Source organism: Raphanus sativus, chromosome 9 (assembly GCF_000801105.2).
Source record: "Raphanus sativus cultivar WK10039 chromosome 9, ASM80110v3, whole genome shotgun sequence".
Classification (NCBI taxonomy): domain Eukaryota; kingdom Viridiplantae; phylum Streptophyta; class Magnoliopsida; order Brassicales; family Brassicaceae; genus Raphanus; species Raphanus sativus.
In genome coordinates, this window is record NC_079519.1 from 34,030,988 (window position 1) to 34,095,557 (window position 64,570).

General features: G+C 31.2%; 7 protein-coding genes and 2 pseudogenes across 10 annotated transcripts; 3 read left to right on the forward strand and 6 right to left on the reverse strand.

Annotated features, from left to right (window-relative positions):
- Positions 1 to 2,229: 2,229 nt before the first annotated feature.
- On the reverse strand, positions 2,230 to 3,925 carry LOC108826885 (probable aspartyl protease At4g16563). Its single transcript, XM_018600229.2, has one exon. The coding sequence runs from the start codon at positions 3,890 to 3,892 to the stop codon at positions 2,405 to 2,407; it is 1,488 nt and encodes a 495-aa protein (XP_018455731.1). The 5' UTR covers positions 3,893 to 3,925; the 3' UTR covers positions 2,230 to 2,404.
- An 8,274-nt stretch (positions 3,926 to 12,199) lies between these two features.
- Positions 12,200 to 13,622, forward strand: LOC108825344 (fe(2+) transport protein 1-like; annotated as a pseudogene).
- Positions 13,623 to 16,106: 2,484 nt separating this feature from the next.
- On the forward strand, positions 16,107 to 17,009 carry LOC130500243 (uncharacterized). Its single transcript, XM_056995012.1, has one exon. The coding sequence runs from the start codon at positions 16,107 to 16,109 to the stop codon at positions 17,007 to 17,009; it is 903 nt and encodes a 300-aa protein (XP_056850992.1).
- Positions 17,010 to 19,049: 2,040 nt separating this feature from the next.
- LOC108838711 (BOI-related E3 ubiquitin-protein ligase 1) lies at positions 19,050 to 20,195 on the reverse strand. Its single transcript, XM_018611592.2, has one exon. It carries the CDS (start codon positions 20,136 to 20,138, stop codon positions 19,296 to 19,298), a length of 843 nt encoding a protein of 280 aa, XP_018467094.2. The 5' UTR covers positions 20,139 to 20,195; the 3' UTR covers positions 19,050 to 19,295.
- A 19,380-nt stretch (positions 20,196 to 39,575) lies between these two features.
- Positions 39,576 to 42,098, reverse strand: LOC108823358 (putative disease resistance protein At4g11170; annotated as a pseudogene).
- A 1,008-nt stretch (positions 42,099 to 43,106) lies between these two features.
- On the reverse strand, positions 43,107 to 45,734 carry LOC108825357 (putative F-box/FBD/LRR-repeat protein At5g44950). Its single transcript, XM_056993699.1, has 4 exons — positions 44,902 to 45,734; positions 43,831 to 44,742; positions 43,612 to 43,752; positions 43,107 to 43,532 (listed from the first exon to the last, which is right to left on the reverse strand). The coding sequence occupies exons 2-4, from the start codon at positions 44,725 to 44,727 to the stop codon at positions 43,230 to 43,232; spliced, it is 1,341 nt and encodes a 446-aa protein (XP_056849679.1). The 5' UTR covers positions 44,728 to 44,742; positions 44,902 to 45,734; the 3' UTR covers positions 43,107 to 43,229.
- A 3,395-nt stretch (positions 45,735 to 49,129) lies between these two features.
- LOC108827996 (uncharacterized) lies at positions 49,130 to 53,177 on the forward strand. 3 transcript variants are annotated; one of them, XM_018601527.2, is made up of 8 exons: positions 49,130 to 49,283; positions 49,461 to 51,256; positions 51,335 to 51,667; positions 51,743 to 51,989; positions 52,061 to 52,189; positions 52,263 to 52,478; positions 52,565 to 52,688; positions 52,765 to 53,177. In XM_018601527.2, exons 2-8 carry the CDS (start codon positions 49,491 to 49,493, stop codon positions 52,992 to 52,994), a joined length of 3,045 nt encoding a protein of 1,014 aa, XP_018457029.1. In that variant the 5' UTR covers positions 49,130 to 49,283; positions 49,461 to 49,490; the 3' UTR covers positions 52,995 to 53,177. The 3 variants fall into 3 exon arrangements, with proteins under 3 accessions (XP_018457029.1, XP_018457030.1, XP_018457031.1); XM_018601528.2 differs by having other exon boundaries at positions 49,241 to 49,382; XM_018601529.2 differs by having other exon boundaries at positions 49,249 to 49,377.
- Positions 53,178 to 53,554: 377 nt separating this feature from the next.
- On the reverse strand, positions 53,555 to 54,971 carry LOC108826294 (putative F-box/FBD/LRR-repeat protein At5g44950). 2 transcript variants are annotated; one of them, XM_018599679.2, is made up of 3 exons: positions 54,841 to 54,971; positions 54,105 to 54,755; positions 53,555 to 54,028 (listed from the first exon to the last, which is right to left on the reverse strand). In XM_018599679.2, exons 2-3 carry the CDS (start codon positions 54,744 to 54,746, stop codon positions 53,753 to 53,755), a joined length of 918 nt encoding a protein of 305 aa, XP_018455181.1. In that variant the 5' UTR covers positions 54,747 to 54,755; positions 54,841 to 54,971; the 3' UTR covers positions 53,555 to 53,752. The 2 variants fall into 2 exon arrangements, with proteins under 2 accessions (XP_018455181.1, XP_018455180.1); XM_018599678.2 differs by lacking the exon at positions 54,841 to 54,971 and having other exon boundaries at positions 54,105 to 54,834.
- A 2,060-nt stretch (positions 54,972 to 57,031) lies between these two features.
- On the reverse strand, positions 57,032 to 60,112 carry LOC108826293 (cysteine-rich receptor-like protein kinase 41). The gene is made up of 7 exons (XM_018599677.2): positions 59,215 to 60,112; positions 58,757 to 58,903; positions 58,503 to 58,636; positions 58,203 to 58,413; positions 57,882 to 58,125; positions 57,650 to 57,800; positions 57,032 to 57,560 (listed from the first exon to the last, which is right to left on the reverse strand). Exons 1-7 carry the CDS (start codon positions 60,020 to 60,022, stop codon positions 57,261 to 57,263), a joined length of 1,995 nt encoding a protein of 664 aa, XP_018455179.1. The 5' UTR covers positions 60,023 to 60,112; the 3' UTR covers positions 57,032 to 57,260.
- Between the last annotated feature and the right edge of the window lie 4,458 nt (positions 60,113 to 64,570).

Genomic DNA, 64,570 nt, shown 5'->3' on the forward strand with positions numbered 1-64,570 from the left:
CGCAAGCCTTAAAAGACAAGCGTTGGAGACTTTCCATGAGCGATGAATACAACGCCATGATCAGGAACAGAACATTTGATCTAGTTCCCCGCTCGTTTGCTACCAACATTGTTGGTTGTCGCTGGATCTACAGGATCAAATATAATCCAGATGGGACTGTGAAGAGTTTCAAGTCGCGCCTGGTGGCTAAAGGGTTTCACCAAAGACCAGGGATTGACTATCATGATACGTTTAGTCCAGTGATAAAGCATGCATCAATTCGGTTGGTACTTGGCTTGGCAGTTGCACAAGATTGGCCTCTCAAACAGCTAGATGTCAATAATGCCTTCCTTCAAGGGGATCTCCATGAAGAAGTGTACATGACTCAACCACCTGGGTTCATAGATAAAGACAAGCCTGATCATGTTTGCAGACTACGGAAGGCTATATATGGCCTCAAACAAGCCCCTAGGGCATGGTATAATGCACTTCGAGAAGCTCTTTTGGCTGTGGGCTTCGTCAACTCTTTGGGAGATGCCTCTCTGTTTGTCTTCAGCTCTGGTTGCCTTCTGATCTACATCTTAATTTATGTCGATGACATTGTTGTCACAGGGAACAGCCTAAAGGATATCATCAGCTTCATCAAATATCTCTCCTCTCGGTTCTCTCTAAAGGATTTAGGAAATCTGTCATACTTCCTTGGCATGGAAGCACAGAGGACCAGTTCGGGTCTTCACCTGACACAAACCAAGTACATCACAGATATTCTAGCAAAGACAAAGATGTCAAATGCGAAACCAGTTGCAACTCCTATGTGCTCGACACAGCGACTCACTCAAGCAGGGGGTGTCACTCTCGATGATCCTCTCACCTTTAGAGCTATTGTTGGAAGTCTTCAATACCTTTGTCTCACTCGACCGGATATCGCATTCGCGGTTAACAGACTTTCCCAGTTTATGCATTGTCCATCTACACATCATCTTGAAGCTGCAAAACGAGTGCTTCGCTACCTTGCAGGAACAGCAACTAAAGGACTCTTCTTCTCGCGGAACACACCTTTAACTCTTCATGCTTATTCCGATGCAGACTGGGCAGGAGATCAAGATGACTACACCTCTACAGGAGCCTACATTGTATATCTTGGCAAACAACCCATTTCTTGGAGCTCACGGAAGATGCAGGGTGTTGCTCGTTCCAGCACAGAGGCTGAATATCGCAGCTTGACAGCCGCAGCAGCAGAGGTCTTATGGCTCGCGCATCTGCTCAAAGAACTTCGCGTTCCAATCACGGTCACTCCAACTCTTTACTGTGATAACATTGGTGCCACTTACTTAGCGGCTAACCCTGTGTTTCACTCAAGGATGAAGCATCTTGCCTTAGACTATCATTTTGTTCGAGAACTGGTCCAACGGAAGTTCCTCCGGGTGTCTCATGTCAGCTCTGCTGATCAACTTGCTGATGCCTTAACGAAGCCTCTCCCGCGTGCAAGGTTTCATGATCTCTTTGTCAAGATTGGTCTGTCTCCGACAAGTCCATCTTGAGGGGGCGTGTTAGTGTATATTCTCTAGTCAGATAAACACGGTAGATAATTATCTACAGCTGTTGTGCTTATCTTAGATTTGTACTTATCAATATCTTGTATGAACTCTGTATATAAGCACAGACGATATCAATGAAACAATACACTTTGAAACCTATCTTACAAACTCATGCATGATGGTGTATTCTATTAAATATTTTTACATATAAGTAAAGACCAAACTACTTTTAATGAAAAAAATGTCTATAAATAGTTAAAGTTTGGGTAACATAAATCGTAAATGTGATGCTATTTTCATATGATGTTTCTATTTTGATACGATAGATTAAGATCTTACCATTTTATTTTTATTTTATTTTATATTGACACAATTCATAGTGGAATAAACAAAAGGTGATGTAAGTACAAAATTTTAAATTGGTGTAATTGAAAACGCTAAAATAAAAAGGATTTTTCTGCCAAATATTAATTTATATGTTCGACACATAATATGTACGTATACTCATTATTTTTATATGCATATATATTTAGACACACACTTATGCGTTAACAGATCATGTAGCTTTGTCCTCTTATATATTTCGATGTATAATACACGTCGTATTCCACGACGACAAGTTCCAACTCATTCCACACAAAAAAGGTTGCAACTCATTCAATTACCAAAACAAGAAAAAGTCTCAACTCATTCTCTATATTTGGTCAAGGTCTCCAGCTCAAAAAATCATAATCATTAATCCCAAAAAGGGCTCTTAATTATAAAATCACAAACATAACTTAATCAAAAGAAAATAACCCAACAAATACAAACATACATAAACATAACAAACAAAGAGAGAAGAAAACTCGAAAAACAACTCATCAAGATTGATGATTTTTTTTTGTTCACGAACCTTGGTAAAGTCCATGTGAAACAGCTTCTATGACACAATCCATTGCTTGAAAACCTATTCTTTCTTTCTCTAAATCATAAACAACCTTCAAATTCTGCTGCTGAAAGCTCCCAAAAACCCCGGCCGGACCGTAGTCTCCATCTTCCATGTTACGAAACAAAAAGCATTTCACAACCGAACCCTCGCTTGGTGCGCTCATTGCGTAAAACGAGTTGCCTTGCGGAAGAATTAAGGCTGCATTGTTCAAGAAATGGAACGTGATCGAAGGAAACATCACCATTGCGTCATTTTCGAGACTAGTGAGATTGTTATTAGGACATGGGACTTTGTAGCATAGATCAAAGCCTGTTCTTGATTCTGTTTCCGTTGCTCTAGGATATGTGATCGTTGACTGGAGACTTGTGAGAATTTGTGAGTACAAGGGATCGGGTAAATGTGTGTAAGTCGTACCCGAGTCGATCAACATTCCTCCATTTCCTTGTGAATCAAACTGTTTCAACGTTAAGGGAACTTGTGTAGCGGTGACATTTGTACCTATTGTAATGGATTCTAAGCCAATGTAGTAGCTGTTAGGGTACATTGGAGTATTCAACATGGGGGTAAACTGCAAAGAGTTTGTGAGATTGCCGGATAAAAGAGAGTCTCCTAAGATCAAAGGGCTTGAGATATTAGGGTTGTTGACAAACTTGAAAGGCAAAAAACAATGAGAAAATCCCTTTTGAACAAACCCTAACTGCGATGGGAGAGAAAGCAAACCTCTTCCAAATCCGGCAATGCCTATAGGTTCGTGGTAAGTGGATGCAACGCACCCAAAGGAAAATCTTGGGACGTCCCTGGTTTGAGCCTTCAATATATCTCTGGTTAGTATCCCAGAGACAAGACCACCTTCACCATACGTATACGCAAAGGTGGGACAAGGCCTTAAGCAAGTGGACTTGAGAAGCATACCCACAGAGCAGCCAGCTATTGCACAAGGGTCAAAAGCATTGTCTGAACTATGAATCTCAACGCAATAAGAACTAGCACAAGAGGCTCGAAAAGAAGAGGATGAGTGAAGAGGAGAAAAGGTTGAGGATGCTTTTATATTGTTGTTCTTGAAATCGTAACAATCTATGCAGTCAAAACTTAGATTCCCACATGGGACCCAAGTGAGATCACTTCCTGTGTCCATGTACACTTGGACTGCTTGTGGAGGTGTTCCTATGTTTAAGGTTATCAAATAACCATCTCTCACTTCTCTCAACGGCTCCATTACAGCACCTATTGATGATTCTAAAGTCTTCTTGATCCTTTCTTGGGTTTGAGACTTTGGTGTAGGAAGAGAAATACTTGATTTGGTCAAGGCAAGAACAAGAAAGGAAGATGATGATGAAGAAGAAGAACTAGGGTTTTTATGTTGTCTTGCTTGGTTTGTGTTGAAAATATTGAGAAATATTGTTATAAATAGGAAGATAAACAAGACACTGATTCTGGTTGCCATCACTTATAGCTTACAAGATGATGGTGAGGAAGAAAGAAATGTAAATGAAAGGTTTCTATGTGATTCTGTGGAGTTGGTTTTGGTATTTATAGAGACGAATTAGGGTTTTAAAGCCTTTCTTAAAATTATTTTCGTGTACTTCGTATGAAAGAGTTAGTATATACAAATAATTTATTTGACAAACTAAGATTTATATGTACTGACTCTTCCATGTTATATTCTAGATACGTCATTTTACATTAGATATCATAAGCTTCTAATGGACCGCACTTTCGTCTCACGTGTAATGATCGTGAACCTAAGTATTGAGAACCTACTTTTTTTATTGTTCTCGGATCTCAAGTGAAGCGTCTCTTCATATTTTTTTCACTCCTTGGTCTATCTTTAATTTTATTGTAGTTACTTTTTGCATTCAGCTTGCGAAGTAGCTTCGGTTGTATACTTTCAATTCTTTTGAAAATTTTGATTAATATAATTGTTTCCATGACAAGAAAAAAGGCTGTAGAAACCTTCATCATGATAATTAATTAATATATTCTTTTTTGAAAGGTTTTCCCTTCATTAATACTAAGAAAATATGTTAACATATCACAATAAACTATATTCAACTAGACATTTGAGTTGATTTATATTAATATGACAAATTCACTGTTATTCAAATATCGATTTTAAAAAACACTTTAAAATTTAGTGTTGTTAAACTTGTTATTTCATAAAATACTCTAAAATTTATTGTTATTGCACAAAAGTTAAGTTGAAGATTTTATACTGCTTTAATTGTTTTAGAATGTTCGAGAGAGGTTTCTTAGTTATAAAAATTAACATCCAAATCTTAAAGTTTTAAATGAGATTCTAGAATAGTTTAACAAAAATTACACCAAATTCTCAGATTTTTCTGTGATCATCTATAAACTCTTTAAAAATAAAATCATCTAAAATTTCAGATTCAGTACAAGCCCCTAAGAGTTATCTCCGAGAAACAAATCAAGTTATTGATCTTTGATGCATTTGTGATCGTAAGGCCGGTTCATCACATATGATGTATATATATTGGGTGATTTTGGTTATAGGATACACCTAACGGACAATAAAGTTATCATTTTTCTTAGGTAATTAGGTTTCTAAAGGTTGAAAGTTTAAAAAGTATCGTCTTTGTTATAAACTATAAGAGTTCTAAAAATTATTATATTCTCAGAAAGTTAAAAAAGAAAAGAAAAAGATAGTGCCAATATATAGAAATGTTAGAATTTTTTTTAACACATTTCTTCTACTTTCTTGTAACATTGTTCATCAAAATCATATATGATCTTAAGTAACCAATATTCTTTCTACGAATATGATAGTGTCATAGTCAACCATTAATTTTTGTGATCATAAAATGTTTTAAACTATGAACTTCTCAAGAAAATAGTCTAAACATATTTACTTAAATAAATACATAACCCTAACTTCGAGAATAATTTTTGATGCGGTAAAATTAGAAAAAAAAGCTACAAAATGTTTTTATAAATAGAACAACAGGTAACACTGAAGTAAATATTTTAAAATATTTTAATTGTATTTATACTAGATATATTTATAATATTAATAGGAAATTTAATTTATATGAATTTTAAAATTCTCATTACTTTAATATATTATTAATTTGTTCTATCTTGAAATATTCTAACTTAATATAATAATAAAAGTATTAATTTACTGTACAATAGATCTGTCAGATATTAATTTATAAATGTTACTATATTAGCTTTTATTTTATGTAGGTTAGAAAACAATAATTTTGTTTTGATATGGAGCCGATTATTAAAAAACAAGGACGCCTAATATAAACATAACCATGTTTAAACTCATAATTAATTAACAATATATTTCTAACCAGTTGATCTATTAATTACTTGTGGACTGAAAAGTTAATTATAGTTTTTATTAATTTATGTTGAGTAAAAACTGAATTTTAATTTTATTTCTTACAAAATGTTCATTGAGAATATCCAGAAATTACGGAAGAGACAAAGATGAGGACTCACCTGCTGAGGTGTACATGACTCATCCACCTAACTGTCAAACCGTTAGTATCCGGCTAATTGTGTTTTTATGTTTAGTTATCTAGTTATATTTTATAAGCAATTATATAAATGATGCATCAAGCTTTTTTCCATGTGAATTAAAATATAGTCAAACAAAATGATAGACAATAATATACAGAAAGGTTCAAAAGGACAATAATATACAGATAATATATTTGTTGAGTGCACCATCAAATCATAAAATGTATTTTGTTTTGCATGTTGTCCAATCAAAATATATTCTTATGGAGCTTCACACGTAAGCCCCACCATATGTTGTCTTCTTTGCCAAACTAAAGTACATTCACAAAATACAAAACCAAAGACATTATATTCGTACTTTTATTGTCTTTCTCGTTAATTGTCATAGCAAATGTTTTTTTCGAGAATGAAATTTTTTTTTGCAAATGTCATAGAAAATGTTATATACATGAGCCTATATTGTCGTCTACGACATCAGTTCAGGAATTTTCTGCTCTCGGTTGAATATTTACTGTGAACAGATATACTATTTCAGTTGCAATTGATCACTGATTTCTAGGATATGCGATGGACTTGATTGGGTTTGAGAATTCTCATTAGTTTGCAAACAATATGTCGGTATTTAGACTCGCTTAAACTTTTTTGTGTGCAAAGTGCAAACATATTTAGCGGTAAATTCATGACCACTTTAACGTGAAACTGCAAAATGTGGAAATCAATAACTTTTTTCTAGTGAGAGTTATTGTGATCAGTATCCGTTTTTAGCTTCAGTAAAAAGAAAATACTTGGCTTTTTGTTGCTTATTGTACCACAAAACCAGAAAACACCAAAAAAAAATATTTCTTCCACATAGATAAAATTATGTTACTTAATTTTACACCCAAAACTATCAATAACACCTAATATAACGACGTGTAATCATGCTTTTGTACAATCTGCCTCAACCCTTGTCAAAACTATCAATGGCGTGTCCATTTCGGGATGAACGTTCCATCATATATATACCGTTCCAAATTTCTTGCCCTAAATCGATTTATTTTCAAATAATTTTCTGTTTAGAAGTGTTTGAGTTTCATATAGATAATTTTCTAATACTTTAGCTACGTCCCAAAAAAAATAAAATAGATGGGCTAACTTGAGCCTGAGCCCTGAGGCCATTTTCAATTTAATGAAATCTGTGTTACAAAAAAAAGACGCATCTAATAAGAAACATCTACTACGTTTTAGAAATATAAATAATAAAATTAAACATGACATAGTTAATTGAAAAAGTAGTAAAAATATAAGAAAAAATAAATGTTAAGCTTATTTATCCTAGTTAGTTTGCAATATTGTTTTTATTTTTATTTTATTTATATGCATGACGTTATTTTCTATTTTTCGTTATTGATTTATTTTTATTAGTTATAATATATATTATATATAATAACCAATAAAAGACCTGTGAATATATATACTCACAGATCTTAAAAAAAGCTCGCATAGACATGGATCTTAATTTAATATGTATTGAAATAAGTATGCATAATGGAATAGTGCAGTGATAATGTAAAATAAAATTGGGGAAAACTTAAAATCAATTAAGATAGTAAATATTACATTATTATAACTTTAAAACCAATAGAATAATACATTAACGAAATTGGAATTTCTTTATATTTGTATGATTGGTAAAAGTGTATGGATTATTAATGTTAAGTTTTTTTTTTGCCAAAAAATTATTAATGTTAAGTTGAAGTCAAGTAGGACTCAGTTTCGGATTTTGCTAAATTTTTATGGAAATCTCTTAAGTTGGACCGTGATACAAACTTCGATGTAGTTCAAATGCTGGCTTCGTCCCTCTATCTATCACAACAGCACTCGTCCATGAAAATGTTCGTTGGAATAAACATAAATTTGGACACATACTCCGTTGCTTTAGGGCAACCACAACGGTGTTTCCCGTAAAAATCCTTAAAAAAAAAGTGTTTTCTATTTTTTTAATTATTTTTTTTCGGACTAAAAAAAAAAATTAACCAATTGCGGGCCGCTATATATCAATGGGCCCCGCGAATAGTTAACAACTTCACCAGATAGAATCCTTACCGAAGGAACTTAACGACTCAAACCTGCGCAAAATCCTAAAAAACATAGATCCCATATGTTTTTATAATAATTTATTTTTTATAGATCCCACTATGTTACCACCGTTGCACCTGTTCTTAGCATGTTGGTTTCCATACACATTCCATAATTCAAATTACAGCCCTCAAAGACCATCTGGAAACCCGGAGTTAAAAGTTGATTTGGCGGAAAAAATGATTTCGTATTTTTATTGGAAAAAATGATTTTATGGTTTTGCCAAAAAACTAGATTTTACAGTTTTTACCGGAAAAACATAGTTTTGTAATTTTGGTGGAGAAAATAAGACTTTGCGGTTTTTACAGAAAAATCAAGTTTACAATTTTTGTAGAAAAAAGTGATTTATTATTTAGTAGAAAACTAAATTTTGAAATTTTGACAAAAACATAATTAAATTTGGTTTATTAAAACAACCAAAATATAATGTCTATATATATGAGAAATTTGGAATATATTTTGTTATTGAAAATTATTAAGGTATCCGATAAATTAATAAAATTCGGTTTAGTAGTACTAGTTTAGAAATTTGGTTTAGTTACTTTATTTATATAGTTGAAATTTATGTTGGTTTTATTTTTTATTGGTTTGGCTATGGATAACTCCTTGTTCATTCTAAATCAAACTCGTTTAACCAAATTCACTGAATTCATTTACCCACTAATCCATTTACATTCATTTTTCTATCTTTTAAAAACTATGATTTGGATTGAATTGGATTAATCCAATAATTTTATCCATTTTGACGGGAAAAATTTTGATTGGAAAGTTTGAAGGACTTTTAACAATTTTTATTTTTTTTGGCATTCTGTGGTAAACCATCAAAAAAATGATGGAAAATATATCGGTCGAAAAAATTGTAAGAAAACCTCTTATTTCTTGTAGTGTTTGCTATTGGTTCTGGTTTATTATACATTAAATTTATATTTAAAATTAGCTTATCTTTAAAATATATGATACTCCATACGTTTAAATAAGTATATTTAAAAATGTCGCTATTACAATTCTAGATAAAATTTAATATAGTTTAACATTTAATCAGTTACGTAATACTGTATTTTCATTGATTGACTTGATTTTATTTTATAACTAGATTAAGACCCGCCCTAAAAGGCGGAACATGATTTGTAATATTTTAGTTATAGTATATGTTATATATAATATCTGTATATAATATTAGAAATATTTTTGTGCAATATTTATATATATTTGACATATACATAATATTTTATTAAATATATATAATCGGATGGTGTTAAAATTTGTTTTGTACATGTTGTTAGTTTGTATTTAATCTTGTTTCATTTTTAGTATAATAGTTTGCTTTACAATACTTTTTAACTTATATTTTCAAAAATTAAAATATTTGATTTTGCTTTCTATACACAGTTTTTTAGAATGAAATATTTTCATCGTAAAAAACGTATTTAAGCATATGTTGTTCACATTTTGTTTTATGCCAATATTATGTTATTTTGGAAGATCAATTCTTGTTCTTAACAAAATGTGTACGATGTGATATGATGCAGGTGAAGATCAATATTAGATGAACGTATGTGATAAAAGTTTTTTGGAAGATAAATTCTTGTGTTTGAGCCAATTTGTATGATATTATATGATATATGTGAAGATCAGTTTAGATCAGTTTATCATACGTATGTGATAAGCTTCAATTGATTTAAGATTGGTTCAGTTATGTATGATCTAATTATATTAAGAAATAACTAAACATATTAAAGCCGGTATTAGTTAAGGTCAATTGGATCTGCGCATGTATAGTTTAATTTAAGTTGGTATGTTGCATTAGAAAAAAAGCGTGATATCCTAGTAACAATAATGAAAGAGGCCAAAATTTAAAGGGAAAATTGCTAATAGAGAACAAAAAAATAAGGGTCTTGTCCCTTTGGTATAAATCATTTTTTGTCCAATTTTTCTCCTTTTTACCCTTTGTATTTCTGAAAACTAATGAAATAAATACTTTTGTGAATCAAAAAAAATATTAAAAATACAAACAATTAATAAAACACCAATATACACATGCTGATATTTTTTTTGTTTTCAAAAAGTTGATAAATAAGAATTTGAAAATACGTTCTACTAAAGGTAGAATGTGCCTTCTACGGAAAATGGTATTGTAGAAAGCGTTTTCTAAAATAAACATGTTCATCTACTATTTTTAGAACGTACATTCTACTATTTACTAATTTTCTAAAAAAGTGGAATGCGTATTCTACTAATCCTAAAGCTATCTACTTTTCGTCCGGAAGCATCTTCTACTTTTATTAAGTATTCTAAATTTCGCGGAATGTGTTTTCTAAAATGTACTCTTCCGTCTACTAAAAGTAGAATGCGTGTTCTGGATTTTTGTCAATGTTCTAAACTTTTAGAATGCGCCTTCTACGGATAAGATTACCTGATTTTTGCGAAAATTAATGAAAATTTCAGTTATGGAAATATTCTAAAAATCTTCTAAAAATATTCTAACTTCCTAAAACGTGTTATTTTCGATTTTGCTTGTCAAACTTTTTTTAAAAATGATTTTCCCTTGTCTTATTCATTAATCTATGGTTTTTCCATAGTTTTTCTTTTATTTTTTTTCACAAACTCTTGTTCACTATGATACATATCTATACAACATATGGTGTTTTGAAATTAGGTGCATTTTTTTGTAAATTTTTATTTTTACTTTATAAAGTTTACAAATTTTTTTTTATTAAAAACATTTTTAAATTTATATTTTTATTAAAAATTTTGATAAAATTAAAATGGTTACAAACGTTTTAATCTTTTTATAAAGTTAGTTTAAAGTTTTTATTAATTTTTTTGTAAAGTTTTATTTTTATTTTATAAATTTTAAAAATTTTATTTAATTACAATTTTATTTAAAAAGTTTAAACTTTTTATAAAAATAAAACTTTGTAAAATGTTTTTAATAAGTTTATTTAACGTTTTTATTAAAAAAATTGTAAATTATTTTTATTTGTACAAAGTTTATTTTTATTAAATAAAATTTTAAAAGTTTTATTTTATTTTCCCTTTTTAAAACGTTTTTAACTATTTTTTTTTAAATTCTTTTAGTTTAATGTGTTTAATAAAAACTTTAAACAAACTATATAAAATTTGTAAATTTTATAAAAATAAAATAAAACTTTACAAAAAGTTTTTAATAAAAAGTTTAAACAAACTTTGTAAAAATAGATTTAATTTTTTTTCATTAAAAATTTTGATAAAATTAAAAAGTTTACAAAGATTTTAAACTTTTTATAAAAAATAAAAATTTGTTAACTGTTTTTTATTAGGTTGATTTAACGTTTTTTATTTAAAAAAATTGTAAATTTTTTTTTTTTTATTTTTATTAAGTTTTACAAAATTTATTTTTATTAAAAAAAATAAAAGTTTTTATTTTTATTTTCCCTTTTTAAACGTTTTAATTATTATTTTTTAAAATTCTATTAATTTAATGTGTTTAATTAGATTAATCAAGGGTTAGTTTTGGGATTATGAAAGAAATTATACTAAAAGGACAACTAAATGATAGTTTTATACTATAGGGACAACCATGCTGAATTTTTGTTCCGTTTTGGCAATTTTCCCAAATTTAAATGACAACTTCTAGTAGTAGATAAAAGTCAATCCCTAAATTAATAGATTAGATATTCATATGTAATTAAAATAAATTTAATAAAATTAGTATTTTGTTAATGTTTGTGTCTTTTATTTTTAATGTTTGTGTTTTTACACTAATAAAACAAAACAGAGGGGGTATTATGTTCGTAAGATCACGGAGTTCAGGCCTATTGCCTCCCACCAACCCCTCTCAAATGATTCGACATATACCTGTGACCGTACTCGTTAAACGACTTGGGTTAAGGCAAGATCCGTACAGTTCCATATTACGTACGTGAGCAAGAACATTGCAATTTCACCAAATCCAAAACATAAACAATAGTTTTTTTCGCCTTCGTGTCATTCTTTTTCCGCACTAAGATAAAATATATTCATCGTCACCAAAACTCGGGCGTGGGAATAGCCTGCTAATTTTTCCTGTATAAGCTTAAGTCGTAAGAAAGCAAAACAGAACTCAAGAGTGCAAAACATCTAAAGAAGACAAAAACAAATAGAAATTTCTAAAACAAATATAATGGCGGCTCCTGCTACAACAGTCCTCAAGCTCTTTTCTTTTCACTTATAGTTATCAGCTTCACCGTATCTCCAGCTATGTCAACGGCGCCAGAAGAATGTGAAGCAGAGTCAACAAACCCATGCGTCAACAAGGCAAAAGCGTTACCTCTAAAAATCATATCGATTGTAGCCATCCTTTTGACAAGCATGATAGGCGTCTCAGCTCCTCTCTTCAGCCGATACGTTCCTTTCCTCCATCCAGACGGAAACACTTTCACGATCGTTAAGGATTTCGCACCTGGAATCATCTTGGGAACAAGTTTCATTCATGTTTTACCTGACTCCTTCGAGATGTTGTCGTCGGAATATCTAGAGGATGACGCGTGGCACAAGTTCCCATTCACGGGATTTCTCGCTATGTTGTCGGGACTAGTCACTCTAGCCATCGACTCTATGGCAACTAGCTTCTACAGCAAGACCGGTAGTGAAATAGTGCCTGCTGCTAGTAACGGTGATCAGGAGAGAGCGAATCCGATGATAACTCATGGTCATAGACTCATAGCCACGGTCATGGAGTTACATTAACTACTAAAGATGATGGTAGCTCACAGTTATTGCAGTACCTCGTCATTGCTATGGTTAGTACACCACTTAAACGTACATTTTTAAAAATGATATAAGTTATAAACAATTAAATTAAGCATTTAATTTCCGTATGTATGTACAAACACATATCGATAGGTTTTGGAGCTTGGAATTATAGTTCACTCTGTGGTCATTGGACTATCTCTAGGTGCAACAAATGATACATGCACCATTAATAAAGGTCTCACTGCAGCTCTTTGTTTTCACCAATGAAGGCATGGGTCTTGGTGGCTGCATCCTCCAGGTAATAGATGACCAAATTGATATATATATATATATATATATATATATATATCTTTTTGGTGGGCTATATATTATCATTAATGCTTTCTACAAATATGGTAACTTTAAATAGGCGGAGTATACGAACGTGAAAAAGTTCGTGATGGCATTCTTTTTCGCGGTTACAACACCATTTGGAATCGTTTAAGGGATTGCATTGTCGAGTATTTATAGAGATAACAGCCCGACTGCATTGATCACTGTCGGGCTGCTCAACGCCTGCTCAGCAGGACTGCTCATCTACATGGCCCTCGTCGACCTTCTAGCAGCCGAGTTCATGGGACCAAAGCTCCAAGGTAGCATCAAGCTTCAGATTAAGTGTTTCTTTGCCGGTCTACTTGGCTGCGGTGGAATGTCAATCCTCGCCAAATGGGCCTAAACTTGTCAACAATCTTGGTGATAATATTCTAAAAGAGTTTGGTTAATTAAGTTGGGTTTTAGAGAACGTTGTTTTATCTCATTGAGTCGTCGTATGAAGTACTGTTTTGGTCCTTTGTTGTTTGTTTGTCATATTAATTACGTCGTGCTGTGTGATGATGAATATATTGTGTGGTCGAATAAAAAAATTGTGTAATGGAATTTGATGAAATGAAACTTCAAGATTTAGTTTTACACGGTATAAAACAAGCTTGAGTAATTATTACCTGTGGAAGCATTAACAAGAATTGCCAGAAGCATTATTTAATCAAGGGGAAAATGAAAGTATATGGAATACGACATTATAGCGTTTCTCGGACGCAATCATATGAATTGTGAATTTACACTGGTTGGCGTTCTGATATGCACTTAAATGTAGTACATACATATACATATATATATTTGAATTCACTTATTTTAGATTTTTAGTATCTGATCTGGTCTTATCAATAATAATGGGATCTTTTGTCTATATGCATTGCACAAGATACGATACGACTCCAATTTTAAAGTTTACACGACAAATAATAATGATTTCGAATTGCAAATGTCGTTGAAGGTATCAAACTCAGACTACTGTTTTCTATAGTTGGGTTAGCGAGATTCGATTCGCGTTAGAAAATGAATATATATACGTTTTGATATGTTTTTTTTTTTTTGCCATCTGTATATTATTATTATTATCAAGGTCAATTACAAGGCCCACACAGAAAGTTCACAGAAAAAAGTGCAAGGCCTAATACGTTTTGATATGTTAAACATCACTGGACAATTTCATTATTAGTGATTGCGACATCTGAAAGTAGCATTTTAGAGTATTAACATAATAAGTTTCTAACATTTTCTATGGAAGATCAAAAGTAAAGCTTTGCCAGTTGGTGCAAATCTTTTACACAGAGGGATTCAAGTGGATGGGCGTTGTAAGAGATGTGGATTGATAGAAACAGAGCGTCACGTTTTTCTACAATGCCCATTTGCCCGTCGTGTTTGGGAGCTGGTGCCTGTCATGTTCAAACCAGACCCAGCGATCATCACCTCCCCGGAAGCTCTTTTGCAAACCTCGCGACGCATAATTAACCTGCCACCACTGGGCCTTGGTGAAACTGATCTCTATCCTTGGATCTTTTGGTACTTGTGGATAGGGCGTAACAGGTTGATTTTCGAGAACCGGGAGGGATCAGAGCAAGAACTGGTATCCTTAGCACTAAAGGAAGCAAGGATTTGGCAAACCGCCCAACAAGAGAAAGCGAAACAGAACCTATCTACACCATCAGATAACTTTCTCTGGGCTCGTCAGGTTTCTAACTTGGATGTGGAGGCTCAATGTTTTGTAGATGCAGCGTGGAATGCTGGCACCAGTGGCGGAGGATTTGGGTGCATCTTCAAAGACATGAGCAACAAGACCTTCCATCGCTCTTCATCAAACCGCAGCATCGTCGGCTCTGCTCTAATTGCAGAAGCTCTTGCGGTTAAAGCTGGCTTAAAAGCGGCACGGTCTCTGGGTTTGCGTAAGCTGGTCATTCGATCAGATTCCAAGTCCCTTATCATGGCCATTAACACCAAAGAGAGGATTGTTGAAGCACAAGGAGTTCTTTTTGATATTGATCACCTTTGTACTCTTTTTATTTCTGTTTCGTTTGAGTTTGTTTCTCGTAAGTACAATGAGGAGGCAGATGCTGTGGCTAAGGCTGCACTATCTTGCCTTTCTAACTCTGTTTAATTTGAGTATTTGAAGTAATGAAGGTTTGTTCAAAAAAAAAAAACATAATAAGTTTCTCACTAAAAAAAATGTTCAAATTGGTATCATCAGGAAGAGAGATTAAATTCGCTGTGCATTACTGCATAACTCGATTTGTGAAATCATATATTAATAACAGAAGGCAGAGATTATATGGTTTCCTCGCCATTTTAATCGAGCAGCTGATAGAATACCAAAAGTATTTTCAGTTTATACTTCCATCTCTTATGTTATATTTTTATGTTCCTTTGTCTTGTTTCAGTTTTACATGACGACCATACAGTCTTAATTTAATGGAAGTTGGATGATGTTAAACATAAAACAAAAGAAACGTTACATACCCTTGTTATGCTATAAATTTTAATGTCAAATTTATGAAATTATAAAACAATTATTTTGTGAAAAGATGATGCTTTAAAGTATTTAATTATATTATCAAAGAATGGAAAATAATCTCCAACTTTCTTTCGCTGGAAGGCTTCAATTGATCCAATCTGTTTTATATAGCATGATTAATTTTTGGTCTGCTATTTTCCCACTTCCGAAGGACTGTTTGGATGATTTGGAGCAGATTTGCAATGCTTTTCTATGGACAGGAGCAGCAAACTCAGCAAGAGGAGCTAAGGTTTCTTGGGAGGCTGTATGTACACCAAAATCATGTGGAGGCTTGGGTCTCCGACGCCTTATGGGATTGAATAAAGTGTTCGGGCTTAAGTTAATTTGGCTTCTCTTCTCTGGTTCCGATTCATTGTGGGTTGCTTGGGTGGAAGCAAATATTTTAGACGGGAAAATCTTTTGGACATCTGATTTTACAAACGTCGGAAGCTGGATCTGGAGGCGACTAATGAAGCTGAGGTCCTTGGCAAAGCCACACATTATATGTCACATCAACTCAGGAACCAAGGCGTCTTTTTGGCATGACAATTGGACGGGTTTGGGATCTCTTATTGATATCATTGGCCCTCTTGGACCTCAAGTTTCGGGTATTCTCATTGATAGTTCTGTCTCTGAGGCTGTCACCGCGGGAGCATGGAGACAGACTCGTAGCAGAAGTCCTATTTTGAGAAGGCTTCGCCAGGCTCTACCTTCTCAAATCCCGGACATCGATTCATCTGAAGAAGACTATTATATGTGGAGGATTGCTACAACGGATCCACCATCTATTTTCTCTACTTCTCGTCTTTGGAGCTCTCTGAACCCTTCACCTCCGCCCGTCACTTGGCACAAGGTTGTTTGGTTTAAACAGAGAATTCCTAAGCATTCTTTTATAGTCTGGCTTCTCCTAAAGGGCAGAATGTTAACGCGAGACAGACTCAGATCTTGGGGTCTTGCAGTCCCACCAGATTGCCTTCTCTGTGGTCATGCGCCAGAGACGGCTAATCATCTCTTTTTTCAATGCCAGTACTCGGCGGCGGTCTGGAACCTCCTGCTATCAAACCTTCGAATGGTTCATCCTTCTAACTTGCAAGATGTGGTAAATTGGCTGCGAACTTCTCCGGCAAGGTCCAATCTTAAACCTGTTTTAAAGTTGGTTTTCCAGGGAGCAGTCTACTTTATATGGAGGGAGAGAAACTCGCGTTTGCACTCTGCTGTGAACAAGCCCGCTACTCAAATTGTCAAAGAAATTCAGCTTCAAATCAGAGCCAAGCTATTGGGGATGGACAGGGAGAGACCCTCCTCCTCTCAGCTCCGGGAAAATACTCAGGAAACCTATCTCTCCATCTGGTTTGATCGGTTCCAGGCTTAAAAGATCATCACTTGTTACCTATTCTATCCTGCTTCACACAAGTTTCATTAAAGTTATTATATATTTCTTCGATCAGATTGTAACCATTTTGTAAACTCTTCACCCCCTTGGGGTTTATTTGAAAAAGATATCCCACGTGGAGCTTTAAGAAAAAAAAAAAAAAAAAAAATAATCTCCAACCAAAATTGATGCTCATATTCTTACTTAGAATTCATCAATGAAATTTGATATATGAAAATTACAAATAAAAAGATGCTGAAAATCAGTATTCCATCTCTTTCTAAAAGATGTATGTTTTAAATTTTTCACATTTATTAAAAAAAATATAAAATTGTAGTTATCAATGCATTTTTAATGAATTATTCTCCATAATTTTTAATCAATAAAATTTTAATAAATACAATTATAATTTTTGAAATGTATAATTTATCATTAATCAATGTATTAAAACACACAAAATGTATTTTTTTGAAACGAATGTGTTTTCAGAACGTAGATTTATTAGTGTGTTTCTGTATAGGGTACCAATATACAGTAATTAGGAAAATCCTTGATGAAATTTTGAGCGGAAAATAAATCTCAAAGCTTAAACCTAAACAATCCATAACCAGAAGTGAATCCAATAAAGAAGTTTCAGGAATATTGTTCAGTTAACTGCGAATTAAATTACCCGATAACTTCCTGAAATTAAGAACAGTATATGTTTTTTGATTGTTATATAATTGATTGGCCAGAGAAGAAGTAAAGGGCCAAGGACCACCGGTCCACCGCACATGTTTTGGAAAGACTCTTCAAAATTTCGTTTCCCAATTCAATTATTATGTCGTCTTTTGCAACTTCCATCTTTGGCTTCCACTGAAGTTTCCACGAAAATAAGCATAGATACTTTAAAAGCAATAATAATAACGATCAATTCGATATTAATGTCAACAAATATCCTATAGCACAATAATAGGACGTGCATGCTTTCAAGTTCAAAACCAAACCGATAAAGACGACTTCAGTATCGAATTCTGTTTAAACGAGCTTCCTATTTTTTCTACTGTGATTCCACAATTCAATTCTACACATTTCTTTATTTTCACGTGCATACAACATTAAGAATTACAAAACTTATACCTTCTAGATTTCAAATTTTTATTTTACAATTATTTTTTGTTCAAATAGAATGATTCACTAGTATTAATATCATCAATAGAATTTAAGTTTATTTCTCTTTTACTTTCTTGTTCAGATCTAATGTATTTACAAGTATTAATATCACCCATTTAAAAAAAATTAACTTGTAATCTACAAATTAAAAGTAAAAAGTGTCATTTTTATTTTAAAATGCACTAATTGATCATATATATATTACAAAAATAATTTTATGGAATAATATGGTATTTTTTTGATGTTTAATATTAATTATGTATTTCTATTTAAAATCTTATATATAAATATAACATTTTATTAATTAATATTGTTGCAATATTTTTATATACTATATGCTTATTTAATTTTTTATGAATTTAAATTAATTATGACAAATATAACGACTATAATATAAAATGAAAATAGTTTTAAAGTTTTTTTTTTAATTTTGATTTTGGAGAATAACACCCTTAGACTTTAAATATATAGTTTTGGGAAAAAAAATTTGAGATGGTCTTAGACTTTATTTAACTTTGCAGTGTTAACTGTTAACTTGTTAAGTGTCATTATCCGGTTGGCAAGTTCGATTATAAAACTTGAGTTACATCATTCTGCGATTTGAACAATAAATCCCGTACCCTAACGTATTTTTCTTTTTAATTTCGTTTTACAAAAAATGAGATCTCATTGATTCAAAAAAAAATTGTAAAATTATGTAAATGATAATATAAATATTTTTAATAGAAATATTATTAGTTAACAGTAACACAGATTTCGAATATCAAACAAAACTCACTTCTATGGTTAGAAACTTAGAATCATAAGTTATTATTTAAATGAAATTCTATACATTTATAAATGATTAAACATTAACAATTTTAAGATATGGTCGTCTGGATGATTTTCTCTGAACAAAAAATTTGAAAACGGATAAAGTGTAATATCCATCCGTACGAACGAAGAAATTACTAATGATCGTACAACGCTTTAAACAAATGAATCAATTCCATAACTAAATATATATCCCAAAAAAGGTTATAACAAAAAGAGTCATATTTCTTTTATTTTGCTATTAAATCCTTCACTAAAAAGGAAATGAAAAAAATTAAAAATATGGGGGTCATGACTCATGGGTCTCATGACTCATGGGTCTCATGACATGTTGACATGAACACTAGCATTCATGACCGTATCGCATACGGGGCACACCTGTAACAGAGCCGATCCACAAATTGTACACAAACACAAGTGACGGCAAGGCAGCACCAACACACTAGCCGTCCTTTCACCGCACCGTTTACATCCTCCTGTCACCGCCGTGACATCACCACCATCAGCACCGTCGCAGCTTCCGCAGCTCGATACCGCATCCTCTTCTACCGGAGGATGAAAAACGTCTCCGCCGGTTGCCACCATCGCCGGTAACTCGTCGACCTGAGCGAGAACATGTTCAAGGTTTGACCGGAGAGTGTTAGCTGTAGCTTCGCTGGTCTGAGCGAGATCACGCAAGATCTGATTCTCGACGTAGAGACTCTTCGCTCGTTCTTGCAAAACATAGTTCAGTTTCCTCATTCGGACAATCTCTTCGTCTCTCTGTTTAAGCTTTTTGTCAATCGCGGACTGAACCGCTGACGCTAAGGACCACGTTTGCGTTCTCTGCCTCGCTTCCAACTCCAACCTGAGCGTTTGCGTTTGTTGAGCGACGAAGCTATTGATATCTGATTGTTGCTGGTGCATCTGAGAAACGAGTTGTGCCTCGATTAGAGACGCCGTCGGGCAAAACGCGACGGACCTCCGTTTCTGAGCTGTCATTCGAACGTCGGAGTCAAACGCAGAATCGCTCTGTCGTTTTAATACCGCTGGAGATTGGTTGAAATGGTATTTGTTGAAGCTCGCTGCGGTTTGAATAGGATCTATGGCGCGAGGCTGCATGTGCTGTAACTGCCAGTCTCTGAATGTCACCGGAAAACCGTCGGCGATTATTTGATTGTTCATATGTTAGGAGATGAAGTTTAGAGAGGAGAGAGGGTTGTGGCTATGAAAACAATGGAGGATGTCTTTTATATAAGGAGGAGACAGACATAAAAGGTCAATATATTTAAATTATTAAGAGATTTGTTCATATTATTTTTAGAAACAGAATAATTTATCGTTTCCAACTTTACATTAAATTATTTATTAGTATAATCAGAACAAACACCAGCACACATGTGACCATATAAATCTTTTTGATTGACTTGACTTGTAGTGTTATGGACTTATCGTATGTCCATAAAATATGTATATGGATATGTATATGTATATTTTCTATGTCAAAAATGTTCAAACAGAGAAAGTGTTACGATATATTATTAAGACCTTTTTTCTTTAGTCACATTTCCATAAAATATGATATTTTCCCGTGTGTAGTATCTTTTGCAGAAATGTAATTTTCAATCTTGTTATTTTCTAGGGCATAACGTAAGGAAATGACCCATGAAATTTGCCTAATTTAAAGATTTTATTTCAGTTTTGATTTGACTACACAAAAATTAGGAATCATTAAGCAAAAAAAAAAGAGTTACAAAAAATTGTTGACAAAAAATGTTAAAAGAAAATTAAAACGCATCTTGCAGAAAATAGGAATGATTTACTAAAATAACTAACCAAATATTGCCGACAAAAAACTAACCAAATATTTGAACGATGAAATAAATGATTGGTCAATGTCCATCATTTCAGAATCTTAAAGGATACCTTCGTAAATATCTTTTGTTTCCTTTTTAATTTGGATTTACTCGTTGAATGAAGCAGTAAACAAAAAAAAAAGGTTAGGGGCTAGCACGTCGGACTACACGTGTTAATTTTTCTCCATGCTTGTCACGTCACGCATTACTGAGAAGATTGAACTGTATTTTCTTTTGAAAATATTGAACTGTATATATTGTTCAGTACCTTTTTTTTAACAACTGTGAAGGTCCGGCGGCCAAAATCAACCGACTAATCTCACGAGACCAAGAATATTTCGTGTATTTTTGCGATTTAACTTTAACCCGGATGATCACACATAGTTTTGAAACAAGGTCCATATTAGGACCGAAACTCCTTCAAAAGTATTAACCTACCACTTTGCGGTTAAGACTTAAAATAATAAATGTTTAATCTAGAAAAAGGAATTAGTACGTTTTAAACTGAATGGTTTGAATAGAACACAAATATCCAAATCTTTTAAACAGTCTTTTAGTTTAAAAAAAAAAATTCTAAAGTAGTATCTAAATATCAAAGTGATTAAAATAGATCTTACTACAGAGTTAAAGATAACTTTCTCCTCATTTATAATATTTCATTAATTAGTTATTAAATATATAAATATAAATAAATATTAAAATTAAAATAGTAAAATAAGAAATTTTTTTCTTTAAAATTTTCAAAATATTTTTTATAAGAAAATTTCAAACATTTTTAGAGCACTCTTTCTTAAAAAAATTAGTAAGATTTCTGTGAATATGTATAATATGTTTTTGAATTTAAATTTAGGAAAAAATTCCTAAAATGTTAGATATTTTTATAAATTTGTAAAAAAAGTTCTGAATTCAAGAATGTTTTAATAAATGGGTAAATAGACTTATTAAAATTAACGTGTATGTATATTTTTTTCACACAAAAAATTCTAATCTAACTAGTAACCATTAAAAAGAAATATGGATGAACAGAAAAAAATGAATAGGAACAAAATAAAAAGAATGAATATAAATATTCATTATTTTTATTCTATATCAATTTTGATAAGGACTTGTTTTTGCTCAATGTTTTCTTAAAATTTTAAAAATGGCAAGGAATCGAACGCACTAAATTTTTTTCATAAATGGTGTAAAGCGTCATACATATTTTATGATGTTTGAAAATTCAAAAGAGATGTGATTTTGATCAAGATAAGTTTTTTATATATTCACAAATTAAGAAAATATTCAAATGAAGCTTAACGTGGGTGAAAAGAAAACCAACAAACTATTTTCTAAGTGCTGAAACATGTAAAGCCATACTAGTCTTGGCAAGAAGTGCGTCAACTATGTCTATGTATACATTAAATCGTTTTATTCTTCAAATAAAACACTACTAGATCTTGATCCGTGCGACCGCACGGATATTTATTTTCTGTTTTTAGTTTTTTTTTAACTAAATGATGTATTTTTAATATTTGATAATAAATTTATATCGAAAACTAATTTTTGCAGTTATAACAAAAATTAAAATTAAAATTTTAATAAAATATTCTTATATAAATTCAGTTATCCTAATTAAAATAGTATAGGTGTGGGTCATAATACTTTCGAATTCCAAATATTTGGAATTTCTATTAATATAAATTTGTTAAAAAATAATCACACTCGGTATTTAATTTTAAATTTTAATTTGGGTATACTAAATGTTATATTTGTAAATGTAATCATATTAAATTAAGTAATTTTATATTTTTTGCGTTTAACGTAAAATGTATCACCGACACTGGAGATCACCTAAACAAATCTAACAGTTATATGATTAGATGTATGTGTAAGATATATAACAAACAAAGTTTTTAAATGATAAGTATGAAAATACACAATATGGTTAGTATGCTATTAAACATGATACGTTACTTATAAAATTTGTAAGAATAAATAATTGTTAGACTTTTAACAAATTTGTGACATATAAAAATTAAGATTATAATTTGTAAGAAAATGAAATGTAATATAATATATATCTGATCTAATTGCTAATTCATTATAAATGGGCTTACGTGTTCAATAATTTTCAGATTGGATTTTGACAATTAGTTTTCATAATTACTGTAGACTAATGAGTATCAATGGAAAATATTTTTTTGAAAATAAATAAAGTGATTCAGTTTCTATATCTTGTAGTAGAGATGGGCGTTCGGATTTGATTCAGGTCTCTTTGGGTTTTAGATTTTTGGGGTGAAAGGTTTTAGCCTCATTCGGTATTTATAATTTTGGTTCATGTTCTGGTTCGGATAACTCATTTGAATTGTTTAAAAAAAATTAAAATTCTTAAAATATAAAAGAAAAATTTATATAACAAATAAATTTGAATAATGTATGGCAAAAACTTAAACTTAACATAAAAATTGTTTTGGTTCGAATATTAAAAGATAGTGATCTCCTACCATATCATATGCGATTTTTATTATCATTAAATGTGGTAAATTTAGAATTAGGAAATGTATTTATTGAACTGAAAAGACAGCATTAATAAAATTATAAATAATTTCGAAATTGATTTAATAGAGAAAGAAAATTAAATTTTATATTAGGACAACACATTAACTCAACTGAAAAGACAACATTAAAATAGGTAACTTAATTTATATTAGTACAACACATTAACTCAACTGGAAAAGACAAGCATTAAATTAGGTGGTTTAATTTAATTCTCAGTGGCATTTAGACGTAAATACTGTGCAACTTGTAGGGTTAATCCATACGTGTACTTCTGTTTTAATAAAGTAGATTTAACAAGTATACAATAAATTAGGGGAAATTATGTGGTATAACTAACAAAAACAATAATTCATTATCTAACTAAAATCACACCTTTCTACTCTTTTCTCTTCCTATCTCTCTCTAACCTCTTTCTACAAAACTAATTCTCAATTTTTTTAGTTATTTCACAAATAAGCCCATAAATTAATTTCAGTCAAAGATTAAATAATAAGAAAGTTACAGAAAATGATGAAATTTAGAAGATAGAACTTTACTAGTTTATTTTAAATAATCTACCCTTATACGTTTGGTAGATAAACTGATTTTTAATATATATATATATATATATATAATTGGTATTCAATTTTTTTAATAACGAAGCTAAGTTAAACCTATATCTATGTTTATTATATTTTATATAATATAACACAATTTCTTAAACTAAAAAAATATTACATGATCATATTATTTCCAGTTGACCAACAAAAATCAAATTGTTTCCTATAACTATTATGAATCTTTTGGTAAAGGAACCAATGCCACGTTTTGGGGTGGACCTCCTGTTTCATTTTACTATTTTAGTGAGCGAAAAAGAACTTTCTTTTCATGCTTTGCTGGGAAAAGATTTGTCGTCCCATCACTTTTTAAAAAAAAATTAAATAATTCAAAGTAATCGTTTAATAAATACTGAAATTATATTTATTATATTTATATTCATATAACACAAATTCTTAAACCAAAAAAAATCATAATCATATTGTTTCCAGCTGACCAAAAAAACCCATATTGTTTCGTATAACTATTATGAAGCTTTAGGTAAAAAACCGATGCCACGTTTAGGGGCGAACCTCTGTTTTATTTTACTATTTTGGTGAAACGAAAAAGAACTTTCCTTTCATGCTTTGCTCGGAAAGGTTTGTCGTCCCATCACTTTTTCTTTTTAATTAAATAAATCAAAGCAATCTCTATAATATTATTTGAGAAGTCAGTTTTCTATGTGTCGCGCTCACGTTAACTCTCACGATGGTTGATTACGCTGATACCCTTAATGAATTAAAAAAAATTATATTTAGATACTATTATTGAAGTTTTTATTTAGTTTCCTTTTAAATTTTTCCAAATAACATATATAATAAAAAGGAAACATTTATAAAGTTTTTTAAAAAAATTAAAAACGAAAAATATATTTATATAATATGATTTCATTAAAAAAAGGAAATTTCACAAAATAGAAATATTCCATTTAAGACTATTTTAAATAACATAAAATATACTTTTGAAGTAATAAAATATTTATTTATATCTATATTTTCTTAGATGAAAATATATATTTGTATATAATGTGATTTCGTAATCTATAAATTATATTTTACTTATATAATATGATTTCTAAAATACAATCACAAAAAATTAAACTTTTTATTTTAAAGAGATATTAAAAATAAAGTAAAATTAACTTTTGATCAAATAATTAAAATATTTTAAATTAACATAACACTATATAATTTAACAAGGTAGATATATTATATATTATCATTATTAAAAATGTTTTTTAATATTAAATTTTATGTTTTATGTTTGTCACAGTTAATATAACCATAATCAAAATACCAACGCAAATCTGAATTCTCATTCTTAGGATTATTTGCATAAATTTCAGTTTACCATTTAATATATATAAGACATAAAATTATTTAAATATTTTAGTTATTGTAAATATTGATATGTGTTCATGAGCTTCCAAAAAGTATTAGTTACTTATGTAAATAACTTCCAATTGATTATCATTTTACTTTCTAATATTTTATTTTAAAAATCAACATATAGTTTAATTTTTGTAATTTGGAATCAAATATTTAGTTTATTTTTACTTCATTTTAAGCACAATATATCTTAAGTTATACATAATCTTCCTCAAATATATTTACATATCTAAGATAACAACCAAAGTAAAAGCAAATAATCATAATTTTCATATATTTAAAATAAAAAATATTAGTTGAATTTAGAGAAATTGATTGATGCAATCCAATATACCCAAATGATAACTTATTTAAAATCATATGTCTGATTAAAATAATATAATATTATTAGTATAAATTATGCATACAAATTATAAATTAATTCAAAATTAAAATTAAATAACAATCAACTATTGTAACATATTTAATTTATAAATATTTGTACCCGTGCATGAGCACGGGAAAATCACCTAGTCGTATAATAAATATTGAAAATTATCCGATTTTCACACAGTACGGAAAATAAATTTAAAATTAGATGTTGGGATAAATAGATGGACCACGAGAGATCTTATGTCTGTGGACTTATTCATGCGTGTCTCTATGTATTAATGTCTTTTAGTCTCTGTTAGATGTACAAAGCCGAATCTATGTATCAAAGGCTCTTAATTTTTTTGTTCGAAATCAAAGGCTCTTTTTTCTCTACATATATCATATGTCATTACAGAGAAAGACGTATAAACATGTGCCAGCAAGAAATAAAATATATATAAGTATTTTTTCTAAGAAAGAAAATCTGTTGCCAAAAAAAAAATCATGAGTTGTCGGTATGTCTAGGCGTTCAAGGGTCTGCCGGATTCGGTTCAATTTAGATTTTCAATATTATATTCATAAGTCTCATTCGGATTTTATTAGTTATCGATTTGGTTTCTTCTGAATTAGTTCAAATCGGACTGTAACCAATGTTTAAAATTGTTTAAAATTCTTTCTTTTTTTTAACATTAAAAATGACAAAATAACTCAAAATATATAAATTATTCAAAAAACTAATTAATAATTAGTTAAGCTATCTAAACTAACTGAAAAGTACTGAAAATAACAAATAAAATAGAATACAAAAATATTTAGAATACTATAAAATATCTAAATTGCCTTAATATATATATATATATATAAATATTAACATAGTTAACTAATTTTAGATATTCTTGGATCCTAATTTGGATTTCGGTTTGGTTCAGATTATATCCAAACTCCAAAGTATTAAGTTCATAAGTTCCATTTGAATATTTTTGTATAATGGTTTGGATTCAGTTTCATTTTTTTGGGTTCGGGTTTAAGTAAGTAGTTTGGATTGGAGTAAAAGCACCTAGACCTAGTCGTCGGTGTGTAAAAGTATGGAAAATATTTAAGGGGGAAGGGGATTAGTGGGAGTAGTATTTTTTGTAGAGTTGGTTGATTATTAAATTCAAGAGATTTGTTAAATTTGTAAGGATTTCTAAAGAGTTTTTCATATTTTAAAAGTATATGAAAATAATCTATCTCAAGGATTTTAAGAAACTAAAAAAAATATGTAAGATTGTGAAGTTTCGTTTTATAAGTAAAATGGTGTAAAATTCAATTCTCAATAACACTAGATTTGATGGAAACTTAGAATCATTAAAAATCAAACTTTTTGAATAACAAGAGATTTTGTAAATCTTTAAACAATCATCAAACCAATAACACTAGATTTTATTAAGATTCTTAGAATCCAATCAATAACAATAGAATTTGAGAATTTTAACAATCACTATAAATTCATATCCCACTAAATTTCGAACTTTTTTGAGCCGTATAAATAGATACCATTTTAGGTAAATGTGTTAATATGACATATTTAGGGTTTTATGGTTTGAGGATTAAATTTCGCTATTAGAAGTAAGATATTCAATGTCGGAACTAGAGTTTAGGGTTTACTTACAAACTATTTTATTTTTATATTAATATATAAACTAATATATTATTCAATTTTGATACAAGATCAATTATATTTCATCTACGAGAGCACATCTGAAATTAGAATTGACGCTCAAATTTCAGAATCATAAGACAAGAAAAATTGGATAATATAATATCTGGCAAATGACCAAAAACAAATTTTAGCTTAAGATTTCAAACTCCAACGCTAGTTGTTCTGTCTGCGTATGGATCACTGTAATGACACGGTCAGTGTTTCTACAGATATATATCTCCAAATTTTGGTTAATATTCGATTTCAGAGTAACAAAACAAAGCCATGACTGCAACCACTTAAACTAACTTCATTCTGAATAAATGTAGTGGGGAGAAGAGAAGTTGAAGAGTGGAGGTTGAAGCATTGTAATGAAGTTGTGGGAGAATATGACAAAAGAGTGGTTAGGAGTGTCATACACTATGCATGATCATTAATTATAACGATCAATAAAAATAAAACCAAACTCGTTATTCATGCTATAGACTATTAGTCTTACATTTGATAATTTGGAAATATACTTCATCTTTCTAGTACTACCAAAATGTGTTATATAATCCTGAATTCATACACATATTAAATTTCTATATAAGAATTCAAAACCGTCTGTTTGTAATATACAACCTACTAAAAAGTGTTCAATACAATCTAGATATGATCCAATGCGTATTTTGACTTATAGTTACATATAAAACTCTAACAGTAATAGCCATATATAGTTAAAGAATAGAATTGTGAAGGTGATTGGTAGTTTCTCTAAGTGTTTTCTATAGCTCTTTTCATATCTACACAACTTTAGCAATCATGCTTTAGTAAAATAGTTTGAATGAAAAATAAATAAATGTAGAATCCAAAAAATAAAATCTGGGCTGGGTGTTCGGTTACCAATATGTATGATTCTATTCGGTTTTGAGTTTTTGAAGTTAAAGATTCAAGTCCCAATTGAGTATTATTTATAAATTTTGGTTTGAGTTCGGTTCAGATCTTTACAAGTTCGGTTTGGATAACTTCTTTAAATTATTTTAAAAAGTTTAAAATTCATATAACTTTAAATTTCTCAAAATCTATAAACTAAAATAATATATAACTTAAACAAATTTTAATAATATATACCAATTAACATAAAAAGGTTAGTTTAGCTTGAATATTTGGATGGAAAATCGATAGATATTTCAAATAATTTTGGTGTTTTGAGTATTGTTCATTTTAACTATTTGTATATATTTTCAAGTATTTAGGATAACTTCAAAAGATCTCACATGTTTTGGATATTCTTTTGGATATAAAATGTGAAATAAATTAATATATTTTAATATATAAATCTGTTTTGAATATCTTTGGATGCTCGAAATATTTTGGTTCAAATCGGATTTGATTTCGGTTTTGTAGGTACCAAAATTTTAAACATACTTGGATCTTTAGTTATTTTTGATTTGGATTTAGTATAATACTTTTTCGAATCGGATTCAGTTTGGTTCTTTGGATTAGGAATTTTCCTCCAGAACTAGTTAAAATCAATAGGATATTAGTTTTGAAAATCATATTTTTATATAAATTTACAGTTATTGATGTAAATCTACAACAACAAAATCTACGGTTAAAGCAAAATAACTAACATCATACAACTCTAAGCAATAAAACCAAAACCAAAACCACAACCTCTACCAATCAAGCCTTATAAACTTATATACATGTTAGTCCTTATATCAACATCCGCTAATGGCACCCACTACATTTATGAGTGCATTTCCCTGTCAATGTAAGTTTGTAGATTCATCTAAATACTGATAACTGATAAGTTGATTATTAAATAAAAGTCTAGACAAGAACAAGACAACGAGTACTAGGGTCGTTGCCAAGCTCATCCTCTCACCCTTTGTATTTGCGAAAACGTGCCCACAAGATAATTACGGTGACAATTATAATGAAATGTCTTTAACAAATTGTTGTTCTTTTTATAATAAATTATAATTTCAGTATTTTAAAATTTTAGATTCCTTCACATTTATAGATGAGTTTCTCATCGCATTTCTCAACCTCGTTGTCTTTTTTCAATATTAATGTTTTTCTTTTCTTTTGATTTTGCAAAAAAAAAAGTTATTCACGGGATACTTTCACGCCCCTTAACAAGTGTATATGTTTAGGTACCATTTTCCTGTCCTTTTTCACTATTAAATGTTTTTGGATTGTGTTCAAATAATATATTTTTGGATTTTACAAATTTTCATGGACTTCCTATGATATATATATATAATAGAAAAGACAGAGATTGATGGAACCAGATCTGAAATTGTTGAAATAATCAAATTGGTCCCCATCGCCATCCACTCCTGCACAAACTTGTTAGGTCATTGGTCCTAAAGCGCAGTAAAAGGAAATAATAAAGAATTGTAAATGATTAAAAAAATTCAAAATTAAGAAGTTATGGGAACAGTGAACCCCACATAATGTGTCTGAGACTTGCTAGCACTGTCTTAAATTCCCTAAAGCACTGGCAAAATAAAGGTAGAAAGATCCTCACATGTATGTATATATATACATAGTAATGTGTATAATAATCTTTCTTTTTTAACAGATAATATTTTGGAAAATTGTTTTAAATTTAGTAACTTTTATGCTATATAACTTTTTATATTCTGCAGTTTAACTTTTTATTGGTTAAATAACTAATGATGTTTTGTTTGGAGTAATTATAAAATTGAATATTTTTAATCTGTACAATTTCAAAGTGTAAATAAAAAGAAAACAGACGAAGGATATTATAAGAAAAAAAAATTGGTGGAAAATAATAAATGGAGATGCCATCAGAAAAGGTGGCATGTATTGAGATTGATTGATGGATTCTCGGTATTCCACCATCGTTTGTCTTTTATATACTAATATACAGTATTAATAAGTAGCTCTCGCTGGGCTAGGCATTTCGCTGTGGATAGATGATATATACAGTATAACCTCTTTAAATTAATAATATAAATTAATATTTCTATAAATTAATATAATTTTATAGTTTTAAATTGAGTTTTTGGTTCAATTAACGTTTCGATAAATTAATAATTTCTATAAATTAATAAAAAATTATAGTTTTGGTGTAGTCCCAATATTATTAATTTATAGAGGTTTCACTGTAGTTTTATTATATTTCAGATTTAACTAACCTACGCAAAACTGATTAAGGTATTGAATGTTAACAGCGTTCCAAAGAAAACACACATGCGGGATAAAATTGTGTTACCATTCAACTTATTTTTGGTTATTAATTGTTGTAAATTTTTTAATTAAAAAAATAGAAAAGAACAGCAGGACGGGTTACGTCTTGACCGCACCTGAAAAAGAAAAGAAGTTAGTAACGTGTGGTTTGATGTGGTAATGTGTGGTTTGATTTGATTATTTATTTAACTTTTAAAAGATGTATGTTTTTTTGTACTCAACAATTCTACCAGTTTAATGTTTATACTAAAATAAAAAATTATAATTACATCATAAATGTATATTTCGACATATTTATTTAATTCATGACCTTTTATTATTCATAATTTTTTAAACAATTTTTTTAAAAATACCTAAAAATATGTACTTGTCACCACTAATACTTTGTTAGTATATGAATTATACATATAATATATTAATTCAAAAGTATGTTATTTAATTAAGAAAATTAGATATATTAAAATATTCATATTTATTAGATAAGTTATATATTTAATTTTGAGTTATAATAATTTTAAATTTTTTTTTAAGAACTACTGCAATTATAAGTTTTTAAAATAAAACAATTGTATAAATCTCAGTAATAGCATATTAAATTTTATATTTCAGATATATAAAGTAATTTTAAAAATAAAATGTATATTTTTAAAAACTATATTAATTGCACTAGTTGTTTAGTTTATAAAGTATAAATATATTAAGATTTGATGGTAGTAAGTAGGTCTGAGCACGTTTACTCGGAACCGAAAAAATCAAACTGAAATATAGTTCTGTTCGGATTTAGATCATGTCAATTATACTAGTGGACTTATATCTCTAAAACCAAAAAAAATAAAACCGAACCAAAATCGAATCGAGAACCGAATGGATATCCAAATTTTATAGTTTATATATTTATAAATTTAACTATATTTAGTTTTAAATAATCAAATAATTTAAAAATATTATTTTATGCCAAAATACCCATAATATTATTCATATTTCAGCTATATAATTTTTTTAAAAATAATATATATATATTTTAAATATTAGTATCACTAATATTTTAGTTTATATAATATAAAATACATTATATGTATCATGCAGTTACACTATTCATTATAAATATCACCATTCATATTTTGTTATGGACCGCACCGCTTAGACAAACCGCAGTTGTTCTACAGTGTGCGTTTCTCATGTATAAACCACAGTAAAACCACACCGCATTAATTAATCCGTTTGTCCCGCACCGTCCAATCCGCTGTTACCATTCGGACCCTAAAAAGTTGCTTATATATATTCACTTTTAGGTATAATCATTTTATATCGAATACGTGTTTCAAACAAAAGAATAGAAGACCGGATGAGATAGCCCACTTGGTAAGGGCCTTGGGGGCCAATTGTCATGCCCCCGGGTTCGACGCCAGGCGGGGGAAACTACTCTTCTGTGTCACTAGCGGTACTGGGTGTTGGGCCTTGTCCTCAGCCCAGGTAATGTCCTCCCGGGTGAAGTGAACCGCTGCCTGACCGGGCCCTGGGGAATGACCCACGAAGTGGGGAACCCCAGGATTATCAAAAAAAAAAAAAAAAAAAAAAAAAACAAGAATAGAAAGCAACATTTCATCAACCAGTTTACCAAAAAAAAAAGATCTAGACAACAACCAGTTAGTTAATATTAGATATACCTAAAAAAAACTTGCTATATATTAGATGCTGTGAAATATGGAATGGTGGAATATGATTAAAAATAGTTAATATCAAGAGTTTATTTGCGTAATAGCTAATTTTTTTATAACAAATTAGATGAATGATAATGATTTTGAGCTAATGCAATGTCATAATTTAAACCCTAAACCATCCGGTTTTGTCATTGTACATAACAAATTTCCAATTACAAGTAAGAGAGGTGATGTCGTGCTTTTTAGTGGCTTATCTACAATCACATATCGAAACTCAATGCATGTCTCAAATTTATTTACCATCTATAGGTTCATAGAATGCAGTAAAATGAGAGAAAATTGTAGACGTTTTAAAGTAAAATATATACTCAAAGTACGTAAAATATGTGAACATATATGAAGGGTTGAAAGTTACAGACTTGAAATCTATATAACCAAAATAATATAGGACAATCTTTTAGCAATAAAATAGTACAATAAAATAATATAGCACATATTGTTCATATTTTAAAATGTTTATGATTATATGGAAGCCAACGTTAACTCAATACTTTCATAAACTAAACTCAAAACATTAATTACTATATCATAGTTTTAGACATATATATCTTAACTCAAATATTAAAATATATAAAAATAATACATGTTTACCCCATCATTAACCCAATCCTTCCATAAACTAAATTCAATACAGTTATCACTAAACCCTATTTATGGACATATGAAACCTTAACCCAAATATTAACTATCTTTCTAAACAAACTTTAGTAATCGTTAAATGGAATAAAACATGACAAATAATATAGTAACATAATATATGACATTACATAATATGAATAGAATAAACATAATACATTTTGTTTTAAATTTCTATTCTGTATGCATATAATAGAATAAAACACAATAAACAAAAACTGTTCATCTTTTTCGATTAACTTTGGGTCATTCACGACGACAAAAAATAAATGTATTTGACGACATTAGTGAAGATAGGACATGTAACCGCATCGTAGAGAAGAATATTATTGTTGATATAATAGATGGAAAAGAAGAACATACGGTCATAGAAATTAGGAGAAGAAATGCGGCAGAAATGAATATGGTGGTGACGATGAAATAATCGATATTGATGATGGTGTCGATTGTATAGATGGAATTGATCGCCACTGCACAAGTCTTGTTACTTGCTACACGAGTCTTCAAAACTCTATTATTCACCATAACTCTTCACCATTAATATAGACAATTTTATCAACAATTTCATAAAATTGTCAAGAAACAGATTCACCTTTCCCAAATTAAAAAATTACTTGCAGATGGTGTGAATATGAAATAGCCACGAACAATTTTGACAGGAAATTATTAGGAATTTTCCTTGTCTATAGATTTCACCGGTTGTTTTGAAGGGTAAAATAGTATTATTATAAAAAATGAAGCTGTGTATCAAAAAAGTAGGACAAATTATTAGGTGATGAATTATACATTCTTCAGCGTCATGGGATGCAATTTCTTAATATCAGCTGGTTCTTGCAGTTTTTTTTTTTTGCTAAAACTAGTTCTTACAGTTTTAGTTTTTGATTAATTTATAGTGCGAAGAAAGCTCTACATACGATAATATAAAGTGATAAAACTAGGGGAACTAGGCCAAATGATCACATAAGTAACTGAAATAAAAAAATAATGATACAAAATTATAAGATTATGTATATTTTGCAAAGTATTTGCTATTGTATATTCTGCAAAATACTTGCTATTATACCTCGCTCCTTTTCTCAAGTGCATTTTCTGTTTTGTCGTTTTAAAAAAAAATAATGTTGTTTTGTTGTTTTTGATATGGTTTTCATCTTCATATCCTTTCACTATTCCTAGAAATAATATTTTTTTGTGTAAACTTCCTAGAAATAATAATTCAGATACGCAATTTATTAAAAATCATATGTCTGTATTTTTTTAAATACAGACATATTTTCATAGAACATATATACTATTATATTTATTAATATTTCATATAAAAATACAACTGCTAGAAAAATATAAAATACAATTATATATAATATGCTTCCATACTATTTATTACATGCGGAATTACAATTCGGGTATGCATGAAAGTAATTTCGACCACACACCTTATGTAATGAATACTTGCTTTGTTTTACAGAACATGTGCTAGATATATTCTTAAATTAGGCTAATTGTTCCATAAAACAATGTCGGAAGACCGAATAATGGGAAATAATACAATCACCAAAAAATTAAAGCATCTTCTTAAACTAATCAAGATATTATAGTATTAGGTAGTGATCTAGACTTTCCACTCACTGTGTAATATACGATAAAATATATCAAATTAGTGTCTTAGTTGGAGAACGGAGAGCATATAAGTTAAAGAATTTGTGTACTTTTAAAAACACATGAAAAACAATAAAAAATAATATAATCAGTGGAGATCGATCAGAACTTAAGGCTAATTTGTCTATATGATTGTGTCAGCATAATGTTTAATTAGTTACTTATTCAAAGGACCTGTAAAACATAATTAATTGACAAATTGTCTTTAGTTTCGTTAGGTTATTTTACAACATTATTGATATCATTAATTATATTTACCTTCACTAAATGAATATTTTTTAAAATTATATTTTTCATTGAAGTGAAGAGGCAAAAAACTCTTATATATTTTCTTTATAAATATATAAATAAAAATTATTATTTAAAAATATTTTTATAGTTTTCGAATTATAAATTTTTAAATTCGATTTTTTATAGATTTTGTTTTTGCAAAATTGTTTTTAGAAATTAAGAATTCTTTTTAATCTATTTTAAAAATTTAAATTATATATTTATTTATATATTTATTAAAATCCATAACACCACATTCTAAAATTTTATCTCTCAACTCTAAATCTTAAGTCTAAATTGATTAATCCTATGATCATAAATATCTATTTACTTTTTAAAAAATAAAATAAAATGCAGTTAATGTAAACATGAAAATTGGTATTAAGAATGTGATAGTTTTAACAATTTATCCATTTAGAATAGGAGAAATGGAAGGATATGGATAGCTTACATATAATTAATCATCACATTCACATGCCACCATTAACGGATGACAACGAAAACACGAATACATAGGAACTTGATCACCTACTTGATCACCACACAGCAAGCATTGTGTTAGCTGTGTACACTTGTACTTACTAGTACTTCTTCCGTTTCGAATTACTTGTCGTTCTAGATTTATACACAGAAATTAAAAACATTTAATTTTACATATTTTCAAAATAAAAACACTATTATCAATATACCTAACCACATATCAACCAATATAAAAATATAGTAGAGAATATTGTCAATAAATTTTGTATACCGAAAACAACACTTATTTTGAAACAAAAATTCTACTCTAAAACAATAAGTAATTCAAAACAGAGAGAGTAACAAATTAGTATAAGAGTTTGCTCGTTCATACACAAAATTAGGATCTCCAAGAAAATTCTATTTCCAAGAGAATTCTTGATTTTCTTGAGATGGAAGATAGACTCGTTTTCAGAAACTGATACATTAATTTATATATTTTATGTAATTTAAAAACTTATAAATTAAGTATTGAACAATAAAAGCTAACCAAATTGAAAACTAATTAAGGTTGAACAAGTAGAAGTTTTAGTCTAAATGTATAAGTATATATTCTGCTTCAAGAATCGATATAAGAGTTTTTTTTGTAACACTGGTAATATAGGAGATATAGAGACATAATTGGGGATAAATACTTTAACAGTTCATTTAAAATACACAAAAATACACTTAAACAGTATATATGTAACTAAGAACTAAGAAGATATGCAAATTTTTAAAACAAACAAAACGAAAAACTTCTAATTTCTATATATATGACTTTTTTTTGAACAATTTTTCTATATGACTATTGAATCAAATATAGTTAATAGTTCCAAATACAAAAACCTACTTCTTATTTGTATATTATTCCTCTTTTTACTCTTTTATACTAGTGCTTTTTCTAACTCTTGTATACTAAAGTTCACTATTATATTCCTAAAATTTGTATTCATCAAAAGCATTGCAATATTCAGTTTCTTTGCACGTTTTATTGTTTCATTTGAAACAATCAAACACTTACCATATAATCAAAAGAAACATCAATCACTGACAGAAGAACTTGAAGCCAGTGTTTGAGTTATGTACTATACATTTGATTGTAAATGTAAATATATATGATATGAATTGGTTTTAAATATAGTGGACTCTAATTTATGAATTGGTGGACTACACTCGAGAAAGAGAAAATGTACATTACCTTTTAATTTACTTTTAGTTATTGTAATTCTTTCGATTTAGAAATTGTTTATTGTAAGTAAATGAAACAAAGGAATCAATGATAATTGCACGTCCCACTATGGCTACTCAGCATCTCATCTTTTAGTTTCTCCACCTATACTGTATATATAATTCTTTTTCGCCCTCCGTCTCTGCCAAGTCCCGGGGACAAAAGTATAAAAGATTGAACTAATAACCCACCGTTATAAAGACTATAAAAATAAGATGTCAAGTCCATTGTAATTTTTGATTCCAAAATTAACTTTAAAATAGATAGAAGGATCCGCATTTTAAGTGAAAATATCTTAATATTAACCCTTTCTCAAAAAAGAAGAAGAAGAAGAAGAGAAGAGTATCATTTGAACAAAAGAAAAAGAAAGAAGAGAAGAGTATCTTAATATTCACACTTGTAAACCTTTTTTATAGGATTTTCTTCTGACTTGTTTCAGGTTTCTGTCGGTTTATTTTGAATCTTCGATTAAATTGTTGTTTTATTTCTCCTATACAAATTAATACTCCCTCTGTTTCATTATAAGTGTCGTTTTAGAGTTGTGCACACGGATTAAGAAAACATTTAATTTTGCATATTTTCAATATAAAAACATCATTACCGATACAATTCAACCAATAGAAAAATAGAATAGAGAATAAAGTTAATAAATTTTGTATTGAAACTCTAAAACGACACTTATTTTGCAACGCAAAAAATTCTCTAAAACGACAATTAATATGAAACGGAGGGAGTATCATCTATACATTAACTCGGTTTTGGTTTTAAGTTGTAGTCTGTTTAATTGTTGAATTTATTACTATGAAGCCTTACGATTTCGAAAAGGAGTGTCTAGTATAATGTTTATACTTTTGAGGTTTAGAATTTGGAGTTCAAATTATTTTTCTAGTTGAAATCATTTTAGGCTACAACTTTTTTTCTTTTTCTTTTTAGGTTAAAGATTAGTTATTATCTCCCCACCAATCTGAATGGAATGATTTAAAGCACTCCATAATCTCTCTGCCCCCACTAAACCCGCCGCCTAAGTGTTTAACGACACGGATTCAGATCCAATCACAATAGTATAAAGTGAGTCTCGTATAAAGTAGTATACTACTCCCTCCGTTTCAAATTATATGTCGTTCTAGAGTAAAATTTTTGTTTCAAAATAAGTGTCGTTTTCGGTTTTCAATACAAAATTTATTGAAAATATTCTTTATTCTATTTTTATATTGGTCGATGTGTATTGGTAATAGTATTTTTATTTTGGAAATATGTAAAATTAAATGTTTTCTTAATCTGTGTGCAAAGACTTAGAACGACAAATAATATGAAACGGAGGGAGTACTATTCATAAAGTTGAAAGAAATCACTATCATGATTTACTTAATAGTTTGCATATATACCTTGTCATGATTCAGACGGACAAATACCACTGTGCTAATCTTGAATATAATCTGTTTTAAATAATGCTCAAATGAGCACTGTTAACAATCAACTTTACTTCCGCATGAGAATAATGTTTGAGAGACAATCGGGAAGCTTCTCCACCTACTTAATTAGACTAATCACTAATACTAATCAACATCACTTTATGAATCTGTGGACACTAACATATGTTACCTGTCTGCTCGCTTAATATTCCAAATTCAAATAATGTTGGCAAACATAGTATAACGAATACCAAGCAAGTCGCATCCAGCGTACATTTGTCAAGTGATTTTGACACATATTTTTTCTATAATCATTTTCACTAAATAAATGTGAAATGACACACTAAATTAATCACATCGATTATGGTTAAATGTGACTTGGACAACTATATTTAATATAATTTCAATTTTGATAATATAATAATAGCTCATAAATTATCGTTTAAATAAATATATCTAAATATGTCATTAAATAATATGATAATGAAAATATAAATATTTTTACAATTTCAAAATATTATTCAAGTATATTTTTATAATCATACAATTTTATTATTAAATAATATTTTCAAAATTTTATCATTTCTTTCTTTCTGATAATTAAGAAGTCTAAGATAATTAGTTAGACGTCAAAATCAATATGAGCCAGCAAAATGCCAATCAGAAGAAACGTACAGTTTAATATGACCGCCAAGATGCATGGACGCATATAAATACATAACAAAGGGGTTTACCAAAAATATAATCTTAAACGAAAAATGGCATAATGATCTATTCGATATACTTCAATAGTCTCCCACTACTTTGATATTATCTCTAACAAACTACTATATGTGACATAATTAGTAGATAGGCCACAAATTTATAATTTATATTTTTGGTATGTGTTTCTAGTGGAACTTTGGGATGTAAATTAAATATTTTGTATGATTACTTGATTAGACTAGAAATATGGGGGAAATCAAAAGTCAAAATTTGAACATCCCACCTTTTTATTTTGTTTACTTTTGATAATGGAGAGAATAACAATTTACATATATTTCCGTCATTTATTTAATTTCTGTGAAAAATGTTAAAGACACTTATTTAGAAACGGAGGAATAACAACTCTTGGGATAACAATTTTATGTAAATATTTGTAAACAAAGTTACAAATACTTTTAAAAACTGTAGCTTAATTAAAATCGTATTTGTATACAACAGTATTAGTTTACGTATACATGTTGATCGACGTCGTAGACTCGTAATCGTATTCGATGCATCTGTTCGACAATTACATACGTTATACAGTTACTAAATTAGCCATCCAAAGACAATACTCGGTTCATGAAAAAGAAGAAGAAGACAATACTCGGTTTTGACCGAAGATAGTGATAGAATTAAAAGAACCTGTGATCTGCTTTAGTAAACCATGTTGACAACTTATTAAACTAGGCAAAGTGTTGCAGCTGGAGTCTTCTTTGCGTTACTCAAAACTCAACATCACTGTCCATTAACTTTAAAAACAGAGGTACGATCATAATATACCACTAGAATTTTATAGACGAATGAATGAAACATCTTTCCAAAACAGAATTGTTTTTAGTCGATAAGCCTTGGTTTCCAAAGGAAGAAGCAAAGACTTACAGCTACAACAAAAATAAATGTAGTACACAAGTCCAAAGTTTTGTTATGTTGTTTTTATTAACATAGAATCTTGTGCAATACAACAACCAAAAACGGAAACCCAACTAGCAAGTTACCAATTTTGAGAAAGTTCACATCGTGGGTAAGCATAGGGGATATAAAGAGAGCAAATAGAAAAGTCGCTGTTAAAGCCCTGAAGAAAACTTCTCCAATCCCTAATTTCCTTCTTCTTCTCATTCTTGGAGAGTTTGGAAGCAATCTTGCAACCTCTTTAACAATGGCAGCAACAAGAGCAAATTCGTTTCTGAAAACATGAGTGAACCAAACTGATTCAGATGACCAAACACAAAGTCTTGCTATAAAACAAGAATTCATTGTTTTTATTAATTTCTTAATACCTCTGTCTTTCTAAGCTTAAGCCAGTAGTACTCCTTTTGATAACAAAATTCAAAGCTTCCTCCCAGCTCTGGACTATCATTGGCTCAATAGAAAACCTCTTGATTGAATCTGCAAAATGGATTCCAAACTCTCCTTGGAGCCTTCTCACTTCGTTTGTTTTCACATTGTAGAAGACGGGGATGACCACAAGTTTTCCTTCCTTTGTAAGCTCTTCCATCTTCACAAGCTCGTTCAAGCACCGATCTGATTCCGAGTACCTTTTTGAGAATATAGCCAGCGCGATATTCGACTTCTCCATACACGTGAATACTTGTTGTTTTTCGTCCTCTTTACCTCGACGGCTGTAGCTGTCTATGAGTACATTGATCCCTGATTCTCTCATAGCCCACACGAGATGTGTGACAAAGTTGCCGCCAAGCTCCTCTTTGCAGAAACTGACAAACACTTGAGGGAGACGTGGTGGTAGTCGGTCCACCTCTGCCATTAGAGGCTCAAATGATGATATGATGTTAGTTTGGGTTCGGTGATTTGTGGATTGACCTGAAACACACACACACGAGAAAAAAAAAGGATCTCACTACAACTTTTGAAAACTAAATCATACTTGACAAGCAAGCAACATACCACACATCTTATAAATAACATTCTATGTTGTTGGAATTGTTATAATTTACCTTTTTCCTTGCTTGAAACATCGATTAGAACGTTCTTCACCTCCTTAACGATTCAATCGACCAACTCAGACTCATCCCTGCCATTAATCAGAGAGAAATTATCTTAACTTTTTTATAACCCCTAAAAGAGTTATGCTATAAAGAATTTGAAACCTAATTACAGAATTTGTTCAAGAAACCCTACTTTGAATGTATGCATATTTTGTTTTTAACACTTTACTAACCTTTTAAGATTCATATTTTAGTTTTAGTTTGAGAAAAAAAAATTATTAAGCCATTCAAGATTTTTAAAATTCAAAGAAACTATTTTTTTTCAAGTCACACACAAATCAAAAATCACAATCTTTAAGTTTTCAATAAAAATTGGTTTAATATTCAAAAAAGGTTTTGTTTTCCATAAAGTGCAACTTTTTATCAAAAAAATAATTAAATAAAATTATATTTTATATACGAGCAAAATTCATAGAAAATATAAATATATCATTTATACGGTAAGGTGGAAAAAAAGTATTTGTGTTTAACTCTACGAATAAATATTTGTACACTCGCAACAATTTCTATTATTTACAATTTTTTAAGTTTTTTAATAAAACTATGCAAACAATCAAGCCTAAATCACTATATAGAAGCAACGAGTAGTTGACGCATTGGATAAAAGTTAAAACTCTTAGATCACGTAGTAAAGGTTCAAAAGGCTATGGGTTCAATTTCCATTGAAAGAGATCGACTCTCCTCATAAAAGTTGATTTAAAATATGGTTTGGGTTTGTCCTAGAGAGATTACGGGTCCAGAACTTCGTAATCTAAAAAAATCAATATGTAGGAATACCTGTGTCCTGCCAAAGTCAAGCCAACCTTCTGGGGAATAGAGATCAAAGCTTCTTTCCATTTCTTGATTCTCTCAGGCTCACTCCGATACTCTCTCTCAAGATTCCTGAAATTGTCACCGAAAGCTCCCAAGAGTCTCTTACAGTTGGTAGCGTCCAGTCTGTAAAAAATTGGAATCACAACGAGCTTGTCTTTGTCCATCTGCTCTTTCATCTTCACTAGTTCATCCAAACACCAACTAGATTCGGTGTATCTCTCGGATAAGATCGCAAGTGCCACTCTAGATTCCTCGATCCTCCTGAAAAGGTTCTGTAGATCTCTACCTTTGACTTCTACTTCATCTGTGAAGACGTTGATCTTTGCTTCTCTCATGGCTTTCACTACAAACCCCAAGAAGCTTTTCCTCAGCTCGTCTCCTCTGTAGTTGATGAAAACTTGGTGCTGCGGTGGGGTTTCTTCGCCGGACACCGTCATTGAAACCGCTTCTTCAGTAACACGTCATTTCAAAAATTAAATAAAGTCAACTTTCTTATGTCCAACCATATGAAAATTGGAGAAATGGTATCTCACTCACATCATGTACGTACAACTGTTTTTTTTTTTTGAGTTGGCAAAACTTATATTATTGTGAAAATAAAGCATAATTAATATTTTGTTATAAAAATTATCTGGAACATTACCAGTGTTTAAAAACTTAAAGACACGTGGTATTGACTGTGATCTTCGATGTAATATATGTGGAGCTGAGGAGGAAACGGTGCATCATGTTCTTTTTGAATGCCCACCAGCTCTTCAAACATGGGCCTTATCCCGGGTCCCATCCTCACCAGGAATATTTCCAGCAACTTCAGTCTTCACAAGTTTGGATTACCTATTTTGGAGAATACCAAACGAAATGGATTCCAATTATTTTCCTTGGATTATGTGGTATATCTGAAAAAATAGAAATGATAAGATTTACACAAACAGAAATGAGAATCCGCAGGAAATACTACGGATAGCGGATCTTGAGGAAACACTTTGGTCAGAGGCACAGTTATTGATACAAAACCCTAATGGAAATGTTCAGTCTCCTGTCGATTGGCAAACTTTGGGATCAACTAGAGTATGCTTTGTCGATGGATCTTGGAAGGAACAAGATGTATTTACTGGACAAGGATGGTATTGCCGAAAGATAGATTCAGAGGACAAGATGATGGGGGCAATGAATCTCCGACGTAGCCTATCTCCTTTACACGCAGAATGTGAAGCGCTGATATGGGCAATGGAGTGCATGAAGACCCTGCAGTTCTCAGATGTAGTTTTTGCTACGGATTGTTCTCAACTGGTGAAGATGGTGTCCTCACCTGAAGAATGGCCAGCTTTCACTACGCATATGGAGGAATTTCGCCAATGTAAGACTTTCTTCTCCAATTTCACAATCCGACATATTCCAAGGGCGCAGAACACTATGGCGGACAAGCTTGCACATGGTGCAAGGAGTTCACTTTCAGCTATGTTATATGTCGACTCGATACCTCCGGTTTAGCTTTCTGGACCGGTGGAATCACGTTAGAGTAGTATATTGTTGTAAAAAAAAAAAAAAAAAAATATTTTGTTATAAACGTCGAGAACCAGACTGGTCAAATAAATAGCTCACAATGAAAAGCATAAACCACGAACATGTCAAATCGTAAAACGGTGTTCTATAAGATAAAGACACACACACACGCACATTCCAAACTGATGTTGCTCAGATTCTCCCCAGCATTATCAACGGCACGTCATCAAAGCAAACTTGACATTTTCGAGAACTTCTTACCAATATAAAAAGGCCATTGTAGAAATCTATTTCCTGTTTAGTCAGATGAGAATCATTGAGATCGAGTTTCTTGAGGACTGCTGAATTCATAATAAAATAAGTCGCTAGTCTCATCCCAGGTCCCTCCCACATATTCAGTTTGTTAATCTCAACACGCTCCAAAGTCGATATTAAGCACTGAGGCACCTTGGTGAGATCCATCTTCTGCTCCGGCTCCGTTGAAACAGAAAAGTCCTACAAACAAACCAAAAAAATTCTAATCATTACAATAGTTTTACTATGACAAAATCATAGGCTCAAGTTTGATTCTTACCAAGATGAGGCTTTTAAGATTCGAGCAGCTCTCGAGAAAAACTGACAGCAGTGGTAATGATGAGGTGGAGAAGGAAGCCTGCAAATGAGATAGGTTACAGAATTGGGGAAACTGTCCTACTTGAGAATAATGATAAAGGATCTGCAAGTAGAAAGACAAGGTTAGAGGTGAGAATCTTTTCATATTAAAATAAATGTCAAAAGTGTCACAATATTATACCTCTAGAGTAGGATGAGAGATGATCATATGTGTCACACTAGCAATACCCTCGAGAAACTCGTAAATAAGATCTCCCTTATTTACAACCTCGGATACCAAAGGGTGATTGAGATTAAAATCAGTATCGATGTCTATCTTAAGCAGGGAATTCAGATTATTCACCATAATCCTATCACTAAAACTCATATACTTGAGTCTTGGAGCATCAATCTCGACCGAATCTTTAGTATCAATCTCTCCCGTAATAAATGCTAAACAGAAGATCTTCAGAGTCTGGGACCTCACACGGAGGGTTTCTACTGAACTGTATTGATACCTTACCAAATTAAGTTCTTCAAGAACCTGACAGCCTGAGATTAGCTTCTCCGAAAATAAACGGCCACCTATACCGTAATGAACTTTTTTTAGGTGCAAGATCTTGAGACAAGGTAGAGAAAAAACAAGCTCTGGATTCTGAGGCACTACTACGTGTTGGAGTTTCAAGGATACCAATGTCTTGCTGTTATATATATTCACTGGCAAGAAACAAAAGTAAAACTTTGCATTCTGGTCCTCGGCATCTAGATGCTGAATCCCTCGATGATCAACAGCTGTGACGATCCACTCCCTGATCTGAGAGGGAAAGACTAACGAGTTACACTCATCATAGTTGATCTTGAACTTTTGCAGGCGCGTCTGACTGTTAAACTTCAGAAAGCTGTTACCGAAGTTGTTAGTGGCAACTTTGGAGAAACAATCCAAGTCATTGGAGTGTAATTCAAGTCCTGGAACATCAAGCCAGAGATTTCTCCATCTGGTCGATAGAACGCTTGTCTTAATAGAATATCTGGTTGGAAGCCATAAGAGTATCTGAGTTATCAAACAATCCGGCAGTGCGCTTATTCTATCGTACCCCATCACGAGACAGAAACCCTAAATTTTATTATATATAAAAAAATAACACATTAAATTTTTGATCAAATAATATGCCATGAGTTTTCTTAATTCTCCCAACTTTCTAGGGGTTTCAGGTCGTCAAGAAACATATTTTTAACATGAAAAGAAATCGAGAGAGGGATCTGAAGAACTTACAGACGATTCTATTGGCTTTTGGAGCAAATTGAGAAGGACAATAAGATAGTAAACACGACCAGAACGCAAATTTGCTTTATGAACGTTTACAACGAATACCAATTGCTCACAAATTAACCGAATCAAACCAAGTTGAAATCAAACCAGCGTGTAATATACTTTTGTCCCTCTCAAGATGGAACGAAGATATTCAAGAGACCTATCTTGCCAACTAGTCTACGAAACGGAGCAGGATATAGGGCAAATGCAGATCGAGTCAGAGCTCCACGTAACAAATTTCTAAATTGATCTCAAAAACCCAATTTCGATTTATTTGTATTTAAATAAAAACATAATTATCAATAACAACAACAAAATGACATTACATAATTTAATGTCTTAAATCATAAAACTCAGAAGGATTTACAAAATCCAAAACATCTACACCTCGCCGAAGAACAGAAGGGTCATGGTAGGAGGCACGGCATGCACTCTACTTACGACGGCCCTATAATTCTTGGTCTTACCATTGCTATCCTTCGCTGAGATGACCAGGTCGTAACTTTCGCCACCTACGAGTTTAGGTAGACGGGTAGCCTGGACGACCTCGTAGACAAGATCGGGTCTCCCCTTGCTGGAAAGTACAAAATTGGCTACCTCAATGACGCGCTTATCCGATACGTTGATTCGATTAGAAGATTGGCCTTCCACGGCGGAGATCAGAGAGACAAGTATGAAAGAGAGACAAATCAACGACTTCATTATTATTTTTTTGTTTCTTAATCTTTTCTTTAGGGTCTTAAAACATATCCTTGCTAGTGATGCTTTTATATCCGAAAACTTGTAGATTTGGTTCGCTCTGCATCGGAATTAATTAGGGCAGATGGCGTTAATATAAAAGTTGGTGACTTATCAAAAGTTTGTGCAGTCACGTTAAATAATTTACAACTGGTGCGTGCTCATTGCACTAGAGTCTCTACGATATTAAATACATACTAGAGATTTTCATGCGTTTTCTATTTTCTTGAAATTTTGCATTTTTATTGTGTATATGTGTTGTATTTGAAGTTATAAAAGCAGTTAGTTCATGTTGACAAGTAAAAAATATATTTTTTGAAACCAAAATATTTAAAACTTAATACAAACCAAAATAATGAGAATGCAATATATAAAATTGATACGTTAAGTTAACTATTATTTTCCAAATTTGGAATATTTATATTATGAAATATTGAAAAAGTCTTTGCTTTCTTAGAAGAAACTAGATGATAATCCGCGCTTTGCGCGGGGTGAATTTTTTTTTAAAATATGTTGTATCTAAATAAATAATACATTTTTTTGTTATCAATAATTTTTTTTTACATTTGATTAGGGATGATATGTGGGTAGGTATCATTTGGTTTGGTTAGGTTCGGTTTGGATCTTTGCAAATTTGGTTCGAATCTTTATATGTTCGGTTTGGTATTAGATTCAGATAACCCATTTAATTTTTTAAAAACTTAAAGTTCATATATACTTTAAATTTCTCAAAACATAAAAATAAAAATAATATGTTACATATAAATTTGAATAATGTATATCAAAATACTTAAATTTAACATAAAAATTGGTTTAACTTAAATATTTGGATAGAAAATGAATAGATATTTTCAGTATTTTGGTATTTTGAGTAATGTTTAGTTATTTTAAATATATAATTTTTACTATTTTTATATATTTCTAAATATTTTGGACAATTTAAAACATCTTAAGTATTTTGTATATTTCTTTTAGATATTAATTTTTTTAAATAATATATTTAAGTATATAAATTTGGTTTGAATATACTCGGATACCCAAAATATTTTGGTCCGAATCGGGTTCATGTTCTGGTTTTTAGATACCAAAAATTTAAACATGTTCAGATATCTAACCAAATTGATTAAAGTTCTATACTATTTTCTAGATTGGATTTGGTTCGGTTATTTGGATTCGGATTTTTTTCCCAACCATATATTTTTTATTGTAACTAAATTTTAAATGAAAGTGACGATGGTTCATACTGATTTTGGGAATGCAACAATTTTTAAACTAAAACACTTTCTTTTATGTACGTGATTTATTTAGTTAATCATTAAAAAATATTCAAGACTCATTAAAAACGATAGGCTGAACTGAAAAAAAGTTACCATTGATCACAAAATTTTCAATGTGAGGCTTGTACTATTTTTAGTAATTTATAATCATTTTAAAAAATTCGAAATACAACATATAAGAAAAAATATAATTTTTTTTTATTATATGCTTAATGTGATTGTTTAATTTATTTTAACAAATAAAATTAAACGAAAAGTATAGAGGATAAAAAATTATTATCAAATCTTTATTATTCATAATCATTAATGGTGATATATATGTCAATCATATTAGGAAGTTCCGTAGTTTTTATTTAAGGAAACAATAGAGAATTTTTTTTGTATATTAATAATTGATTTAATAGTTATTTAATAAAAACTATAATATATGTGTAGATGGACCAACTTATTTCTCTAACAATCCTCAGAATAATTCTCATGATGACATGTGGCTACCAAACAATGTTGCAATGTTCCAGGATTAATATATAGGGGATTGTGTAGCTCGAAACTGTATTGTGGTTGCATTGTTATCTTCTAATTGATTTTCTGGTATTGATCTTTTTTATTAACAATGGTGCTTCCTATTATTGTAAGAGAGACTTATATAAAAGGCACATTGTGAATTTACTTTGCTTTAAAAGACACATGCCAACTGTCTTTATTTAGATAGAAATAACCTTGCTTTTTGCTAAAATGAAGAATATTGGTTTTAAGGAATCAAACCGTAAGTTAGATCTTTTGAGATTAGAGTGTTGGTTGTAAGACTTTTATCGAGGCTAAGCTTGGACGCATGAAATGTGTCGCGGCCGTATCCGGAAGAGGACAGGAACTATGAGTGGTTCCTTCTTGTCGGGTTAGAAAGTCTGGATCTTTAGGAGGGAGAGATGTGCTCTCAGTATTCGTAGAAATTGATGTTTGAATTTGGAATTTTTAAATTTTATTTTGAATTTTAGAAATTTTTAAAATATAGTTTGAAATTTACCAATATTTGATTTAAAACATAGTATAAGAATTAAAATGAGCATAAATTTTAAAATAAATATATTAAAATAAGTAAAATAATTAGTTTAAGTATTAAATCGGGTAACAAAAAAAATTGAGATATTTTTATAATTTTTTTCTTAAAATAAACAGTTACGCAAAAATAAATAGAATCAACCTTATTTGAAATCAAACCAGCGTTTAATTTAAACCAAAATATTAAGCTTTTCAAGAACCCAAGAGACAAAGAGAGGTCAGAGGTTGATTGAGAAACACACGTGGGAACGGCAATTGCTATATTGGTGTAAGCAGTAAGCACTGCCCAAGTGTGGAGTAGCTCATGCAACAGATAATCAATTTTTTGATCCGACCCGATTTGTAATTTTTTGGACATTTGATATTTTAGATAACTGGAAAATCTATATTTCTATCGGGTATTCAATTTTATCCGCAAAAATAAAAATTTAAAATGTAAATGAAATATTAAATACAAAATAAAAAAAAATTCTTTAAAAAATTAAGAACAACACATTTTGAAAACTTTCAATAATTAAATAATTAATTTAATGAATAAAAATATATGAATCTTACACACACACACATATAGTATATATATAATTTTATGTACATGTATATATGTTTATAGATTATAACTGATCAAATCAAATTAATATATTTGAAAAATTTAACATTTGTGATTGATTTGACTCTGTTTTGATTCGTAAAATTATAGATATTTAGATTTTTTGGATCAAATCAATTTTGCGAATATTGTTTCTACTCCTAGTGTGGAGGGGCATTTCATTTACATAACAAAATGGAATTGTGAGGACTTAGTCTAGGCCTAGCTCCAATTGGGTCTTTTTCATGACTTCCGAGGAATGAGTTACAAGCTGCACCTGTTTCTAGAAGCTGTACCTAGAGGAGTGTGAAAGGTTTTCCGAGAAAACTGGACTTGGGCAAATAGACGAACGGCGTTTAACACGGACTTGGACCCATTCCGCATCTCCAAAGTCCATCCATTTTTATTTAACAATAATATATACACATAAAATTTTCCATATTTTTTTTTAGATATATTCAATAAAAATCACAATTCAACATTCTTCTTCTCACTTTGTGGCGTTTCTTTGACATTTATTCCACAGAAAAATCAACACACCAAATATCTTATTACCATATAAGTTTACACTCGCAATAAATAGAAAATCAAATTTCCATTACAATAAAAAGTCAAAAACCCTCCCCTCTCTCCCTCCTCATTGTTACATTTCTTTGGTTCGGTCTTCTCCTCCGCCTCCACAGGTAACTCCCTCGCTTCTTCTTCTCAATCACAGAACATGAACCCTTCTTAATCCAACAAAAGATCTATCATCCTTTCCTCATCAGATCCTGCATTGTTCGGTTATTTACTCCAAATCTTGATTCTTATATAAAAAGACATCTCTTTTATTCTCTCTTTGATGATTTCTTTTCTCGCAGGTATTGAAAGTTGAAACCTTTGTGTAGAAAATGGTGTGGTTTCGAGCCGGCTCGAACGTGACCAAGCTCGCCGTACGAAGGCTCCTGAATCAGGGCAGTTCATACGCCACAAGGACACGCTCCTTCCACTCATCTCTCTACAGACCAAACCCACATCCCTCCTCCTCCTCATCTCCCATCCCCCGAGCCGTCCCTCTCTCCAAACTAACAGACAGCTTCCTAGATGGCACCAGCAGCGTCTACCTCGAGGAGCTCCAACGTGCCTGGGAATCCGACCCCACCAGCGTCGACGAGTCCTGGGACAACTTCTTCCGAAACTTCGTAGGCCAAGCCGCCACTTCCCCAGGCATCTCCGGCCAAACCATCCAAGAAAGCATGAACCTCCTGCTCCTCGTCAGAGCCTACCAAGTCAACGGCCACATGAAAGCCAACTTAGATCCCTTAGCTCTCGAACAGCGAGAGATCCCCGAGGATCTCGACTTGGCTCTCTACGGATTCACAGAAGCTGATCTCGACAGAGAGTTCTTTCTAGGAGTCTGGCAGATGTCCGGCTTCATGTCAGAGAATCGCCCCGTGCAGACTCTCCGCTCTATACTGACGAGGCTACAGCAGGCTTACTGTGGGAACATAGGGTTCGAGTATATGCACATTGCTGATAGGGAGAAATGTAATTGGCTTAGAGAGAAGATCGAGACGCCGACTCCCTGGAGATACAACAGGGAGCGGCGCGAGGTGATTCTCGATAGGCTTGCTTGGAGCACTCAGTTTGAGAATTTCTTGGCTACCAAATGGACAACTGCTAAAAGGTTTGGGCTCGAAGGTGGGGAGTCGTTGATCCCCGGGATGAAGGAGATGTTTGATAGAGCGGCGGATCTCGGAGTTGAGAGCATTGTTATTGGGATGTCACACAGAGGGAGACTGAATGTTTTGGGGAATGTTGTAAGGAAGCCGTTGCGTCAGATCTTTAGTGAGTTCAGCGGTGGGATTAGGCCTGTGGATGAGGTTGGATACACTGGAACTGGTGATGTTAAGTATCATTTGGGAACCTCTTACGATAGGCCAACGAGAGGTGGGAAGAAGATTCATCTCTCTTTGGTTGCGAACCCGAGTCATTTAGAAGCTGCGGATTCGGTTGTTGTTGGTAAGACAAGAGCGAAGCAGTACTACTCCAAGGATGTTGACAGGACCAAGAACTTGGGGATTTTGATTCACGGAGACGGTAGCTTCGCTGGACAGGGAGTGGTTTACGAGACGCTTCATCTTAGTGAGCTTCCTAACTACACAACCGGTGGTACTATCCATATTGTGGTGAACAACCAGGTGGCTTTCACTACTGATCCGAGAGCTGGGAGGTCTTCTCAGTACTGTACCGATGTCGCCAAGGCCTTGAGTGCTCCTATCTTTCATGTGAATGGTGATGATGTTGAGGCTGTTGTTCACGCCTGCGAGCTTGCTGCTGAGTGGCGTCAGAGGTTTCATTCCGATGTTGTGGTTGATTTGGTTTGTTACAGGAGGTTTGGGCATAACGAGATTGATGAGCCGTCTTTCACTCAGCCGAAGATGTACAAGGTGATCAAGAACCATCCCTCCACGCTTCAGATATACCACAAGAAGTTGTTGGAGTGCGGTGAGATATCGCAGGAGGATATTGATAGGATACAGGAGAAGGTTAACACCATTCTGAGTGAAGAGTTCGTTACTAGTAAAGATTATTTGTCTAAGAAGCGTGATTGGCTTTCAACTAATTGGGCTGGGTTCAAGTCTCCTGAGCAGATCTCACGTGTTAGAAACACAGGGTGAGTGAGTAGAGTTTTGTCCTTTTTGTCTCTCTTTCTCTCTATTGTCACTTAAAAGTTTACACTCTTCTTTTGCAGCGTCAAGCCAGAGATACTTAAGACTGTTGGCAAGGCGATTTCGTCGCTTCCTGAAAACTTCAAGCCACACAGAGCGGTGAAGAAAGTTTATGAACAACGTGCTCAGATGATTGAAACAGGAGAAGGTATTGACTGGGCGCTTGCGGAGGCTCTTGCTTTTGCTACCTTGGTTGTGGAAGGCAACCATGTCCGTTTGAGTGGTCAGGATGTCGAGAGAGGAACCTTTAGCCATCGTCACTCTGTGCTTCATGACCAGGAAACTGGAGAAGAGTATTGTCCTCTAGATCATCTCGTCATGAACCAGGATCCTGAGATGTTCACTGTCAGCAACAGGTACAACTTTTATATGCTCCCTACCTATCTTGTTGTAAGAGATGTACTAAAGACGTTTTGCTTTGTTGTATACAGTTCTCTTTCAGAGTTTGGTGTCCTTGGGTTTGAACTGGGTTACTCAATGGAAAGCCCCAACTCGTTGGTGTTATGGGAAGCTCAGTTTGGAGACTTTGCAAATGGAGCTCAGGTGATATTTGATCAGTTCATCAGCAGTGGAGAAGCTAAGTGGCTGCGTCAAACCGGGCTTGTTGTCCTGCTTCCCCATGGATATGATGGTCAGGGCCCTGAACATTCAAGTGCTAGGCTGGAACGTTACCTTCAGGTACATTCCCTCCTAGTTTGCTCTTGATTCTCTTCTTGGCTCTAATTAATGCACATGGTCTTGTGTTGCAGATGAGTGATGACAACCCCTATGTCATACCAGACATGGAACCTACATTGAGAAAGCAGATTCAAGAATGCAATTGGCAGATTGTCAATGCCACCACTCCTGCCAACTACTTCCACGTTCTGCGTCGACAGGTGAGAGCTATTTTCAAATTGTTGTTTCCGTTTTGTACAATGTCTCACAATGTTACTACTACACACGATGCAGCTGCACAGGGATTTCCGTAAGCCTCTGATTGTAATGGCACCAAAGAACTTGCTCCGTCACAAGGACTGCAAATCAAACCTCTCTGAGTTTGATGATGTCCAAGGCCACCCAGGCTTTGACAAGCAAGGGACTAGGTTCAAGAGATTGATCAAGGATCAGAACGATCACTCTGATCTCGAAGAAGGCATCAGAAGATTGGTACTCTGCTCTGGAAAGGTATGCAAGCTTTTTTCAATTTATAAGACGAGTCTTGCTGGTCAAAGACACTAGAATCATTCTTGTTTTTTTTTTGCATTTTGCAGGTTTATTACGAGCTTGATGATGAGAGGAAGAAGGTTGGTGCAAGCGATGTTGCTATTTGTAGAGTGGAGCAGCTTTGTCCTTTCCCATATGATCTCATTCAGCGTGAGCTCAAGAGATATCCAAGTAAGTATAATGGGTTTAGTTTGGTCTGCAACATCTGGTGGGTACTAACTGTGTTTTTGCTTTGATATGACAAAAGATGCTGAGATAGTTTGGTGCCAAGAAGAGGCGATGAACATGGGAGCATTCAGCTACATAACCCCAAGGCTGTGGACAGCAATGAGAAGCTTAGGCAGAGGAGATATGGAAGACATCAAGTACGTTGGTCGTGGACCTTCTGCTGCTACTGCCACTGGTTTCTACACTTTCCATGTCAAAGAGCAAGCTGAGCTCGTCCAGAAAGCCATCGGAAAGGAACTCATCAACTGAAAAAACCCTTCATTTTTAAGCTGAACTTTGAATAAAAAGTTTCGGTGAACAAATTGATACACAACACTGACAAAGTCTTTGTCTTTGCTTTTTTGGTCCCATTGAGAATTTTTTAGCCTGTCTTGTGCTGCAGGTTTATACACATCATCTCACTTTTAATAAAACTTTTGTTTTTCTTCTTCATTTTTTTGTTCTTTGATACTCTTTTGCTTGTCTTAAACTTGTTTTTGAAGACTCTCAAATTTCGATGTACAACTGTAACCAGAAAGCAGAAACCACTGCAGAATTGGATCCAAAAGAGTGTAGGCAGATTTGTTCATGTCTTAAACCTCCTCCATTGCTCAACCCACCCACTTAACAAAATGAAGTCGTTATATACGTTTACACGATAAGTTAGAACAACTAAACTGAAGGACTATTCTCTTTGAAAATGTGGCTCTTTACATTTTGGCATGTGCTATGAAATTGTGGAAAACAAAAAAAAATCGAGGACATAACTTTTGGTAATGCATCACTGTAAAATGATAAATGATAATAGCTGTTTCTATGTGTATAATCTCTCTTTTAGCAAAGACATCCAAAACATATTATAAATAATGTGATATTATATATAACAATACTGAATAAGCCAATGCAAAAGATCATCCGCATAGTCTATAAAATGCTCACTAATTGTAGCTGAAATTTCAATGAAAAATAGATGAGTTTCACAAGAATGTTCGATAAAACAATGTTCAAAACTCATCAGAAGCTGCATGTCAATCCACGAGAACTTGACATCTGGGAGAAAGCTTTGTGGATGTAAGAAGCTTCTTGTAGCTCTCTGCCTCTCTTTTGTCCGTATGAGAATCTTTGCAACTCAAAGTCAGTTTCTTGAGGACTACTGAATTCTCAAGAAAGTAATTCACTAGTTTAATCCCAGCTTCATTCCACATAATATTTACGCCAATCTTAACATACTCCAAAGTCGATGATAAACACTGTGGCACATTTGTCCAAGAAGAACTGAACTCCTCCTGCCATAACCCAAAAAACTAAAGAAAAGACAAACCTTAATTCACAATTAATTCATCAAGTCAAACCTTTAGATAAAAATTAAATTTGGCTTACCAAAGTGACATTTTCTAGAACGGGAGAGCCAGAGATCAGATTCTCCATGATCAAACGACCACCACTACTCACGTAATCAATTAAACAAAGAGCATCTAGATTCGGAGCATCATTATACAGAATATAAATATAATTATTTTCTAGATGCATGTTCTTGAGACATGGTAGAGAAACAGCAAACTTGAGGTCTTTAAGCACTACATATACCAGCTTCAAAGTCACCAATGTCTTGCTCACATAAATACAATCAGGCATGATATCTAAACTATATGGAGACCCTTCGTTTTCAAGAATTAGGTGTTGAACTCGACGATGAACCAATTCGGGTATCCACTCCACCAGCCTGATACTGGAGTCAGTTTCTGTACAGCGGCAATACTTCATCTTGAACGTTTGTTGGCACCATCCTCGGTTAAACTCCAAAAATCTGTCCATAAAACTCAACAAGGCTTCTCCTCCATAAGGAAGGAAGTCCATGGTGTTTAAGTCCAATCCCGAAACCTTTAGCCAGAGAAGTTCCCATCTCCTTGACAAAACGCCAGTCTTAACGGAGTCTTTGGTCGAAAGGTATGAGAGTATATGAGTTAGCAAAGAATCTGGCAATTCGCTGATTCTATCGCAACACATCCCTTGAGCATCCATCAAAAAACACTGTTCAAAGCCAAACAATAAGAGATGGTCTTAACCTCAGCTTTCTTTGCGGGAGCAACTAAACGTGCAAGGTCTGAGAACTAACCTTAGGCGTTGAGTAGAAACAAGAAGCTCTCAGACAATGTTTAGGGTTTTTTTATTTATAAGAAAGGCATTTGGGAGATTTTTGGGCTTGTTTCGGCCCAAGAAGTAGAGAATTCAAATCAAGCCGAGTTGTCAGTAAACCTTTATGTGAACTGGCGGAGATATTCTAGGCATTGAGTTCCTCAGTCAATACTCAAGAACTATTGAAAAAGGAAGCTCCAGGGGGTGTTATTGAATTATGTATTTTTAAAGAGTTATCTAGATTTAGATTTCGTAATATGTTATCCAGTTATGATTTTTCAAAACTATATTAAAGTCTGATGTTATTGGTTTATGAATTTGTAATAAGCTGTTAAAAGTTTATCAAAATTTGATGTTATTAGATTTGTTAGTTTATGAAGTCAACAAACATCTTGTGTTATTCAAAAAAAAAGGAAAGTAACTGATGTTGTCATGACTTAGAAGTTTGTTGTCATTCATATATTGATTTTACGTATTTTTCTCCATAAATCTGTTTATCAAAGTATCGCACATTGATGATGTATTTTCATATATTTTTTATAATTTAACCACATTTAGAATTAATAGTATTTGGAAAAAAACTATATTGATTTTGGTAGTAACACGTCTTCACTCACAGGTCATCCATACACTGTAACGACTCCATTCAGTTAAGTACCTCAATGTAAAATGCCAATTAAGAAAACAATACACAAAACATAAACTAGTCGATAGTGAAAATTTTAGAAATTAGTCAATGAAATCAAAACACAGTCATCATGCATGTAATAAGTTTTTGTTCCAGATGCATAATTAATAACATTCAAAGATATCAATGTCTTCAAATAAACATACGTACTTGCCATGAAATCTTTGGTTGGTTAGATAATGAAAAATATCCACTTGCTTTGGCCGTGGTAAGAAATAGTCTATACATCTGCAATTTGCCGATTTTTCTAAAACCAATCACAATATAAATTTGGTACTATATAATTATAATGAATTTATATAGTTTATAATGTTTGGTAAAAGTAAAATTTTCTGAAAGATGTATCAAAGAGGCACAAAAATGTCAGGGCGTATATTAGGAAACTCGGTAATAGGAGTCTAGGAGTACTAAACCAAAGTCAACCCGTTTTGGAACTCTTCGCAACTCGGTAGTCTCTGTCTATTAAACTTTGACGTAACATGTTTCTAAATTTAAAAGAAATTATGACAGAACATTGAAAGGTATTTAGACACTGAAAGTTATTGCACAAATAAAAGACATTGGACGCGTTTATCCATCTAGCAATGCATATAATATATTTTAATTATCGATGCTACAAGACAACTAATTTTAAATCTAGCTTTATTTTCTTAAATAAGTTTATTTTTAACCTTACAACAATAAGTATGAAAACTTAAAATTAAGAGAAATATAACTTCCTCCGTTCAAAAAAATACATGTTTTAAAAAAAATATTTTAATATTTTCAATGTACCTTTCCTCAATTAATAGTGAAATTTTGCAAATTTAAAAAATATTAACTGCATTTTCTAAAATCATATTGGTTTAGAAATATAAAAAATTATACATTTATAATTATGTTTTAATGTGTTTTATCAAAACATATATTATTTTAAAACAGAGGAAATAAATTATCAGAAAAATAAATATACCACGAAAAAATCTAATGAATGATTTATGTGGAATAAATGATGATTATCATAATAAAATGACATAAAAATAGAGCAACCAAGTTATATTAAAAACAACATTATAATTTCAGATTTTAAAAACCACACAGTTAAGGTTTAAAAAGAGCTGTTAAAATTTTATTAGGGTTATAATTTTCTAAACTCCGAGGATTTGTTAAAAATAAAATTTATGTTACATTTGAAAAAAAATTTAACTAACTGGTTTTGGCTTTGTGGTAAAGGGCTCACAGCTGTGACTGTGAGTACTGCCCCTGGGTTCGATTTCCCTTAACCATCCGGACTGTCTTAAATGGCGAGAATACGCGGAATGATCTGTGTTTCGTAGGATTAGTCTTTGGACCTAGAAAATTTTTAGGATCCCACGGTTATCAAAAAAAAAAATCTAAAATTCTGGTTGTTGTTTATTTTATACAAACCATAAAATGCTATTCTAGAAGTATATTTGAATGAAGAAAAGAAAATTGTGAAATAAGAAAAATTGCTAAAGGATAATTGAAAATGTGATTGTAATAACATAAATGTGAGCATTATATATATATAAGTGTTGAATTGATGAAACAATTACACGAGTTATGGGGTCAAAGCAAGGATTTGAATCTTCACCACAAAGGCAGAAAGTATCAATTGAGACCACATGCATAAACAACTCTTTTGGTCAGCAATTGATATCAAGAATACTTTTCCGAAGTGGACTTTCTTAGTTCTTGTCTTTACATACTAATTAACGAGGGTCTACCTTTGTGATTGTAACACTATTCAAAGTCATTGTCGGTGGACTACTACTTGCTGATTCTCCATCTCCTGGGTAGAAACCGGGTTGCGAGGGTCTCAATAAAGTGAAAGAACTTGCATTGAGCATTAACACAACAGAAGCCATTGTTGGTCTACTCTCTGCTTTCTCTTGAACACACAACAAACCAATGTGAATGCACTTCATGATTTCGTCACTTAGACCTCTTGTCTGAATCAGACTTGGATCCACAATGTTTAACACTCTCCCTTCTCTCCAGTTTTTCCATATCTGTTCACATATTAACCAAAATAAGAGTTCTAATTAAGTTATATAATCTCTAAGTCACTCTTAGCAGAAAACTCTTTCCATTTACTTACGTAGCTAAGGAGGAACAATGAGCTTTTATCTTCAGGAGACCAATTATTTCTCTTGCCTGTAATGATTTCAAGAACTAGCACACCAAAGCTGAACACGTCGGTTTTCACTGAGAATTTCCCGTTCATTGCATATTCTGGAGCCATATAACCACTGCAACGACCAAACAAATATTGTTAATATTTTTACAGAACTCAAAGAAGTTAAATGGTTCTTTTCTTTTGGGTAGCTTACTAGGTTCCTGCCACTCTGCTTGTAAACCTAGTCTGACATGGTTGGTCTGTATCAAACAACTTAGCCATTCCAAAATCCGAGATTTTTGGATACATTGCATCGTCCAATAACACATTGCTTGCTTTAAGATCTCTATGAATAACTTTGAAACGAGAATCTTCATGGAGATAAAGAAGACCTCGAGCAACACCTGCGATTATCTTATAACGTGTTTCCCACTCTAACACCATTCTCCTATCAGTATCTGAAAAAGAAAACAATTTGTATCATCATTATATGTAACAAGTAGAGATAGAGCTGATATAGTATATCAAAATGTACCAAATATGAAATGGTCAAGGCTTGTGTTCTTGAATAAGTCATATATGAGTAGTCTTTCTTGTCCTTCAAGGCAGAAACCTAAAAGCCTAACAAGATTACGATGATGAAGTTTTGCGACTAATGAGACTTCGTTTATGAACTCATTGTCTCCTTGTCCTGATTTCATTGATAGTCTTTTCACGGCTATCTCTTCTCCAGAATCAAGAACACCCTAATGATCATTAAGACACATACAAATCATATTATCATAAACAAATGTAATAAAAATATGATCACATAAGACACACTCAATCTAATCACCTTGTAAACTATACCGAAGCCACCTTCTCCAAGCTGATTGTCTGGAGAGAAGTCATCAGTTGCTGATCGGATGGTATCAAAGTCGAGTCGCAATACGTTTTCATCTATGATCTTATTCTCTACAACATCTTTTCCTGATCCAAAAGCAGCAAACCTTTAAAAGGTCAAAACTCACAAGAAAAATAGTTTTTTTTTTTGCTTAAGAAGAAAAATAGTTTTGAGCTCAAGATTTGATATTTGACTAAAAGTTTCACCTTCATGTATTTGTTTTTGCTTTCTTTGCTTCCTTCTCAATAGGAAGTAAAGGCAGACAACGAATATTGAAAAACCAACAACAGAGCCCACAGTGGCAAGTATAATTTTTGTTTTGTCTACTCCTGCAGACCAGTTATGTAAAAGACCTGCCAGAAACAGGAAACTAAATGGAGATCACATAATTTAAATGATTTCAGTTTATATAGATTTTGTTAATATGCTAGTAGTTATGCAGAGTGCTCTTGTCTTCGGTATGGAAAACAGAGTACTCTGTTTTTGTTTTTGGTTTTTGTTTTTTTTTTTCAAAACAGAGTGCTCTGTTTTTTTTGTTTATGAAAAACAGAGTAATCTGTTTTACCTGGTTCTCTGTTTTTGTTTTTGTTTATGTTTTTGCAAAACAGAGCGCTCTGTTTTTTGTTTTGTTTTTGTTTATGCAAAACAGGGTAATCTGTTTTACCTGGTTCTTGGTCGGATGGTGGATCAGGCTCATACTCATAAGGGAAGAATCTCAAGTTAGTCTGTATCTGAAAACTACAGCTGGGACAAAACCATCTGAGCCCTGATCTCCCTTTCGTGGCGTTCGCGAAGGCAAAGATGAGACAGTCGTTACAATCTTCCTCAGACAAATCAGGCGTGCACATCACGGCACCAAAGAGTGTCGTGTTAGGCAGAGGACCAGTACCATTTCCTTGAACATACTTCCTCTTAGATCCACCTGCTGCAGCAAGTTTTCTGAATCCGTTCAGTAACTCGTTCTGTAGCCTAACGAACTCGTCTCTATCACCCGCTGATTTGTTCTGGTTTAGTGCCTCGAACACAGGGTTCGTTTCGAGTTTTCCGAAAATAGGTTTGTCCGAGTAACGAAACATACAGTTCGTGGCCCTCCAGTAACCTTCTCTAAGGTCTGCAGAGGAGCCTCTTGTTAGATTTAGTGCGGCTTCAAAGACACAGTTGCGACAATCTACTGATCTGACTACTCTGTTGCAGACTCCGATGGCTTCTACTCGATCTTGATCCGAGATGTCTCCGACGGAGAGGTTGTAGAAGAGGTAGGTGTTGGCATGTAGATTAGGGATTGAGGCGATAAGGCTGTTGAGGTTTTTGGAGAAGTTGCTTTGTTGGGATGGAGATGAGGAATGGGAAGGGAAGTCCCAGACGGAACCGTTTACGTTGACGGCAGGCTCTTGTGCGAAGCTGAGAAATGGTAAGAACAAGAAGAACAAGAACAAGTATTGTGGTTGAGAAGAAGAACAAGAACCTGCCATGACACAAAGTGGATTCTGAATGTTTTGGTTTTTCTTCCAATGTGTTTATTAGTCTATAAAATTTTTAACGAATCAAATGAAACGCAAGTCTCTGACTGAAAAGTTAAATAATTGAAAAGCCAACCAAGTCTTTGAAAAAGGCTTTTATATTAGACGTGACGTGTCTTTGATTGTGTCAAAGTATGTGGTAGCTTGTACATATCAAGATTAATATCAATAAGTTGACTTTGAAATATATTTATGAATTTCACGTTTTATTTATTTTAAGTTAGATCAAATTGGGCAATTGGTACTGCATACTGATAATCATCAAGATAGAATTAGGCCCGAATTCAAACTGAACTCTAAACCATAAACTTTAACACTACACATGAATCCAAACTCAAAAAGATATGTGCTAAACTTATCAAACCAGGTCCGAGGTGATTGTCTGTATAATGATTTATGTAGAAGTCATACATGATTAGGCCAAGGAGAACATTCTTGACTCCAAAGCAATCAAAGAAAGAAACAATAAAAAATTCACAGAAGAATTACTGAATTAAACAATGAGATGAAATCATATGAAGATGATATGTTAGGTGTCAAAAGTGATCCTTACATTGGTGCAATTGATCAAACGAAGGAGCTACAATAGCCAGGTTTACAAGAGTTGTTAAACGCATTAAGATGCAAGAAAGGAGGTTTGAAGACATAGAATCACAGTTCACTGGGAGCATTTAATAAACCAATTCACAAGAGTCAAGGAACCAACCAAAATCTTAAAGAATTCGTGGGTCCAAGGAAGAAAACCAAGATGATGAAAATATTGCAATAAGGCCAATCATTAAGAATCACTAGATTTTCAATTCGCGCTACGCGCGAGTCTATATTAATAATTAGTATCATTGTATACTAATATTAAGATAACAAAGTATTGGTTTATATGCATTTTATATGAAACTTTATTCAATGTGTGCTTTATTATTTTTCATATTTTCAATTATACTCTTTAATAACTAATATTTAGATATCTTTTTGTTGACCCAAAAATATTTTATTTTGTGTATGTAAATGTGTTTAAAATTTTGTAATTATATTTTTAAAAAATTATATTAACTGTTGTATTCTTACTAATTAATATTACACTATAATAACGACTTTTTATTATATTTTTATCTATCTTTCTACTTGAAGGACAGAAAATTAATGCATATGCACTATATCTAACTTAACGTTGTATTTACCAAATTTTTACAATGAAATTAGAATTATTATATATTTTTGTGCATATGTAATTGAAATATTAATTTTTAATTATTTTTAAATGTATATCTGGTATTATTATAGTTAGGTTGTTCCATAAAAATGTTTTTTTGATTAGTTTAATGAATATTTTGATTATGATTCTTGAAAATATTTTATATAAAAATTAGATAAGTAAATATATATGTTAATTCATTTGATTGATAAAAGTCAGTTTGAAACCACGTAGATAAATTACATGTTTAGCAATATATGACTTTACATAAGTTTTTTTTTGTTTAATTTCATTTTTTATTTTAAAAAGTATCCTTATTTTATTTTTATTTTACTTTGAGATAAATTTTCTGACATTTAATATTTAAATATAAAATAAAAATGCTGATTTGGTATATTATTGCCAAGATTTTTTTAAATTATATGTGAACACTGTAAATTATATATATCCTAAGATTTGATTTCTATTATTTCATTATTTTCATTTTTACTAAATTTAATATTGACTTCTTTTTTTAGAAAATAGCTTCAATTTTTAAATCATATGTTTTTCAGTATGTAATTAAAAGTGCTTTAGATTCTTATTTTTTTTATAATTTCAAATTCTTGTAATCTTTGCGATTTGTTTTGTTATTTCATGTTGATCTTCTAAATGTTGTGTTTATATATCAAAATTATTTTAATTATTTTTCCTTTTACTAAATCTAATATTTATTTCCTTTTTATGTTGAAAGAAACATTTTTGAAAGTATTGAAATTTTGTAAGATGATAACTAAAAGGTAATTTTGCATATTTTGGTGCTTTAAAATAATATGTGTACATTCTCAAATATTTTGTGCATCAAATTATATATAATATATTTTTTGAATATTTTCAGTAGCATATAACCTATACTTTAAAAATCATGTTTTTAGTTTTATATAGGTATAATTGTTCGAAAGTATTGCATTTTAAAATTAATTATTAATTTTGTTTGTTATTTTTATGTTAATGTTTTGAACATTTTTATATTAAGTTAAATAATACATTATTTTTAAAAATTTAAAATGATTTATATTTTATTTTGAAATAAACAATTTTTGTAATATTAACTTTTTAGAAATAGAAAATTTAAAAAACGACTTGGTATTGTTTAGTGCTTTAAAATAATATGTAGACATTCTCAATGATTTATAATATCAAATTATATATTGTACATTTTATTCATGAATATTTAAAATAGTATATAACCTAAACTTTGAAAATCATGATTTTAAATTTAGATTTATATAGTTGTAATTGTTTGAATGTCTTGCATTTTTAAATTAATTATTCTTTTTGTTATTTATTTATTCATTTTTGAAAAACTATTATACTATGTTAACTAATATATAGTATTTATATTTTTGTAAATTCATCTTATTTGATATTGATTTATATTTTATTTTGAAATAAATGATTTTTGTAATATTGAAATTTTTAAATTAATAAACGAAAATAACTATTTATCATATTTTGATTGGTAGTCTGGCAATAATGCATGGAAATTATCGATGGTTTATATAATCCAGTTATATATAGTATATGTTATTTATGAATTTTTTTCAATGGTGTAGTCTTTAACCGAAACTTTGAAAATTATGAGTCTAAATTCAAATTTATATAGTTATAATTGTTTGAAAATCTTTTATTTTAAATTAATCATTATTTTGTTATTTATTTTTTACTTTTCAAAAATACTATTATATATTATGTTAACTTATATATAGTAATTTTTTTTGTAAGTTTACCTTATTTGATATCAAATTATATTTTATTTGTATTAAATGATTTTCTTGTAATATTGACAATTTTAGAAATAAGGAATTAAAAATATGATTTGAATTAAGAATTTGTGAGAAGTCACCTTATAACTTGTTTTGTTGTTGATGACCAAGAAGTTCTTTATCTAGTAGATTACACCAAACTTTAAGGAGGATGTATTCAATTTAACATTTGATGTGATTTGATTTTTAATGAAGTTTTAGATGATTTTAATAAGTTGCAGAGATTTAGGTGAATTTTGTTAAACTACTCTAGAATATCACCTATAACAATGGGATTTGAGTTTTATTTTTTTTTTAACCAAGAAACTCCACCCAAACACCCTAAAATCACCTCAAAACTTTAAAATCCCACAACTTAAAATATTTTCAATAACAGTGGATTTCAGAGTACTTTACGAAATGTCAAGTTCAATAACAGTGGATTTTAAATGAGTTTTCAAAATGCATGTTTGAATAACAGTGGATTTGTCATTTTAATACAAATCACCTGAAACTCTCGGTTGAATACACTCCCTAAATCTCCTTCATACTATTGAAAGCGTGGATTGTTGCTCTCTGTAAAAAATTGTGTAAAAAAGTATACACTTCTTATAAAATTTTGGATTGATAATTTATAAATAAAATTCTTTAGACCTTTTGATCAGTAAAAAATAACTCGAGACCATAAGCAAACCACCATTTTGTTGCATGCTTCCCAAAAGTAAACCACTCTAGCAAGAATTTTATTATCATTAAAAAAAATTCTAAGGTCATCAAAAATAAAAAAGAAGCAACCATTGTGTAAATCTCTCGTTTTCTTTTCAATATCCCTCTCTTCAAGTTAAATTTTAAAAAAATTTCAAGTTTTAGACAATTATTTATAGTCACCAAATACTTCATATATTAGAAAGTTTCTTCTTTTGTATTTAAGTGATTTTCTCTTTTAGATGTTTAAATTTTTGTTATTCATGACTTTAAATTTAGTTTTCCATTTTTAATAATCTAGTTTTCCATTTTCTTGTATAAATGATACTTATAAAATAACAAATTAAATTTTATAACAAAAATGGTATCTTGAAATAATTACATTAACAAACAAAAAATATCTAAAAGTATTTATACCTAAAAATAATATTTCCTTTTTACTGTAATAATTAGCGTAGGTAAGTAAGATGTAAAATGTTAATTTTAAGTTTAAGCTACATATGTAAATTAATTTCGTTTTTTAATTTTTTTGGAAATATTTACATTTTAAAAATCAATTAATTATGTTGCTGATTTGTCGTTAAACGATTTGTTAATTTAACTATTTTGATTTTCCATTTTTCTCTAACACTTACCATTTATTTAATTAAGTTGTAAAATGTTAATATTTATTTTGTTAGTTTAAGTTATATATATTATCAATTTTTTTAAAAAAAAATTGGAAATATTATCATTTTTAAAATAATAAATTAAAAGGATGATACTTTTAAAATAACAAATTAAATTTTATAACAAAAATGGTAATTTAACTTAAAATAA

Bases quoted from the DNA above. Each gene is read 5' to 3' on its own strand.
- LOC108827996 (XM_018601527.2), top strand. From the start codon at position 49,491: ATGGTGTGGTTTCGAGCCGGCTCGAACGTGACCAAGCTCGCCGTACGA. The intron at 51,990-52,060 runs GTACATTCCCTC...CTTGTGTTGCAG, and splicing joins GGCTGGAACGTTACCTTCAG to ATGAGTGATGACAACCCCTA. The intron at 52,190-52,262 runs GTGAGAGCTATT...CACACGATGCAG, and splicing joins TCCACGTTCTGCGTCGACAG to CTGCACAGGGATTTCCGTAA.
- LOC130500243 (XM_056995012.1), top strand. From the start codon at position 16,107: ATGAAGCTGAGGTCCTTGGCAAAGCCACACATTATATGTCACATCAAC.
- LOC108826293 (XM_018599677.2), bottom strand. From the start codon at position 60,022: ATGGCAGGTTCTTGTTCTTCTTCTCAACCACAATACTTGTTCTTGTTC. The intron at 58,414-58,502 runs GTGATTAGATTG...AATGATCATTAG, and splicing joins GCTTCGGTATAGTTTACAAG to GGTGTTCTTGATTCTGGAGA. The intron at 58,126-58,202 runs GTACATTTTGAT...TTTCTTTTTCAG, and splicing joins CCTTGACCATTTCATATTTG to ATACTGATAGGAGAATGGTG.
- LOC108826294 (XM_018599679.2), bottom strand. From the start codon at position 54,746: ATGGATGCTCAAGGGATGTGTTGCGATAGAATCAGCGAATTGCCAGAT. The intron at 54,029-54,104 runs GTAAGCCAAATT...TCTTTTCTTTAG, and splicing joins TTCTAGAAAATGTCACTTTG to TTTTTTGGGTTATGGCAGGA.
- LOC108838711 (XM_018611592.2), bottom strand. From the start codon at position 20,138: ATGAACAATCAAATAATCGCCGACGGTTTTCCGGTGACATTCAGAGAC.
- LOC108825357 (XM_056993699.1), bottom strand. From the start codon at position 44,727: ATGGGGTACGATAGAATAAGCGCACTGCCGGATTGTTTGATAACTCAG. The intron at 43,753-43,830 runs GTATAATATTGT...TTCTACTTGCAG, and splicing joins TCTCTCATCCTACTCTAGAG to ATCCTTTATCATTATTCTCA. The intron at 43,533-43,611 runs GTAAGAATCAAA...GTTTGTTTGTAG, and splicing joins ATCTTAAAAGCCTCATCTTG to GACTTTTCTGTTTCAACGGA.
- LOC108826885 (XM_018600229.2), bottom strand. From the start codon at position 3,892: ATGGCAACCAGAATCAGTGTCTTGTTTATCTTCCTATTTATAACAATA.